At 34.6% G+C, this 72,089-nt stretch overlaps 1 protein-coding gene and 1 non-coding gene across 2 annotated transcripts; one reads left to right on the top strand and one right to left on the bottom strand.

Moving 5' to 3' along the window:
* Positions 1–1,452: 1,452 nt before the first annotated feature.
* Positions 1,453–5,276, bottom strand: LOC145277666 (general transcription factor II-I repeat domain-containing protein 2-like). Its single transcript, XM_080129329.1, has 2 exons — positions 4,772–5,276; positions 1,453–3,509 (listed from the first exon to the last, which is right to left on the bottom strand). The coding sequence occupies exon 2, from the start codon at positions 3,488–3,490 to the stop codon at positions 1,634–1,636; it is 1,857 nt and encodes a 618-aa protein (XP_079985455.1). The 5' UTR covers positions 3,491–3,509; positions 4,772–5,276; the 3' UTR covers positions 1,453–1,633.
* A 43,988-nt stretch (positions 5,277–49,264) lies between these two features.
* Positions 49,265–49,337, top strand: Trnat-ugu (transfer RNA threonine (anticodon UGU)). The gene has a single exon. It is a non-coding gene; the product is annotated as a tRNA-Thr (tRNA).
* The last annotated feature ends 22,752 nt before the right edge of the window (positions 49,338–72,089 follow it).

Here is a 72,089-nt window from a genome sequence, read left to right as displayed (position 1 = left end):
GAACATTACAGTTGTTATATGAAGTGTTTAAATTTTGCATAGACCCCCTTTTTATAAAAAAACCCTCCCGACAAGGCACAGAAGCCACTTGATGTAAGAAGGTAAAAAAAAATGAGGAAAATTCTACAAGATAAAAACAACAGCCAACGAAAAATGTAAGATAGATAGATTCTGAACCAAGAAAATCAGCAATTCTTCGCTCTTCATCAAAAACATCGTGAAAGGTGAGGACTAAGAAACAAAATAAGAAGCGAGAGTTATGAGAAATTTAATCCGATGTTCACTTTCTACTTTCCTTTAGTGGAAGTTATTACTTGCTGATTGCATCTATCACTCTTCTCTCCTGTAATCTTCGGTCGTCGATTTCGTCCAACTCGGTCGCTTGATTGCAACTCAAATGAGAAAGAAAGCACCGGCTCCTTATTTTACGTTCTTTTTTTAATGTTTACATTCACAATTTTTCAAACAGCGATTTTTATATATCGCTTCTACGTTTAAAGGAAGACAACAAACAATTGTATATAAGATTAGCGGGGGGGGGGAGGGGGCGCTTAAATATGATATTTTAATCTGTCCAGATTTCGTATATATTTTTATAGAGTCATGATTTAAAAAGTAAAAAAAAAAAGTATTTGGGCACCATCAGCTAGAATCGAAACTAGCATTCAAAGCTGGTGACGTTACCACTGTACCAACATGACACGCATAGTAACTTTTTAAAATTTATAAATTAAAAATAAACTAAGATGAATGTACAAAATGTATGACAACCTTTTTCATTTTGAGCCATTTTTTGACCCCTTAAAAACAATTTGGCTGAAACTACTGTTAATAATTTTCCCCACTCTTTATCTGTGCCTAAATCCAAACGTAGATTCCATGAGCAAAGCTTCTTTCTTAGAAGTGCACGCCCGTGGAACTCTCTTCCGTTTGCCTGTTTCCCACCTCACTACAACTTGGACGTCTTCAAGTTCAACATAAACAAACTACTGACAAACCGCCCCCTTAAGTAAGACACTATCAAAACCCCCAGTACTAATGATTACTACAATACTATCTCACTGATTACTGTACACGCAATAACCCTTATCCCTGAGTGGCCTTCGGGCCTTGATAAGTGGTGACCCCCATGTAAAAAAAAAAAGTTTAACTGGCTAAAGAACCGGCTATAAAATTTTAACCGGCTATAAAAGAACGTTCCGTAACCCCACCCCCATCATTTGAGGCCAGTAGCGCCGCTCTGCGACTTATAGTTTCGGAAGAGATAGAGTTTGAAAATATGGAGACAGACAGACAGACAGACATATAGCCATTTATATATTAGATATAATTGTGCATCTTTATTATCAGAATTGTGACAATGAATGAAGTGAGTGAGAATCAACGAGGTTTTGAATGCGCAAACAGAATTTGACAAATGACGAAACCACTGTTGATATTTTAGTACAGGGGTCGGCAACCTTTTGTTTAGCGTGTGCCGACTTAGGGTTTCAAATTATTCAGCGTGCCAACATTTATTATTTATAACGATCAAGGTCAATATACCTGTTCTCTATATTTATTTCATAAAATATATAATAATGTCAAAGTTTATAAATAATGTGAAAAAACTGTTTCTGAAAAGTTTTTATTATTAATGGGACCCTTGTCCTTGCATGGTCTTTGCCAATTCCTCAATGTCGGGAACATACTTTGTAACTTTGAGCTTAACACAGTTTTCTGAATGTTCAGGTGTTAGACGACTTCGACGTGGAGACAACACTGCTTTCATGTGAGAGAAAATTTGCTCACAAGAATAAGTTGAACCAAAAGCTGAGAGAAGAGCAAAAGCAATTTTCTTCAAACAGATGAATGAGCTTGGGAGGGAGATCCAACAGTTCAGAATAGCACCAGACTTTTCAAAATTTTCATCTTCCAGAGACTTTCTTAGTTCAGCAAATTTTAATGTCCATATTTCTGAAGACCTAAATTCAATCTGTTGCATTTCAAAATCATCAATGTCCATCCAGCTAAAAAGTTCCAGTTGGGCATTTGTCAAATCAAGCATGTCGGGCTTAATCAGATATGAAAATAAGGATCCATGAATGTAGAAGTCCTGGCTTCGTTTTTCGAATTCTGCTTTGAGTGCTTTCACGTACTCCTGAAGCTCATCTGTGTTCACTTCGAATTGATTTGCATGATTTTTCACATTTGGAAAGTACTTAAATGCTTTGATGTTGATGTCACGGGTAAAAATGTCAAGTTTCATTGTAAACGCTTTCCAATAGCTGAAAAGATCAAGGACTGTTTGTCCCTGTCCTTGTAATTTCAAATTAAGCTCATTCAAATGTGTGTTTATGTCGGTCATAAACATCAACTTCAACAACCAGCTTTCATCATTCAGCTGAGGGAATCGTTTCTGTTTTTCATCAAGAAACATCTTAATAGCCTCAAGACAACAAACAAATCTAGCTAAAACTTTGCCTCGACTAAGCCAGCGAACATTGTTGTATAACAGAAGATCTCCATATTCACACTCAACTTCTTGTAGAAGCGATTTGAATTGCCTGTGAACCAATGAAGAGCGAGAAATAAGAAAGTTGATTATCTCAACAACAGTTTTCATCACAGAGACCAAATCCAAAGACGAGGTCTTTGCACATAAGCCCTCCTGATGTATAATACAATGAAAACTTAACAGTTTGCGTCCAACATGATTTTCCAGAAGTTTTACAAATCCTTTCTTCTTGCCAACCATTGCAGCAGCACCATCGGTTGTTACGCAGAATAATTTGTTCAAGTTAATGTCTTGTTTAGAAAAATAACCAGTAAATGCACACAAAATATCTTCTGCTTTGGTTGTATCATGAAGGGGTAATAAACAACACAACTCCTCATAAATGTGATTATTCTCGAGATATCTTGCAACCACTGCTAGGCGAGACGCATCGTTTACATCGGTGCTTTCATCAAGAGCGACACTAAATACAAGGGATTGCTTTAATCCAGTTGTTTGCTTAGTTGTCACATTTTCAGCCAAGTCAGATATGCGCCTCTCAACTGATCTTGCAGAGACTGGTATTTCTCTAATTCGAGAGAGTATAATGTCCTTATTTTTTAAATCACGAAACAAAACTTCAGCACCACTCAAAAAAGCTTCTTTGATGTATTCACCATCTGTAAAAGGTTTACCATTTAAAGCCACACACTGGACTATTTTGTAACTACATTCAGTAGCTTTACTCTTCATTCCAACAGCTTGGCTCAAAATAACAGTTTGTTTTTTGAAACCAGAAATAGCTTTTTTGATGGCTTCACCTTTTTCTTCTGAAGTTTTAAACTTAGATTGATGTTTGGTTTGAAAGTGCCTTTGTACACTAGATGTGCGACACACAACACTTTCGCAACAGAAAGCACAAACAGCACGATCCTTTTGTTCCACAAATCCATATTCTATTGTCCAATTGTCTTGAAATGGGCGATGATCAAGTTTTCTTTTCTTTTCAGTCATATCTAACAGCAGGGGTATTCTGAAAATATAAATAGGCCTAATTACGTAAACATCAATTATGATATATATAAAATACCAAACAAATTATTCTTGCCTTTGCTGTGGGAGAACCAGGATACATTTTAATAAAAATTGTGGAGAAAAATTATGTACAGGGTGTCCCAGAAAAAGTCTAAAGGTTTTGATTAGCTCGAGCTAGGATCCTATTCGTGCGTGGCATTCACAATTTAAAAAAAATATTTCATCCACGTATTCCTCCAATCATACCATTTTGTTTAGTATGAAGATGATCGAAATTGCTCATCTCTTCTAATCCCAGTTACGAGCTTGAAAATTAAAAGTACAATTTCAAGAATTTGAAAGGCAATTATACCTTATCTTGTATTCATATTCTGACCACTGAACAATTCTGTAACTCTAGCACCCTTCCTAAATTTAACACCCCTCAATTTCAAACAGCAAATAAAATGTTTAAAACTAATAATTTTCAAAATTTTTTTAGCTCATTGTGTTTAGGAAAGATTTTTCTTAAAGAAAAGTAAAACTTTTTAAAATAAAATCTCATATAATTAATTTTATCGTAAAAAATATCACAAAAAAGTCAAAGCTTCCTTACTGCGCGTGAGCGTTTTCACGTAATAGTTTCAATTTCAATTTGTAAATTTGTAAATTCTTGAAAATTTTCTATGATTTTAAAAATCGATAATTTTTTTTCTATTCATCAAATCCTTTTCATTTTTTCAGATTTTATGTAAAATTCTACGCTCTTTCGAATGGAAATAAAATTATTTTCTGAAAAATTCATTTTCATACTTCTTTTATTTATTTTTACCCCCCCCCCTCTGTCTAAAAGTATGAAAGTATGAATTTCTATTAAAAATTCGTCTCGGAACACTCTAATTTATATCTTTATTTAAAGATCATAAAAAAATGAATAAAATAATGTGTTGTTTTTTTTTAAACCTTTATCCCTTCATTTTGAAAATAAACGCTAAAGTTTAAAATATGTACATTCTTTTATTTTTTAAAAAAGATTTATGAGCTGTGTAATTTTTTTATTTTTATCATGCTAAAAAAATTAAAGTTTCTTTAGTCTTTCCCTTAAAATTAAATTTGCTCTTTCGAAGATCTGCTAAAATAGCTATTTTATCTGTATCGGAACACTTAGTAAATGTTACGAAAAAAAAAAAACCATGTAAAAATATTTAAAAACAAAAAAAAATATAAACTGAAAGTTATCCCTTCTATTTATAATCATTATTTAAAGCTTAAAGTACTCACAACAAACATTCTCCTTTTTTCAAATAGAGTCCACGTGTTTTTAATCTCTCTTAGAGCTGATGACAGATTTATGACAAGCTTAGTGAAAGAAAGGGTAAGTGGTAAGTTAGAGAGTTACAGTATAGGGAGATAACAAAAATGGAAGTTTGTTTTGTTTTGGTAAGCTTTAACCCCAAAATGACCCATTGCCAGTCATCGTCTCTTCACAAGGGATGGTAAATAGTGTCATTTAGTGTGAAAAAAGGAGGGGTTTTACATATTGTTCCAGAACATTATAATCATTTCTCACTCTTTCTCTCTCTTTCTGCTAAACGAACGACAGACAGACAGCCAGACAGATATTGAAAAAAAAATGACTACCAAAAAATAATTTGTTTCCTAATAAGGTTTATCATATTTTGAATATGGTAGCATATACTTAGTTTCATTACAAAACTTAAATAATAATAAAAAGCTAAAAACAAAAGTTTTATAATTACAAATAAAAATTTATATACTTTTCTTAACTTTTTTTCCAGCATTGTTTTTTTATTTGTATAAATATTAAAATAAATTTAAACAAAAACAAATAAACTCCATGTTACACGTGTTGTTATTATCACTGGTAAGTGTTTTATTTTAATTAAGATAATCATAGTCAAAAGATTTTTTGGTTTACATATACACTTTTTATAATTTCAAGTTAAATTTTATATACACTTCAAGGCATCCGTAGATTTCAAATGTCAGCGCTGCTGCTGATGTAAACAAAACTTCCGGCGATTCGTTGAAATTTTGGGCGGATTTTATCAACCTATCTCTGAAAATATTGCTTTAATTTCCAAATTTATGAATTCTTGATTATTTTTATTGTTGATTTTTGTAGAGGAATCATTCATTTACTTAATGGTCATTTATTTTCGTCTGATAAGTTACTTTTTATATATTTATTAGATTTTTTTATTATGATTTTTGACTAAATTTTACATTTGCAACTCTCTCACGCTACGTTGTATTTCATCTGGGTCGGTGAGACTGAGTCACCAGACTCAATTCAAAACGCATTTCAAAATTATAGTATCTGACAGAACATACTTTGAACGAGCATGGAGCATCTAACGCCTACGGTTCGCACGGACAAAAATAAAACGCGTTTTCTTGTTGTGGGCATGCACTTAGGTGGCAAGAGTACGCAAGAGATCGCAGATATCCTCATAATTCCAAGGAGAACTGTTTCCTTTTGGCTGTATGAAGTTTAAAAGATTTGGAGGCTCGGCGTGCCATTAGAATTGCTTGGCGTGCCACCTGTGGCACGCGTGCCGTAGGTTGCCGACCCCTGTTTTAGTACATCGCTCTGTATCAAATCAATACTCTGACCGGTTAAATAGCACCTTCGACACCCACAACCACGCATTCTCATGCTGCCGCATCCTTTCTACCATGTCATTTATACTGCCTTTCCGGCATGTCGCTTATGCAACTTCCTGTATCAACGTCTGTTTTTTTGTTTTAGACAGTTGGATATTGTTTTCATTCGCTTTATATTTTGTCTTGTTTTAATCTGAGTTAGTATGATTTCCATACGGGTTAGATATTATTTTGTTGATGTATTGGCTTATTAATGGTTTGTGAAAAATATAAAAAATTACTAAATAATACATATGTCGATCTGTTTAATGGCAATAATTTTTAAATAGAACTATACTTTTTAGTAGAACAATGAGTTGAAATCAAGCCCCGTCAGTGCTTATTTGGCAACTGCTGTGTGTGCTTTACGATAAATGCGCTGGAGAAGTCATGTCTGAGTAATGGTTAACAGTTGTGAGTTAAAAAAAAACAAACTGTGCGTATTATAAGCAGTCTGGAAGTCTGTGTCGTAGTGTTATGTGTGGTCAAAGTCTGATATCACACACACACATCTTCACTCCACAAGTGTACTCATTTATATCTATCTATCTATCTATCTATCTATCTATCTATCTACAATTATATAAACGCAACTTTGTTTGAGTGCGTGTGAGTTCGTTCCTTATAGACCCCGAAACGGTTGAATAGATTTTCTTTAAAATTTACAGAATTTTTTTTATGTTCTTCACAAACCATTAATAAGCCAATACATTAACAAAATAATATCTAACGCGTATGGAAATTAATAATAACTCAGACTAAAACAAGACAAAATATATATCCATGACTTTTATGTGTCTACCATAAGCTGTCCAGACCTCAGAAGCGTAAAGCAGGGATGGTAAAATACAAGATTGATAGACACTGATCTTTGTATGAATAGCTATACCCCTGTCAGACCATACTCGCTTCTCTAAGCCACCAAAAGCCTTAGTGGCATGCTGTATCCTATAGCTGACCTCAACATCCAGGGTTCCATCTCTGGCGAGAGTACTACCCAAATACACAAATGTGTCAACCACGGCAAGTCTCTGGTTGTTGACAAAACATTTGGTTCCACATACAAACTACCGGGTGGAGGTGTGAACATGACCTTAGTCTTCTCAAGACTAATAGTAAGACCAAAAGACGCACTAGCAGTGTCAGAAATTTCGTGAAAATAGTGAATAATTCCACCCCATCTTTCCAAGCTTATAACTCCTCGGAAAATGTAATTCAAGCCCTAATTTTTTTTTCAATTAAAGGAGCAAGGACCAAGGTTTTATTAAAAAAAAAAAAAAACCAATGTGTTTTTTTTAAAAAAAAAGGTTTTAAACTTCGGACTTTACAGGTAAATTTCTAAAAAAGGGATATTTTTTTTGTTTTAAATTTGAATATATTATTTATTGACCTTTTCTCTTCAATTTGTGATATATAAAACTATTAAACATAAATTAATTATTTACTTTTTAAGAGAAACTTTAAAATGTGTGACACTTACACAAATGGGGGGGGGGCGTGAATTAAAAAAAAAAGCGTTTGTCTAAAATATTATATTCAGTTTATTGGAAAGAACATAAAATTTCACATTGACCCTGAAAATATCGTAAAAATAGAATCAATAGAAAAATTTTGATAGATTTTTAAAGTTTAAAAATTGAAAAATATTGAGTTCGGAAAATTCATTACTGTTTTTTTTAAAAAAATATTTCTATTACTTTTAAAACAACTGTAATAGTTTATTTTGGAAGTATAATCCATAAAGAAAATAAATAACCCACTTTTAACAGAGAAATTACGAGATTTTTATATTTTATTCGCAGTTTCGTGTTAGGGGTGTCAAAAATTCCTACAAAAATTCTGATACTGCTAAAGACGCACAGGCTCCCGAAAACAGATCCATGATACCCTGCATATCCCTCTCACTATGGGCCACGAGATCGGCGTCATTCGCATAAAGCAATTCACGAACCAGGTTCTGAAAGGTCCTTGTAGAAGCATGAAAACGACGAAGATCAAAGACCCTACCTGTGGTTCTGAAACGCAAATAAACACCTAGAGAACATACCCTGAAGGCATACGATAACATAGTTGCAAAATAAATTGAAAAAAGTGTAGGTGCTAGGATATCACCCTGCTTCACACCATTGTCGACAGGCATCCGTTGAAGTTCAGGCGCGCCTTCATATTAGTGTGGAGCTCCCTGAGTAATCGTAGAAATTGAGGTGGGCATCCCAACCTCCCCAGAATTATCCATAGGGCACTTCTGTTCACCGTATCAAAAGCCTTAGTCAAATCAACAAAAACCTGATAAAGCGGAACACGGTGTTCAGTATATTTCTCCTGCAACTGCCGAGCAGAGAAGATCATATCTGTGGTTCCTCTGCCCGGACGAAAGCCACTTTGGCTTTCTGGAACGACGGATGGACAAATATACTTTAACAATCTATTGAGTAGAACTCTGGAAAACACCTTGCCAACTGCTTCCAACAAACTTATCGATAACTTCCACAGTCGGTCCTGGGCCCCTTTCCCTTGTACAGTGATATAAGAATTGCATCAACCTAATCCTGATGGACGGTAACACCCTTCCAGACATCAGTGATAAGATGAAGAATTTCATGAACAAATTTATCATCCCCATGTAAGAGGACTTCCAGAGAAATACCATCAAGCCCTGGAGCCCTCCCAACGTTCACTTCCTTGATTGCATCTCTAATTTCATTCTCAGATGGGAACACAGACATTTCATGGATAAACTTCTGTGGTGATAAAAATTCATTGATGACGTCCTCATCAACATTAGAGGGGTTGTCAAAGAGATCAGAATAATGCTCGGTCCAACGAAGGAGAATCTTGTTAGGATCCTTTATAAGGGCAATTCCATCATTTAAGAGTAGGGGAGATGTAGATAGTGTTTGAGGACCAAAAGCTTTTTTCAGTAAATGGTACATGCGTTTGAGGTCTTTTCAATCAAAAGGCATCTGGATTTGGTTGGCGAGTTTAGTCCACCACTGATTCTTCATTTATCGGAGTCGCTTTTGGAGAATACCCTTGTTTGCTTTAAGTGACTGTTGGCGGGACTCTCGACCTCTATGAGAGGCAGACAACATCTTATGGTGCAACTCATTTTTAGCACTTAAGAGTTGAGTAATTTCAGAATCATTATCGTAAAACCAATCCTGATGTTTAGATTTGTGGAAGCCAAGAACATCTACACTTATTTCATAGACTGTATTTTTAAAATGCGCCCATACCCATCAAAATCAGCAGAATTAACTACGGATCGAAGCTTTTCACGTACACTTGGATCATCCAGCCTAGACACATCAACCCGCCTAGAAATCCCAACACCACCAACCTACACTTCCTTCTTCTACAGATTTTCAACTTCCCGCGTACCAAAAAGTGATCTGTGCCGAATTCAGCTCCGCGCATAACACGCACACTACAGACGTCCCGCAAATCTGCCTCCCTGGAAATAATGTAATCAATCAAGTGACCCTGTTATGAACGAGGATAGGTCCAAGTAAACCTATGGACCTCTTTGTGGTTGAAGAAAGTGTTACAGATAGCAAGGTCAAACTGAGTGCATGGATGGAGAAGATGCAGACCATTACCGTTGACCAAACCGGCCGAGTGAGTCCCAGGCGTGATGATCCTTGCCAACCCTTACATTTAGATCCCCCATGAGTAAGATATTCTCAGATAAAGGAATAGAGGAAATGGTACGACCAATACCTCGGTAAAACGCCGTGATAGTTTCTTCATCATGACCCACGGTAGGGGCATACACAGATAAAATCGTCATATACTTACTGTGTGCAAGAGAGAAGCGTATCATCATAATTCTGTCACTTACACAGATTGGCTGTTCAATCCTCTTCACTAAATCAGAACGCACTGCAAAGCCAATTCCACCTTCTCGTCTCAGCCCCGATCGTTTTCCTTTCCAAAAAAAAAAGGTGTATCCCGAGCCCACTTCGACCAATTGATCCTCACCACTCAATCGTATTTCAGACAATGCCGCAATCTCTATGCTGTACCTAGCGAGCTCTCTTTCAACAATAGCTGTCCTACGCTCAGGTCTTTCACTATCCAGGGCATCTAGCAAAGCTCTCACATTCCACGTAGCAAAAGTTAAGTTATTTCTCTCCTGATAAAATTTTGATTTTCCTTGTTTATTATTTTTCTTCAACTTTATCTTGTTTCTCCTGCAAATATAGAGCAGCCGCCGACCACAGGAAGCCGACCAGCTAATAAAAGAGTAGACAATTTATAGGTCACCTTTTCTAGACCCTTCCCAAATTCATGGGTGAGCAGTGTATCCCTAGAAAAGGCTGCTCAGCCTCCAGATCATCCACCGAAGTTGCTTCCAGCCTGTAAGCGATTTAGTCGACGATGTTAAATAAATTACTGACCGCCTATGTGCAGATTTGCAGCTATGCACTTCCATCCCGCTAAACCTGTGCACGTCGCCACTCACTTATCGCCATAGGACTTTTACTTTAGTTTCGTCTTCTTCTTCGAAAGATATCTGCACATAAGGATCGCGACACAACATGCTTGTGCTACACATATTGTACCCTCTCGCACCCTACCACTGGTTGCACAGTGACAAACTGAAATAGTGAGATGACTGAGAAGTGACATAGTGTGCATGTTTTATTATCACGGACTTTTAACCTCACCGGCAGCTGAGCATATACACACACATAAGCAAGCAAACATGCATATATATATATATATATATATATATATATATATATATATATATATATATATATATATATATATATATCCCTAGTTCTCACAATATAGTAACCCTCCAGAACTTCAGAGGGAGGCTAACAGGTATTAAACCTTGCCCAAGGGTGAACTGAAACTATGCAAAGCAGAGGCGTTCATCTCTCTGAGGAAGTAGGTATACCCGAATACACATGTACATACATACATACATACATACATACATACATATACATACATACACATACATATGAATAAATACAATTACACGTATACATACATATACACAACAAACACACCCACATATACACACATGTACATACATACATATAAGTAAATCGATAAGTAAATAAATAAATAAAGAGTAGCAAAAAAATTAAGGGAGAGGATGGCCGGTATCTACAAATTCCGGTATAAGGCAAGTAAATATGTAAGTAAATGCACATAGTAAAATATAATTAAACATAAACGCAGAATATAAATGTGTAGGTAGATGGATATATTTGATTGATAAGAATATTTAAACACTATAACGGAGATTGCAGATTTAAAACCGGTAAAACAAAGAAGAAATAAAGAATTATAATGAAAATTACAAAGTTATAAAATGCTAAGAAAGTATGTAGGTAAAACAAAAATGCTATAGAAAAATATCTATATCTGAAATATTAATTTAATAGTTATGTAATTTCAAATTTATCATATTTAAATTTGGACTTTGCAGTTTGGAGTTTGCAGTAGGAGATCAGTTCGTTTTTAGAGTTTATTATATTACTACTTTGAGGAGAAGAAATTATAGTTATAGCTCCGGTTTTGTTGAGACTATATGACTTAGAGCATTTTTTTTTAGGATAGTCCATTTAATTGAGAAGGGGGTATTGTTAGAATCAACTTTTTAAATTAAAGTAGTTAGAGAAGTTCATTGGTTATTATTAGAATTTTAGTTGTTAAAAGAAGGAGTGTGGGTTGATATTCTTTTCTTAATGTTGAAGTAGCGCCGATATATGTACGTATTTTATTAACAAAGGGCGGGACAATGATTGTGGGAGGACTGTTTTGGAAGGGATAATGAGTGTTGTTAGTGTTAGGATGGCTTTTAGGAGAATTATTATTATTATTGCTAGTTGTACGATTGTAAATAGAAGGGCTGCTTGAATGGTTTATTTGATTAGTAACTATATCAGATGGAGAGTGGGAAGAGGGATAATTTGATTACAAAATATTAGTATCTGTTATGGGAGGATTGCGTAGGAACTCTGTAATTGTGCATGAATATATAACATCTCTATGGATGCAATCATTATTGAGTGGGCAAATATGTTTGTTATTACAATTGCAGTTAGTTTTGATTGGGAAAGGAATTTTTGGGCTGATTTTTTTGTTCTTAGATGTTAAGATTCTTTGTGCTAAATTAAGCATAGTTGAATAAGAAATCCTTATTGAGTTTTTATTGAAAATAGAACTATATCTGTGTGGGTATTTGAAAGAGTTTTGTACAATGTTGAAGAATTCCTTAGCATATTGATTTTGACATTTACGCTAAATTAAGGATTAAACAAAATATTTTTCTTTTTCCTGATGCGTCTGGGTGGGTTAGAGGTATTACGATTAGTATGTTCGTTTGGATTGTGCATGTAGAGTGGTTCATTGCTATTGATAATGGCAGATCTTGTATTTGAACTGGTTTCTTGCAAGTCATATTGTGTGTGATTACAGATTTAAGACGGCCAGCAGGAGGAGCATAGTGGTTGTATTTAATCTTTTCATTGTATCCTGAATTTCTTAAGGCAGTATTGGAGAAAGTAGCATTTTGATTAAAGTTTTTTTTTATCGACAGAAAGAGTAGAAATTCTTCTAGAGATGGATCTAGAGACCGATGGTACTATATATTTTATAATTGAGTTGGGGTGGTTAGAAGTTTTATGGACGTATAAAAGCGTAAGGTTGGGTTTATGATAGGAGCTAGAAGTCTCGGTGTATTATATATATATATATATATATATATATATATATATATATATATATATATATATATTTAATCTTATAAGTTACTCGCTTGGTTAGCATTGCTGGATGGCATCGTCCGTTCGAGTTAAAACTCCTACTTTTGAGACATCGGCTTGGGGTTATTAGCTGGTTGGATGACCGCGTCCCTTGTCGAGACGAAGTAGGTTCATTTCACAGTCGGATTTCGGCGCGGTTTGCTTGATCTGTGTTGGTTAATAGAAATTCTTGTGTGCGGGGCGTTTGCTCAGTTGGTAGAGTGCTTGCCTCGCATGAAAGAGGCTCGAGTTTCGAATCCTGAATTCGGATGTGTCTAACTGATGAGCCCAAATGAGGGCGAAACACGAGTTTTGGACTTGCGGTTCGTTTACTGTCATGGCTTTTGTGAGCTGCGACGTTGTTTGGCTGTGGAATTTATTATATATATATATATATATATATATATATATATATAAAAATGTAAAGTTGGTTCGTTCTAAACAAATAAAACCCTATTTCTAAGTTACCACTTTATTTGAAATTTTCAGACAACCCATCTTTAGAGTCGAGGTATGTTTTTATGTTATTGAAATAAATTTACCTCGCGATTTATTAAAATTAAAATATTAAATAAAATAAATATATTTTTTTTACTGCGAATCTGTTCTGTTGATAAAACTGAACTTCCTGTTCGATTCATTTAAAATTGAGGAAAGATTTCATTTTCTGTTAACTCGATAAGTAAAAAAAAAACACAAAAAAACTTACTTATGCAGAGAGTGATCCGTGCTGAAATAATAATGTTATTATTTAAAAAGCCATTCTTAACATGGGGAAGGGAGGGTGTTTTGTACCTATTCTGTACTTTAACCTTACAATTGAATAAAAACATATGAAACTTTAAACGTGGAAAACGATTTAAAAAAATAGCGCGGATCACTCTCTGCATTAGCACACACACACACACACACACACACACACACACACACACACACACACACACACACACAAAAATAATAATAATCCCATATTTTAAAACTTTAAATTTTAAAATTTTATTTACGTTAAGGCTTCACTCATGAAACATTACGTTTTAATTTTTTAGTTTATTTTCACGGCATTGTTTACATAAAAAAGTTTGTTTTAACTTTTTCTAAACTGTTTCATTTTTACGACATGCCTCAACGTATTATAAACACCCTAACCCCCCATGTTAAAAAAAAAAAAAAAAAAAACGCCCTTCCAGAAACCTCGAAAGCCGTTCTTAACATGGGGAAGTTAGGGTGTTTATAATATGCTGGGGCGAGTCGTAAAATTTACGAAGTTGCTATCTATTATTTATTGCAAAAATTGCTTGAAATTTATTTATTTTACAAAAAAATTAAATTTTGGTACTCCTTGGGCGTTGAGTTCCTTGGCGACCAGTAGAAAAAAATAATAGTCGCTCTCTTAGTCTCCCACCTCACCCCGCGCGTAACATATTTTATTTACTGACGTTGCCGTAACTAAACGATTATCTGTCACATTTACAAACATTTATTTATTTATTTATTTTGAAAAAAGTTTTACTTTTTATGAATATTAAAAGAAAAATGGGTACTCATGCAGAGAGTGATCCATGCTTAAATAATAACGTTATTATTTAAAAAGACATTCTTAACATGGGGAGGGAGGGTGTTTTGTACCTATTCTGTACTTTAACCTTGCAATTGATTAAAAAAAAAACACGATTTAAAAAATAGCGCAGATCACTCTCTGCATTAGCACCGAAAAATGTTACTAAACATTTATTAATAATTTCTCACTTTTACAAACATTTGATTTTAAATTTCTTTTTAAATGACGACTTTTATCGACTTTTTTTTTTAAATATCCCCCCCCCAATAGTGTTTATTCCGAAATCCGTTGTTAACATGGAGAGGTTGGGGGTGTTTATTCTGAAAGCCGCTCTTAACATTTGTGGAGGTGGATCTAATGTAAAAAAAAAAAAATAAATAAATTAAAAAAAACCTAAATCATTTACTAATAACTTCTCACTTTTACAAATATTTTTTAATTTACATGCGCAGATGAACAAATTGTTGAATAGTGCGAAAACAAAACATTTAGGTCCACCTCCACAATTTTCTTTTTTAAATGACGACTTTTATTGATAAATAAATTTACTTCTCCGCAACTTTTATTGATAAATAAATCTACTTCTCTGCTACGGGCACCGAACCCCTCCTTTTTTTTTAAATAGTATTTTCGGGTGGGTATGCTGACAACAAATATCAGTTAAATTTTGCAAATAGCCCCCCCTCCAAAAGTGGTGTTTATTCCGGAAGCTGTTCTTAATATGAGAAGGTTGGGGAGGGGGTGATTATAAGGTGGACCTAATATAAAAAAAAAAAAACAAGTTGTTTATGCGCACATAAGCAACTATTTTTTATTAACTTTTTTTTTAATTTTTAATTTAAAAATTAGTAAATTTCAATGAATAGAATAATAAATTATTTATCATTAATATGTGTTTTTGGTTTTGTGTTGAATGAAACTTTTTTTTTCATTACAACTATAATGAACCAATTTAAATCTTCCGGCATGCGTTTAAGGGTTACAAAATTATCAATAAATCGTTGAGTTACTAAGCCAACGTCAGTAAATAAAAAAAAAATGTTACATGCGCATGCATTAGCCTTGACTGGGAGGGGGGGCTAAGGGAGCGACCATTAAATAATTATGCTGGTCGCCATGCAACTCAACGCCCAAGGAGTACCTAAAGTGGCACTTATGCACTTATGATACCGTGCTATTTTTTAAAATAGTATTTTCCTGTTAAATTCAAATTTTACAATATGTTTTTCTTTTATTAATTTGTTAAGTGAAAGTACAGATAACCCGGTCGGTTTCTAATGCGAGGAAAATCTAGCCCCCCCCCCCAAAAAGGGGTACTCTGGATAATAGCAAAATATTAAAATTGCCTCAGTCTCGAAAGATTTCTTCTCTACTGAACGAGGAAAAAACGGTGAAGTGTAGTTCACCTTCTGTTTCTCTCCCCCTCTCTCAATATCTCTCTCTATCCATCTCTCCCTTTCCCTCTCTCAATCTATCTTTCTCTCTATATCACCCTCTCCATCTCTCTTTGACCCCCTTTCTCTCTAACTCCCTCTATCTCTCTCCTTTCCTCTGTTTCATCCCTCTCTGTTTCTAACACTCCACCTCTCCCTCTGTTTATCTATCAATCCCTTTATCTCTCTATCTCCTTCTCTTTCTCTATTTTCCTCTCACTGTCTCTTTTCTATCCATATATCTTCCTCTCTATCTGTCCATCTCTAATCCGTCATCCCATTTTAGCACCCTAAATTAATTACAGTGAATAAGGCATTGTCAAAACATGGATAAATCCTATTTTAGTCACCTAATTTACTGACTGTGAGAATAGAAGTTATTTGGAAATTACTGCTACCTTGAACAGCACCAGAAGTAACTGGTAAAACCTTTCTAATTAAATTGATTTTGGCAGCCATTTGGTAACAAAATGACATAGCCTTAGCCCTTGCTGCATGAGGAATACCTGCGACCTTGCTGCCAAGTAGAAGAATTATTTATTCTACTTTAAAACATTCAACTTTTCAAAAATCTCATCTTCGACATCTCCAAAACATCCAATATGGGGAAAAATATTGCAGAAATGCAAACTTATTGTTTAGGATGAATGCACAATGGTACGCAAAAAATCACTTGAGGCTCTTGGTCGATCCTTGCAAGATTTGCGTGGCAATGTCAGACCATTTGGGAATGCAGTAATATTGCTTGCAGGAGATTTCAGACAAATGTTACCTGTTATTCTTCAATCAACACCAGCAGATGAAATAAATGCTTGCCTCAAATACTCTACTTTTTTGTTCCATGTGAAGACATTAATCTTAACTCAAAATATGCACGTACAGTTGCAGACTGTTCGATCCGCACAAAAACTTTTGCATCACTTGTGGGAAATTGGGTACGAAAAAGTGCCAGCTGATCAGAGTTAAGGGCAAAATTCTTTGACTTTTAACTTCTGTAATTTCTGTAATTTTATTTCATCAAAAGAATAGTTAGTTTAAAAGGTTTTTGCAGATATTCAAAATATAAGAATTCCATTTGACTGAGTGAATGAGCTATTCTTGCAGGTCAATACAAAGATGCCCATGAACTTAACGCTATAATTAAATGTAAAATTCCAAGTGAGGTAGTCAAATACAAATCCATCGACACTGTTGTGAAAGCAGATAAAGTGGTTAATTATCCAACAGTTATATTTGCCAGGGATGCCACCGCATGTATTGTAACTGAAATTTGGTGTACTAATTATCATGTTGCGAAATATAAACCAATCCAAGCTTTGCAATGGCACATAGCTTGCAGTAAAAAAAAACAAACAAACAATATGATAGAAACAGCAATCTTAACAGGACCTTTCACAGATGAATATATATTCATTCCATGCATTCCTATGATTCCACCGGATAAATCATTACACTTTAGCAAATTGCAATTTCCAATTTTATTGTCATTTGCAATAACCATCAACAAAGCACAGGGAACAATCTTTACAATTGTGGGCCTTACAGTTATACACTGACTGTTTTTTCACATGGACAATTTATGTTACATATTCAAGAGTCACCAAACCGGAAAATCTCTATATCAGCTTAGAAAATGGAACAATTAAAACTGTGTACCCATACGAAATGGAAAATTAAACCTATACGAAACATGCCTTTTCTCATTTGGAACTTTTTTCATTGTGTCAATTTGAGCCACAGCAACGCGTGGCAGGGTACAGCTAGTATATATATATATATATATATATATATATATATATATATATATATATATATATATATATATATATATATGCATATAGGTATGTGTGTGAATACTTCCATAACGTTATTCAAAAGTTAGCGAGTAAAACACGTGCCCTTTCCTAACAACCAGGGAAACGATTTTAAGTGGCGAGTGGAAGAGAAAAAATAAATAGCAACTCAGACAACCACCACTTATCCCGCTGTTTTTAATAAATTCTAAAAGAAATACTCCACTGTATATCAAACCATCAACGGTCAGGTGAGTTTTAAATTTTTACTTAAGAATTCTATACATAACATCTAGTATCTCTTGATTTCTATCTGCGTAAAAGGACATGGAATTATTGCAAAACTGTTAGGCGAATTCATTTATTCCTCAAGTATAACTATAACTATAACCATATATATATATATATATATATATATATATATATATATATATATATATATATATATATGTACTAGAGGAATGGATGAATTCACCTAACCTAACCTATATATATATATATATATATATATATATATATATATATATATATATATATATATATATATATATATAAAGTCGGTCAATTTAGCTCTTATGCGTAGATCATCGTATAACGATTTGATTACTGTCTGTCTGACGTAATGAACATTTAAATTAAAATGTTTAAAATTCAACGCTATCTCACACGGTTAATAGTAGCCGAATGGATACGGCCTCCGCTAATCGAGCCAGAGATGTCTCGTGTCGCGGGGTTCGAATCGTTCGACTGGTAGTAATCGTGACACCCTGCACTGAAGAATCCCGAAAGGATGAAACACTAGTGTCTGTAGGTATTTAATTATTATAGTAAAAAAATAATTATATATATATATATATATATATATATATATATATATATACGCACACAACTTAGAAAGATAACATTTATGACATTAATTATTAAGCGTGATAGTTCCCAAAATTTTACTCCAACAAAGTTTTAGTGAAATATGTACGTTTCTGAGACAAAATTTTACTGTCTCGTCATCAGCACAAATTCGAAGGTAACTCATCAACACACTTATGACTTTGCAAATGAGTTCGAATCCGTCGATCGACAGTAATGATCATTTTCTCTTTTGAAAATTGCTTAAACATACAACATTAGTTAGGATTTGTGTTCCTTGAATAGAAGCACTGGTTGAGTTTGAATAAAATAAATACGGACTTCTACTGATTCTATGCTCCAACAACAACATGGCAAAAAAAAAAGACATAGTGAAAATGAAGTTTTACTTCGAAATATATTTCAATATAAATTTCAAACAAAATAAATATTTGTTTATTTTGTAATAATGCGTTGCTTTGGCTTCAAATGTATCTAATACGTATTTATTTTATATAACATTAGTATCATGAGGACCCGTTAACCGGCGTTGCCCGGTGGAAGCCTCCCCATTCTCGCCAAAAAGTAAACTACATTTGTTGATAACCTGCAGCTACTGTTTGAATCTGGAAAAAGCAAATAAGGGAATGCGTACATCCGTATGCAATAATAAAATTAGGAATAATGGTCCATTAGAATAAGAATGGAAAGTATAAACAGATTTTTTTAGAATGTAGGGATTATCACTGTATATGGACTGTTTAGATTGATAGAAATTCCCTATGTTAAGAACGGCTTTCGAAATAGACATCACCAACCTCCCCTCTGAATTGACACCCCCAACATCCCCATGTTAAGAACGTATATCGGAGCAGAGCACACCCTTTTTAGTTGGGGGTGGTAGATAAAAAAATCCCTCAAATTTAAATGTGAAAATTGTGGGCAGCATACCCAGCCGCAAATGATATGGTTCGTGACAGTGTCGATAGGAGCGAAGTAGATTTTTGTACCGCGCGCGCGAGTACAAATCTGGCAGGCATTGTCTGTGCAAAAATTGAATGATATTTTCGTAATCAGGATAGATGAAAACGTGTAAAAGTATTGTGACGCAAAATGTGGAGGTGGATGTAATGTAATCCCCCCCCCAAAAGCGCGCGTGCGTGTAAAGAAACAAAAATAAGCAAAGGTGAACATATTTTGGTGGTTGTGCAGTTTTGCCACCTCGCTATTTTTAAATAGTTTAATCAGGTTAAATGCAAGCCTCACAATCTTTTTTTTTTTATTATGAGATTGGTAGGTGGAAGGTCGCTATTTTACAATTTGTTATTGTTCTTAGGGTGGCAACCCTTTTTTACTAAGAGATTCGTTCATTTTTTCCATCTAATAATTTAGGACGCATATAATGCTGTCACTAATGCTGTCACTAAGTTTGGTACTTGTGCATTTCGCGGTGACAAAAGTGATCAAGCACTGAAAGTTTTACTTGTGCTTTTCGTTTTTTTTTTTTTTTTAAATTTTTTTTGGTTAAACTCGCGAAGAATGCACTGTTTTACGGTTGTTGTAAAAATGGAGCGTAAATTTAAATTTCGTTCCGTTTTAAATTCTGTACATTTTTACATTACTCATCGTTCACATTCGCCACGTCAAGTTTATAGGTTATCAGGTATGCTGACATGGTTGTGGTATCTATTCCGAAAGCCGTTCTAAACATGGGGAGGTTGGAGTGTTTAATCGTTGTAAGTATATCAGAAAACCTATAAAAGTCGACATTTACAATATGAACGGTGAGTTAGACTTATGTATAAAAAAAGACACCAAATTGACTTTTTCCGTTTAAAAATTAAATCATTTCGTTTATATTTTTATAAACAGAATTTTTTTTTTAAATAAATAAAAAGGTACGATTTGTGAATGTTATTCTTTCGATTGCTTTTGCGTTAGGGTGGGGGGCACAATAAAAAAAGATTAAAATGTAACGAAATTTAAATTTACGTTCCATTTTTACAGCAACCGTAAAACAGCGCAGTCTGCGCAAGTTTAATCAATTATAGAACTTATATAGTGTTTAACAGGTGCTTCTGTAGTTTAAGTAACCGTTTTTCCGTAACACACCGACACTAAGCGAGCAGAAGAACAGTTTATTAATATAAAAACATACTTTATATATATATATATATATATATATATATATATATATATATATATATATATAAGGGAATATGAATAAATGCGGCTTTATCTTATCACATTACTATATCTTTTTTTTGGCTCACCGAATCTTCAGAAAACGCTTTTATACATTCCTCAACGCATGTTTATACATCTTAATACAAATGAAAACTAGCATAAGACATGCGCATCATTCAACAGCATGCAGTCAGAACCGAATCTCAAATAACAAAAGATGCTGTGATGAAAAAGAAAAGTAAAGCGGACTCTGACTACAAGTCTTAATTCTTCTTGGAGAAGAGGTGTTGCTCGAAACATTGAAAAATATTATTAACAACTACTAAACTCTGAGTTGTCTCATTTTGTTTAAATTATGATTGTCGAGGCTTCGAATGTCATAACGGTTCAGTATTAATACTTGTTAATATCTTTACGCAAACGAATAACTTTGTCAATTCTCGTTCAAGTAAACTGAAATTTTATCGCCTTGTATAAAACAGGTCAACATTTTATGTCTAACTTTTAATCGTTTTTTGTTTCTTTTCAGATATAGAAATGTTATTAACTCGAAAAGGAGGCGGACATTCTGAATGAAGGCCAAGATAAGACAGATTATTGTTGATGATCACGCTAAGAGCACGACGATCGAAAAATCAATTACAAAACGATAATTGATTTTATGGGGTCACTCAGCTTTCGTTTTAAAATAGACAACATTGAATTTATAGCCAATGAAACTGAAATATCTTATTTCTGTATCAAGGGCAACGGAGACGACATTTTTACACTGTAAATCATTGATTTCAGTTACACCGGTTATAAAGTCAATATTTTCCATTGTACAACAGTGAAATAAACTTAATCCCATGCATGAAAACCTCTTTCTCTATCTCTAGCATTATATAAAAGTCACTTTGCGTGTGTGAGTTCCTCCTTATAGGTTCCGAAACGGCTGAGCCAGTCTTTCACACAAAAATAATTTATATGTCTGACAGTGTTCTTAGATAAGTTTATTAAGAAATCGAAAAAAAATCCGATCCTAAAATTAGTCTTTCTTTCTTACAAATAAAAAAATATTTTTTAACAAGGGAATATTTTAGGTTTCGCCGACAAGGGAGATAATAAAATCGCAGCAAATAATTTCTTCTAAGAGAAAACAAAACAAAAAACAAAAAAACAAAAAACAAAACAAAACAGATTTGTTGATATTTGGAAACATAGCTCAGTTGTAGCGTACAGATCGAATAATCCCGTGTTCAAGCCCCAGTGTACCTCACCATTTTTAAATTTTTTTTCTCATTAATGAATTTAATTTACAATAAAAGAAGAGGCACCATTTCAAATCGCAGTAAGTTGTTTGCATATTTTAAAACTAAACATTAATCAGAAGTGAGTTTCCAGGGCATTCATCGTCAAGCTCAAATATCAGCTGACGTGATATTGTACACAAACACAGACGGAATTTAATAAATGACATTATCATTATTATTATATATCTGTTTTTTTTTGTTGCGAATTAGTCCACTGGGCAAATTATTCCTCCTAATATATAATATTCAATAGAGGATTTATTCTATGATAATACATACACAATCTGCATAAATTAAAATATATTTAAGCGTATTATACGACCGAGCAACGCCAGGCGTTTAGCTAGTAACTGTATAATATTTGAAATTTATTCTTTGAAAATCTTGGTATTTCACAATAATGTGCAATATTTAGTGAAAAAAAAAAAAATAAAAACATCGTCAAAAGATGAGGCGACTTCACTTCCGTATATCCGACGAAAAAGATTATTTTATATTGTACATTTGTAAATAACAATTGTAGCCATTCGAAGTCAGCTGTTTCAGTATATCACGACTTTTTGGTGTGGCTGGACAAGCAAGTGCTCAACATTCCTTGATAATGAATTTGTAAAAACAACAACGTTTAGACATCAACTTCTAATCCGAACTGAGCCAAATCAGTGCAAAGTACATAGTAAATCTATAAATGTCCCAGTTTATTATCAGAAATAGATCCCCAAGAAAAATAATAAATTAGAAATCTGGAAACTTCTGGAAGTGCTCTAACAGCGTTGTATGACGATCCTAACAATTCACTTTCGTCTCTTTGCGGCGCTATTACTGTTTTTCCCCAATGGTTCCGTATGTATCAATCTTGATAGCCCATCAGCGTAACTTAACTCCTTTGAATGTGCATATTTTATTTAAAAATTATAATGCAATAGAATTTCACCCCAACGTTGCAGTCGATTTGTCGTTGGGATTGGTATACCTTTTTGTGAACCAAATATTATGATCAGCGGTTTGAGGTTTGTTTGCAAAGGAATTCTCTTCCGCATAGAAATCTGTGAAATTATTTTTCAGTATAAATTATTGTTAAACATTTTTTAGATTTGGCTGTAACTGCATTCTGCAGGCAGTAGTGTTCTTGAGGCATGTGCTATTGGCTTTGTAGACCCATCTTCGAATTCATGAAGCAGTACAGCATCGTCCCTCATTACTACCGTCTGTTGCTACGATGCACTAACGAAGTCTGCTAACAAAGAGCTTATTATTTTTTAAGCGCATGTTCCCAGTCTTCTGACCATATCCACTTAGTGTCTTTTTTCCATCAAATTATTTAACGGATCTATCATATCATATATTTTAGGAATATAAATACTGTAGTAACTTACTAATCACAAAAAATGAGGTTTAACTCCATGTCGGCATGTTATTTATATCCTCAGCTCTTTCTGGATCTGTTTCTCTTCCTTTACTGTCAATGATCTGCCTTACTTTTTTATCTGCTTTAGAAAGAACTCGCATTTAAATTTTACATTTCTTATCTGATACGTCATTGGGAATCTCTGTTTCAAGGTTAGTTATTTTCCAAAATTTTATTCAAATCCATGCGATATTCACGAAGTTATGACATTTTATTTATTATCAAGTAATTTATGCTGCCCATCACTTTATTGGAGGTCTTTTAAAATGCCAAAATATATAAATAAATAAATAAATAGGCGATTAAGGGTTGTCGAAAAGGAAAAGATTGTTGCTGGACTCGCAGAAGGATTGTTCATCAAAGATTTAGCTATGGAGCTTGGAAGGCATCCAAGAACTTTGGCTTCATTCGTAAACAAGCCCAACACCAAATCCAGAAAGGATAAGGCCACCAGGAGAAACCTTTCACATCGTGATATTCGGAAAATTCGTAGGGAAGTCAACCTAAACCCAAACAGCACCAGTGCTTCCATTTTTGCAAGAGCTGGAATCGCTCCAAGATCCAGACAGATGTAATGTGTTGAATGAGATGGCAAGGAACACCAAAACTATTCACATGCCTGCATTGAGCAAACAACATGAGGTAAAACGAAAGGCTTGGCCACAGAATTATACGAAAATGGATTTCCAACGTATCCTATTTACAGAAGAGACCCGTGCTACTCTTGACGGCCCGGATGGATGGACTAAAGTTTGGAACTCAAACGGAACTCCAACCCCTTACTGAATTCATAGCCAACGAGGAGGTGGATTAACCATGTTTTGGGCGGGAATCACTAGGGAGTAGTTGGTTGGACCATTCCGAGTTCCAGAGAGTGTAAAATTTACCAGCAATGCGTACACAGCCTTTTTGGATAAACATTTGTCACCATGGCTAGATGGCATACAATTGCCACGTCGCTTTTTATGCATGACAATGCACCATCTCATTCTGTAAGGGCGACTGCAACGTTCCTTGAATTTATGGGCTTCTTTGGAGGAACTCTTATGGCCTGACCCCCCACCGTGTTCTCCAGACCTTAACCCCATTGAATAATAAAAAGAGGAGTGAGGAGAGAAATTTACTTCAAAGGATGCTTGTGGAGAACAGAGTTGATATTGCTAGAGCCATAACTCCATTTTCAGATCAAACAATTGACTTCTCCGGAGACAAAAGGTTGTTTTAAGTTATTAAAAAAAATGGTGGATATGTCGATAAATAATTTATTTATTTGAGGCTTAGCACCTAGGATATGCTTTTTATCATTATTATTTAATAGACAAATATAATAAAAGATAAAGTTCGGATGATAGACATTGTATTTTTGCCCTAAAACAACATTTTAAGAGACCTGTAATAAAGCGATGGACAGTGGAAATTCTTCGATAAAGAATAAAATATCATAGCTTCGTGAATATCGTATGAATTTGAATAAAATTTTTGGAAATAACTAACCTTAAAGCAGTCGTTTGTTTCATTTTGTTGTGACGTATATTTAGTGAAATATTGATATGTTACTAATCTGAAATAAAACGTTTGATGTTTTAGTTTTAACACTTCTCATGAAACAATAAAAAAATAATAAACTTTCATTTTTTTACGTTTCTATAAATACTTTTTTTTTTTTTAATGTTTTAACACTTGTATTATCACGAAAAAAAAACTGATGAGAATTTTTATTTACATTTCAATAAACGTCGTCTTTTTGAAATAATATATTTATGTTTTTCGCAAGTTTTATCACAGAATCTTTCATGAATAATGTATAAAAGCTTTTTTTTATTAAGACTTCTTATGTTATCCAAAAAGTTTTTGTTTCATAGTTCAATTGAAGGTAGCTGCTTTGTTTTATGATACCTTATTTATGACAAAATTATGTGATAAAATTCCTGAAATTTTAAAATTATTTACACATGAATATATTTTAAATATTTAGAAAATTATTTATAGAAATGTAAACTATGAAAGTTTAAATTACTTTTTTTAAAATAAAATATTTCCATATGAATACATTTTAAATATTAAAAATAAATATTTATAGAAATTTAAAAAAATAAAAGTATATTATTTTTTTATTGTTTCATGATAACACAAGAAGTAGTCAATATGGTTTCGTTTTTCGTTTAATGTTTAGTGAATTCAATTCAATATTTAGGTAAACCGAGCTCATTTCCGACTTTGCCTATTGAGTTTTTGGACATAACCGAATCTTTAATAAAATTCACAATCCTTTCTACCATCTAATCGTATTGGTTACAAATACATTTTTGTTTGTGCTTGAGTTGTTCACTAAGTTTCAGTTGTGGATGCCCAACGATGAATAATTCAAATTTTTCTCTATTTGACACGTGATCTTATCAACCAATCATATCACACCATTTGCCAGCCCACTTTTACTAGATATTACGACACAACAGTCAACATCGACGAGTATCGGGGGGGATTATTAGATCTTAATTTTTTTTTTTTACTTTATTTTCATTGTAAACTTGTAAAACCAGAAGTGTAGAAATTGTAGGTATCAACTTTGGTCAAGGCTGAATGGAGGTGAAATGAGGTCAGGCCCGAGGTTATGTACATAAAGAATGTAAGAGTGTCAAAGGTGCGCTGATTGCTAACCAATGAGATCACATCTTACATTACCGGACAATGTCAACATCACCCTGATTGGATGAAGTGTTCGCTCGGTCGTGACGATATCACGAAGACAACTGATAAATCTATGACTGGGGATTTTTAAAAGTATTATTCGAATATCTATAATATAAATCTCACCTATCTGTTTAAATGTATGTATGTATGCATAAAAATGTTTTACATACATGCACACATACATACATAATACATAAATACATATATACATACATGTATGTATGTATATATGCATGCATGCATGCATGCATCTGCCTAACACTTTCGACAAAGGCGATGGATTTTCATAAGATTGGTATCGGTTTGAAGATCGACCCTTTGGACGCCAAATATCGAAAAAATTGGCTAAAAGCATAAACCCCTTCACCCTCAACTGACTGGACAGTTTTCTACAAGGAGGGTTGTTTTTTCGCTGCCATTTTTTGCAAGTCATTCAGACCTCGCGTAAACGACGTCGAATAAAAGGCGTTATTTCGACCGCCTGTGACGTCACAGCCGCGGTAGGCGTATCGATAAGAGCGTTTTTTTTTTCACCTCTTTTTCTTCTGGCGCATTACCGGTTCTAGCCTACTTACTACTTCTATTTTTTTTTTTGCGCTCGCAATTTTCCCTTTTTTTTTGTTCGACCAACACTCTTACACACACACCCTCACTTTCTTTTCCGCTTTCGCGCCACGAGTTCGAGCCTGCCTGCCAACTACAACTTCTTCTTGTTGTTGCTCAACACACACCTACAAACACCCGGACAACGCCGGGCATGTAGGCTAGTAATAAATAAAGCAAATGTCTAATGTTCTGCGTTGTTATTGTGTGTATTAATGACTTAAGGTAAGTTTGGTTCGACAATGGCTTTGTTACTTCGAACTGAGGTACAATTCTATTAAGTCGTACGAGGCTCACCTACGCAGATAAAATTTATCTGCTTAACGTAACTAGTCAAGGCAAAATGATAATTAAATTCTGACCTTCGTACTAAGTTAACAATGTAAACCGTGCAAACTAAATGGAGACAGTCCTGATTTATTTGGATAATCCTAAACAGCACTTACTTTTCGCTGGACGTTTATAATAAATTTAATATATAGGGTAGAACGATAAATTGTCGCCCTAGAGAAAAACAACACTACAGCTTTATCTTAAAAAGTAGTGAAAGAAGGGTGCAAAGCCGTAGCAATATTTCTGAAGCCAAGCCTGGTTCTCTTTGGACTTGTGAGCCGACGCCGAGTCCTGCTGCAGACACTCAGAGTCTGCCAACGGCAACTTCATTGCATCAGGGGATTATCACACTCTTCAGTACACCCATGTACACTTCGGTGTTGACTTTCAAGCCGACTTCGAAGATATGAGGTGGCACGATGTGGGCCATCACTTAAAACCACACCAAAGACCATAACCATAGCCGGAAACTTTTTAATTATTCTGAGAACGTTCCTGTTATTCGTGGCAATCCAGCGATGTATGTTGATGGTGCTGGCAATGGTCCTGTTGTCATAACTTGGATCAGTAGAGAGTATGAGTTGTACAGCGACACATCTTCGATCTCGCACGTTGAACATTGTGCCACTTTCAGACATGATAGAAGGCTCCTATCGATTTGTACACAACTGGCCAACTAATAGATGGTCTGCAAAAAAAAAAAAAACAACAAAAAAACAAACAATTTTCATCAGACGAAAATAGAATCATGTCGTCTTTCCAAGGGTGGCACTTTTATCGTTCCACATTCTACTCAGACGCCTTAAAATCGTTAGAGTTCGTTTATTTACGACCGGAATGAACCGTTTGAAAAAGAATTTAATTTTAAGTTTAAGAAATTCATTAATTACAAGACATAACTTTTAAGTCAATGAAATAAATTGCTTACAGTAGTTTAAATACATTTTCAGTTATAGTCTATTACCAAATTAGTGCAAACGCAGCGATTGGTTAAAACTATAACAGATTGTCGATTATCCAATCAAAACGCGCTTTTTGGAAAACCCAAGCAAAATACATGTGCCTTTTATTAAACAAAATCTAGTTTTTAGTGGATGATTGTTTGTGGACTCTTGCGTATGAGATACCTCGCCCCTGAAACATCACTAAACCAAATGAAAATATCGATAGGATTTAATATATAATCGATGATTACCTTAAAGAACACGGCCCAATATTTGTACATAATCGTTGAAACAGATGATATGATTTTGGCGTTGGTTTTGTAAATCCTCTATATGTAATTTGTAGTGGCAAAAATGGTTGTTTATATTTGTATATGTTCGCAAGGAGACAGAATACTAAGCATTGCTAACTATATTATAACATTTTGAAGTAATAAATAAAATAGAAATATCAACATAATTCTTTTTTGAGCGAATATAATACCGGCATTACAGAATCGTTAATGGGTTTAATTGTTTAATTTTTATCATATTGTAAAGTAATTCCATCACCCGCATTGTCATAACACCAGATATTGGGTTAAATAGTCATATGTAGGCAATATAATACATAGTAAGGATAAGTAATTCTGAGAGTAGCATAAAGATAAAAAAAAAATAACAAGGGTACACAGTATCGCCCATGAGAAAGTGTAACATAATGTCTATTTCTTTCTTTCCCTCCTCATCCCTTCTCTTTTCTCCACCTAACGTATTCGCCTCTCTGGACATACACGCATAACTCGTCACAAGGGAAATAACTCAGTTACTTCTCCTTACACGATAACATTAAAAGATACGTATACGTCTTAATAATATCAATTGATACAAATGTCCAAAAATTAAATAATGAATCGTTTAAAAATATTTTAGTTTTTATGCATCCGAGGTTACGCCGATTAAAAAAATGCCAACTATGTGGATGTTTATTGCGTATTTTCAAGTTTTAGCTGGACATACAAACAATCATTTAATTAATTAAGTTTAAGTTTAATGCCGCGTCAAAAATCTCTACAAGGTAATGTCAGTCGGTCGATTTTTTATCGATCTTTAATGTTTAAGTTTAAAATAATATTTTTAGATACGACCCAGAACATCTATAAGATGTTCTGTCTATCCGTTAGTTTTCTATTCAGTTACTCGAGCCATAGGTCGTTTCATTGTTTGGTCTGTCACGCTTAAATTTGACAAGGCGTTTTTAGAAGCGAGAACAAATATCTGTGACAGACGCGTTTCATTCGGCTTGTCACGCTCAAGTTTGAAATACAATTTTTAGATGTGCCTGCGCGTTTCTATGAAATGTCGGTCAATCCGTCGGTCACACCTGTTTTAAATACAATGACAAAAATCAAACAAACAACAACAACAGCAGCAGCAGCAGCAGCAGCAGCAACAACAACAACAACAACAACAAAAAACAACAAAACGCGTTTTTTTAATAGGGCGCATCTTCAGAATATCCTTCCATGTTTAACTTATACGGAAATACGGCATTGCCAATGAACTATTATGTTTTTGGCCACAGTCCATTGATATTCACCTTTTTTTCTTTCGCCGCTATTGATCTTAGTCAAGGGTAAAAAAAAGACCCCCCCACAAAAGAAAAATATATTTTAAATATCTGCAAAACCTGTTTATCTACATATTGATATGTCTATAAATGTAACAAGCCTGACAATGGTAATGCCTTCCCCATCTCTCTTTCTGTCTCTGCCTCTGTCTGTCTGTCTGTCTCTCTCTCCCTCTTTCTCTCTCTCGCTCTCTCGGATTAAGCGTATTTTTATTTTCTGCGCCCATACAGTATCGTACTTACGTCAACATCATGAAACGTGAGATATAGCGCATAGAACCATTCAATAAATATATAACACTGAAATAAATACATAATATATATTCTTATTTTATTTAATTGAGCGATCTGTCTTCATTCATTTTACATTATATGTACAATATGGTCCAAAACAGCGCCCTATTTAATTTTTCTATCCCAAAATTGTTTAACAATTTTCTTCATAGATTTTAGGTGGTGAAGATTCTTTTGACACAATATGGATCCAACTGGACGCTACTCTACGCAACAGCGAATAAAAATAGTACTTTGCCACAAAATCAAATCTGACAACGATCATGTAAAAAAGATTTTGCCAGGAATAATGTACTTGATAGAAGGACAAGTCAACATTTGGTGGCCAAATTTCGGGAAGTATGAAGTGTGGTAGATGTCTACAAAGGCCACAGTTGTTGATATAATTCCTGACAATATTCAGAATTGAGGGAACGCCCGGTGAAATCGCCCAGAAAATCAATCTCTCACAAGAAACTGGAATTTTGAGAAAATCAGTTTTAAGGACCCTGCATGATGACCTTAATCTTTTTCCTTACAAAATTCAGATTTGCAGAAGCAAATCGATCGCAATGAAGCGGAACTAAAAAAAAAATTGTGAAAATAATAGTCAAAAAGATTGAAACTGACCATCACTTGTTGGATTTGAGTTTATTTAGTGACGATGTTCACTATCACTTTGAGTGAGGATACCAACCAAAAGAATATGATCTTAGGTTCAGCCTTATGAATATACCCATCGCCCTCGTAGCTCAGATAAAGCTCAGATTTTGTGGTGTGCCATCGGACGAAATGGCATCATCGAACCATACTTCTTTGAGGAGGAGAGTGAGATTCAAGTGGAAATACCAATGACCTAATTTGAAGCGTGTTGGCCATTTCCGACAGAACTTCTTCCTAAACTCCCTTAAAACCCCAACATAGTATTCCTTGACTGTCTGTCTAGTGGGAACCCAATGCACGTAGACCATGCCCGTGCTGTCAAAGAAAAAGGGATAATCATAAGTTTATGGGTGGATTTGTTCTGTCTGGCTTTCTTGGGCCTGGGAGAGTCAGCATGCTTCCACTGGGAACTCTGTCTTTTGATCTCTTGGTCATAGCAGTAGATCCAGATTCCATCACATATCACCAGATCATCAAGAACTGCCGGACCTGAATTGATCAGCTCAACCAACTCTCTTCTGTCATCACAACATTATTTTTTCTGATCTCTAAGCACTTTTGGGACAAACTTCGTGCAAATCTCCAGTTCCTCGCTAATAATTGTGTGTACAGTTCCCACACTGACATCAAACTGTAACTTATTGTCTCAATAGACACACTACGGTCCTTATCCATGAAATTATTTATTTGGTCAATCAACTCTGGTGTTCCAATTTCTTTAGTCTTCCCACACATCTCATCTTCTCTCACAGATTCTCTGCCTTCCTTGAATATTTTATGCCTCTCAAAAACTAAGTTAAGTGTTAAGTGTTGAGGCATTATGTTGAACAAAGATGGCGTAGTTCAGATCAGATCCTGAGTGTAATTGGTAGTAACCAAGATGGCGGCCAAGAATCAAATGCGGCACGTGACGTAGTTAACGGCGAACTTGTATTTAGTCGTTACGACCCCGACCGTGGCATTATCTACTGCCAAGGCCTTATTTGGGGTCCGCAACAACTTAGGCACCAGGGCCAGTAGGGGGAAGTGGGGAAAAATAGGGGTCTTTGCTAGTCCTAGGCTAGACTTGCGTTTGATAGCAAGTACTTACACTAACCTACACTAGAGTTTCTATCACGCACTATTTGCATAACCGCCTAACATTCTTACCAGGACCTACTTAAAATAACAGCTCCCCAGCTTACACGGATGGCGGGCGACATTCACGCTGAAAAAATTTAAAAACAAATATATACAAGAACAAAATAAAACTTATTTATATACAAAATAAAGTAATTTTTTTTTAAATAATGGGGGTGAGATGATGGGGAGGGAGGCAAACTAGAAAAACACCCAAAAAGAAAGGAAAAGAAAGCAAATAAACAAAATGCCTATGGGGGCTGGTTAGTAAGGGGACCCTCCCTACCTAACAGCTGGTCTGTCGTGTGAAACGCCCACTGTCTTCCGATCCTCTCCCCCGGGGGGAAGAGGTGAAAGCAAGCAGGTCGTTCCCTAGAGGGGAGTGGAGGACCTAAGGGTTTGTGTGAAAATAACTTGGGGTCGGGGTAAACAGGGATGGATAGCGTCTTCCAAGATAAAGTGCGTAATGGGCAAAAATAGGCCGAAGACAAAACAAAACAAGTGGACTGGGCATCTTTGGAAGCTCTCCTAGTGCCAATCTAACGAAAAATAAAAGACTAGGGGAACAGGATCAACATGCATACTACCCCAGTCTAGGCCCTAATAAGCATAAGCTATCCACTCTTGGTGGTTACACACCTATCTAGCCTACTCCTACCCATCGTATAAGGTTAACCTTATATTACTTAACATAAGGGGATGGGTTCCGAGAAAACCAAACCTCAGCACCTTAGGAACAATACCACTAGGGTGGAAACGTGAACTCGAACCTAGCTCCTCGTCGGATACACAAACTAGTGTTGTGCACCTATCTCCTATCAAAGTCTATGCGGGACAATCTCTTCCAATCACATCTGATTTTTATTTTAAGTTGATGCTTAAAATAAACAACCAGATCCTGATCGGAAAAAGATCGCCCCTCATAGACAATGCCCAGACGTGTAAACCACGTCACTAACCGAGCTACCGCTAGGATCGCTAGAAACGCCAACCGTTTCTCCCTGTCAAACGGCGGGTCCACATTGTCGACTACGTACGCTAAATCAAGCGGCACCGACCGCTCGGGGTCGATGCGAGCCGTTACCCCTCCGACATACTCCCAGAGACTCCGCACCCCGCTGCAAAGAAAGAACGCGTGTTCTCTTGTTTCCTCCTCCTCTTCATCATTGCAGCGTGGGCACGGGGGATAATAATATTCACTATCCCTACAATCCCTGGCTAGTCTGTCAAAGAGTGGCAGCGCGTCCCGGACTGGCCTCCACGTAATTGAAAATTCAGAATTATTAATGTAGCTACTGGCGATTTTTATAGTAACTTTGGCGAATTCATTGGTCTCATACCTTCCCATTAGGAGTCAAAAACTTTTACACACCTCCTTTTTTGATATAATGGAAAATCCTTTCGGATTCAATTTTGGGGTTGACCTGAGAAAAGGAAATAAAAATAAAATAAATAAATAAAAATAAAATAAACAAATAAATGACCAAATAAAAATAAACCAATAAAATAATTGTTTTATTTTTTGGGGGGGGGAATTTGTCTTTATTCTCATTGGTTAAAAGGAATTGTTAATATATTGGTATAATGTGTGCAAAAAGAAGCCATTTCTTCTTTTTTTTTTTGTAAATCACATTGAGTTTTTATTTTGATACATATAGAAATAAACACTTTTCAATATATATGAACATACAAATAGAATACTTTTCAAATACATATAAACATATGCACAAAAATTCACAAATATACATTTTTTTAACAAATGTTTGCAAAAAGAAAAAAAATGACACAAAAAATTATTTGACAAAAAGTAAATTTACAAAGAAAAGGCTTTTAAAAGTGACTTTTTTTTTGTTTTTAACAAAAATTGGACATATTATGTTAGGAATTAGTTGGTTAATTTGGTTAGTAAGAGAGAAATGGTTGCAGTTTAACGCCGAGCCCGGGACAATTTACAATTTTTTTTGTTGTTGTGATTTCGAATGTTCATGCTTCTCTTTTTGGGTTTCTGAAAAGAGATTTATTCATAATTAGGTTCCAAAAAGTTCGGTTATAAAATGTTTTAATTTTATTCTTTTTATAGGTTTAGTGAAAACTTCGGCTATATTATGCTCAGACATCACATAAGTAAGAGTAATAGATTTTTTTACTTATTTCATCCCTTATAAAATGATATCGGATATCAATATGCTTCGACCTTTTATGGATGATAGAATTATTTACTAATAAGACACTGCTCTGATTGATTGTTGTTGATCTTTTTAACTTAGATCAGGTTTCAAATTAGATTTTAGAAGGATGTTCAGAAAAATTGCCTCCTGCGCGGAATGGGTAATGGCCACATATTCTACTTCACAAGTAGAAAGGGCAACGATTTGTTGCTTTTTAGTTTTCCAAAAGGTCCAGTCGTTGACAGTCTGAAAAATACCCCGTTATACTTTTTCTATCCTCAGAGTTACCCCAATCTGAATCTGAAAATCCTTCTAAATTTAGAGGATATGTAGACTTTTAAATATTAAAGATTGTTCCTTTTAGACAACGAAGGATTTGTTTAGCACGAGTAAGGTCCTTAATTGTTGGTCTCGATAAGTTTTATAGCTTTGTTACAGTGTAACATATGTCAGGCCTAGTTGCAGTCATCAAATAGATGAGACTTCCAACCATTTCTCTGGATAATCGATTATCTATGGATTTTGTTTCGGTCTCTATATTTTTTATTTATGTCCATTTTGACGGGAGGTTTACGCGGTTTGCAATCTTGCATTCCGGAGTTGAGCAGAATTTTTTCAATGTATCGTGATTGGTTCATAGTTATATTTTCATTTTCACAGGTAAATTTTATACCGAGGAACCATGACAGTCGTCCAAGATCGGCCATTTAAATTTTTATTTATTTATTTCATTTTTAACATCTTTTAAAGTGTTGTTACAGACATCTTTTAAAGTGTCGTCAACCCAAAAACCAAAATCAACAATTTATTACCTACATTTTTGGTAAACATACACGCATCTACGGGACATTGATTGAATTCCTGTTCTATTAAATAATTATGGAGTGTTAAATTCCAATTGTGTTCACTTTGTTTTAGTCCATATAACGATTTATTCAGTTTCCACACGCAATTTTTATTTTTCATTTTAAATCCCTCTGGAGGGTAAATATAGATTTCACAGTCAATCGGAGCATTTGAATAAGCATTTTTTACATGCATTTGATGTATTTTTAAATTCTATTGAGCGGCAAGTTGTAATAAAATTCTAATTGTCGTTAAATTTTCCGTTCGTGAAAATGTTGCAAAATATTCCACTCCAGAAATTTGTGAAAAACCTTTTGCAACAAATCTTGCTTTAAAAGTTTCACTGCCAGAAGCTGTGATTTTGTTTTGGAAAAAACCCAGCGTGAAGAAATTATATTTTTATCTGTTGGTTTTGCCACTATTTCGTATATGTTATTTTCAGATAAAGCTTTCAATTGAGATATCATAGCTTGTTCTAATTCTTGGTGATTTTCTGAATTAATCGCCTCATTATAACTTTCCGGTGCACTGTTCAACGAGTAAGTAATCCACTGCGTAGTCTTCTATCTTTTCAATTTGTAAGAAGTCTGGCCTTTTTCGCCCCCTTTATTGGGTATCGACGTGCCTGGTTAATATTTTCGTCAGTAGTTCTGTAATTGTCGTCGTTATTAATATTTTCATTGTAATCGATTAAGATGCTAGGTAATATTTCACGTTTTTCATCTACTGGATCGCCATTTTTTAAATTTAATATATCATTGAATTTTACCCATCTAACCTTTTTTTTTTTTTATAATATTTTGGATTGGAAAGTAGATTAAATATGCTGGACTGTTTTTATCGTAACCTACGAAAATGCCTTTTCCGCTTTTAGTATTTAGTTTACTGGTATTTTCTATAAATGCAACACAATGTGAACCAAATATATGCATTCGGTTCATTTTAGGTTTTACCCCGCAAAACGCTTCATACGGTGTTTTGCCTAGTCTTGTATTGAAAGATCTATTTCTGATATATGCTGCTGCCATTAAAGCGTACGTCGATAAACTATGCTCTAACTTCGATTCGATAAGTAGACATCTTGTCATCTCAAAAAGGGTTCGCCATGCCCTTTCAGGAGGAATACGGCGCAGATTTCTCGTGTTTAATACGATGGTTAATTAATAGAAGTTCAAAGTCTTTACTAGTAAATTCAGTCCCATTGTCTGAGCGAATACATTTTACTGAGCAATATCAGCTAAATATTTCTTAGTGGCAAGGGTAGTGTCGGATTTGTTTTTTTTTTTTTTAGATTTAAAACCGGAAAAATCATCAATAAAGTTCAAAACGTACCTTAGATTATTTCTCCCCATCGGACTGATCGAACCTGCTAAGTCACAATGCACAAGTGAGAGAATTTTCGTAGCTTTTTTGTCTGGCATTCTGCTTATATATTTTGTCATTTTCCCCTGTGCACACACATCACAATTTGGAAGATCTTCTGAAGGTATTATTTTCATACCTTCGACTCCATTTGGTAATTTTTTGATATCAGCTGTATTGCAGTGTCCTAGAATTTTATGCTAGGTTTCCAAGTCGTGACAGGCAGTTTTTGAGGGAACCATTCTTTTAAAATAATATAGTCGGCCATTTTCTTTAATATCAAATACAGTTCCATTGGGATATATCAATTTTGAATTGTTTTGGCCAAACTTTATATTCGCGCCTTGTTTAATTGCATCATGCATGGAAAATATGTCTTGCTTAAATGTAGATATGAACAGAGCATTTTTAGAGTACAGTTACAGGCTTAGACTTCATTATTTTTTAGGGATATTTTAGCATCGCCTCTTTTCAAGACTATATCATTTATTTGACTACCGTCGGCAAGTTCGACAAAATGTCTTTGAGGATTAAAGTTTGAATCAAAATTGATAAAATCAGATTCCTTGGTGATAACGTGTGCTGTAGCACCACAGTCTACAAGAAGATTTTTACCGTTTGTGGTATTGTCAAATTTACATGTGAATAGAAATGTATATTCTTCCTCAAAGTTCTCAACGTTTTTTACGGAGTCCATTTTAGAGCGTTTATATCGACATTGGAAACTTTTGTGGTTGGGTCGTCCACAATTATAGCAGATAATTTTATTCTTTTTCTTGGGAAAATTACTTTTCGGGAACACGTTGCGGTGCGGTGTGTAATTTGGTGGTGTCTGTTTTCGAGAAGCATCTTTGAACTTCATAATATTGCTGGAGTTATTATTGTCCTCGAGCATACGATTAGCCCCTTCGTAACTGAGCAATGCCACTTTAAATTCACTAAAATTTATGGGTTTGTCTTTTTGCGTTATAACAGTTGTTTAAAATCGACTGGAAGTCCTTTGAGGGTCATTGATATCAACAAGCTATCGCTTATTATTTCACCTAAGAATTTTAAGACATTGGCGGTTGTCTCTACCCTTATAACGTAGTCGATAATAGTTTCATCCTCGTTACGTTTCAGAGATAATTTCCGGTTTCCCTTTTGATAAATAATATTCTCTTAATATGTTCAATGCTTGCCGTCCGTCATGCAAGGCGTCTCTTATAATCAAAGACAGACTTCTATCGTCTAAGCATTGAATCAGTTTTGCAAAAACAGTCATGTTCTTTTCGAGAAATTCGGGGTCGTTAGGATTCTCTGTTGGAGATTGTATGACTTTGTGTAGTTTTCAAATCTTTAGGTATCCCAGAAATTTTACCTGCCATAATTCAAATTTAGATTCCGATCCATCAAAGAAAAGACGATGGCTGGGCGCATGACCTGTTAAGTGTTGAGACATTATGTTGAACAAAAATGGCGGCGTAGTTCAAATCAGATCCTGAGTGTAATTGACAGTAACCAAGGTGGCGACCAAGAATCAAATGCAGTCCGTGACATCATGTATATATTTGTATTTTTGGGTTTTAATTAGGATGTCCACAGAGTGATTCTGGTATTTTGGTGAAAGAGTTTAGTTAAGTTAACGTTATGTTAGTTAGGTCAACATTAACCCTCACGCCCTTTTTGGCCTTGTGCCATATTCTTTATTGTAAATTTTTATTTCAATAAAATAAATATTTACCCCCCCCCCACTAGGAGTCAAAAACAGTTTACAATTCAACATTCCAAGTTTAAAATAGAATTTTATTACAAATCGTTCTTCTAAAGTTTCCTCACGTCCAGATTGCATTTTTGAAATTCACCATCTGCGACAATCGGGCTTTAGTAGGGTGTATTACAATTCCTGCTGTAGCTGTTCATTTTAACTTGAAATGATAAAAAAATTGGTCAGTCATCTCATAAGATGTATAACAATAACATACTATATTTTCAAGAGTCTACGATAATTTTAAATACTTGTACAAAAAAGCTTCCTTGCCTTCCTGGAATTTCTTATGTCACTAAAAAAACTACTGCCCAATTCATGTACGATGTTCCAAAGACAATTTGAAGAATTCCATACGTTTCTGTGATATTTTTTAAAAGTTTAAAACAGGATCTTATTGCATATTGTTCTCATAGTGTCCACATGTCCAGATTACATTTTTGAAATTCACTAGCTGAGACAATCAGGTTTTAATAGGGTGTATGCCAATTCCTATTCTAGCTGTTCATTTGAATCTTAAATCATAAAAATTGTTCAGTCATCTCATAAGATGTATAGCAATAACATATTGAATTTTCAAGATTCTACGACAATTTTAAATGCTTGTACAAAAATGTCTGGAAGTTTAATGAAGGCACCTTATACTTTAACAATACGTGAGTAGAGCTAGGTAGTAATTAATGGAAATATATATGGCAATTAACTGTGTGTGTGTGTGTGTGTGTGTGTGCGTGCTATCCTAGTACATGTTTCAAGATGATTAAAATGACGTTTAATGATTATGGGTAAAATTCAACGCAAATAAGAAATATTTAAATTTTCAATTGGTAGCTTTTCTAATCTCACACAAGAAACTAAAAATAGTTATTAAATCATGTCTAATATTGTTAAAATTTCACACAATTTGAAAGGTACCACTTCTCATTTGTTAGCTTTGCATGAAATTAACTTAAATAAGCATATAGCCCATATAGCACACGCTTACACTTAAAAGTTGTATTTAAAAGCTAACAACGATCGATTAATAACTTTAGAAGTGACATATATGCACACAAATATATAAACATATGCCCATACTTAACTTTATATACCTGCACCCACCACATGATGAAGATGCAAACATAATTTGCGCATGTGGTACCGTAACCTCAGAATGATCGGATCAGTAGTTTACGAGTATGATGTACAACTATATATATATATATATATATATATATATATATATATATATATATATATATATGAAATAAAAATTACAATTAAATTTACCAAAATGATCCAAGATTGTAAAAAAAAAAGTAAAGTAAATCTAACAAGATGTAAAAGCTCGATAAAACCAAGTGGGAGATAGAGCTTAAAATAAGAGCAAATAGTTAATAAAACATTAAAAAACACTTTGAAAAAGAGTTAAAAACATATTTAATCTGAAAACACTTAATATATATATATATATATATATATATATATATATATATATATATATATATATATATATATATACTAGCAAAAGTACTTTCGTTGACCGTGTTCAAAAACAGCCTACAGAAAATGGACTCTGATTTATGAAAGTATGATAGGTTATGAAAAGAAAGGGTTGTAAAAAGATAGTTTCGAATTTGGGGGTATCAAAACCAAAGCAAAATATGATGAAAGTGAAAATAAAATAGATAAACCCCATAATTTATTATACTATACCTGTTAACACTGAAACACTTATCACAATATTTTGTGGATCTATATTAAAAAATCTGGTTACACTTTGTGACATATTTCGATTCTATGGAGGTCAGGTGCGAACGAACATCCCATAATTTTATTATACCATATTTCTTCAAACTGAAACATAATTATGAAAGTATACTTATGCAGATAGATATGAAAAGTCTTTATTAAAGTGTGTACCTATTTTCATTCCATGGAGGCCAGGCGCGAACGAAGACCCCACAATTTTATTATACCATCCCTATTTAAGGTAAAACATACTTATCAAAGTATTCCTATGTACATCTATATCAAAAACACTTGTAAACGTGTTTTTTAATTTTTAATTTTTTTATTTCCATACTTTTTGAACCAGGCGCGAACGTAGACCCCACAATTTTAATGAATCATAATTATGCCAGATCAAACATACTCATTCCTGTGTCTCGATACATCTTCTATCATTATATGTAATCAGTTTTTTAAAATAGTCAACCATATAGGAACCTATTAGTGACCACTGACACACACACACACACACACATACGCACACACACACACACACACATTCAGCTTTAATATATTCAATATTTCAAAATTCACAATGATTCTATCTGTAATTTAGAGAATTATCCCGCACATATAAATATTTACCTACATTAAACTTGATAACCTCGAGAATGTCTTGTAATAAAGATCTGACCTCGATGGATATTAGGGTGTCCATAAAGTTCATGCGCACTATGTAATTAGTTTTTTTAAAATAGTCAACCATAAAGGAACCTATTAGTGACCAGACACACACACACACACACACACACACACACACACACACACACACACACACACACACACACACACACACACACACACACACACACACACACACGCGCGCGCGCACACACATGCACACACACAGACATTCAGCTTTATATATATGTACGAGCCTTTTTCAAGTCTCACACAAAACACACATTCATATTTCAAGCTGTCATATACATACGCGCACACAAACATACCCACCCGCTTTCTAAGGAAATACACATGTGCAAAATACACTCTGGAAGCGAGTATAAAACAAGGAGACAAGCTGTTTCTAACTCTTTTAGGACCAGCTCTCTCGGCTAGAGAGGTTGGGCTAACCAACCGTCTCCCCTTCGGGAGGCGCACGCTCACGCGTGTCAACACCCCTGCGACTATATAAAGGGGCACGAGCTAACGGACTGTATACACCGTCTCACTCTTTCTCTCTCTATCTACTACTGTTCCCTGAGAGCACCTTCGCGTAGCTGACTACTAACTGATGACAACTCTAATATCCTCTTTTTTGTCTACACGCTGGACTACCGTTCTCAATTTTCCTACAACATTTATTTCTCTTCCCACGCGCGAACAAACAATAGTGACCCGAACTTGAGATGAAAACACATTTCCTTTTCTTGCTATAACACCAGTCCTGCAACGAACATTGGTTACATGCGCGCGGACATGTTAGAACTAAAACGTTCATTTCTCTCAACAGCAAATAAACGACGTTTATCTTATCCATAAATTGAGTCTTTGTTACCTTCAATTCCCATTCGTTTCATTATTCTTTTGTAACGGGATTGGGGTATTTATATATCCTGGTCCCTTACACACACACACACACACACACACGCACACACACACACACACACACACACACACACACACACACACACACACACACACACACACACACACACACACACACACACACACATATATATATAAAATATATTAATTGAAAATTGAAACTAATTACGTATATATATGGATACGTTTTGAAGGTTAAAACAACGCATTTTTTTATAAATAAATTCATTTGCTTATGTCAGGTATATTTTGATGCTACACATCCTTATAAATGAAGAGTCTGGTTTTCTTTCTTTTTCTTGACCGCATGGTGAAATTCGTCGCGCGAGAGTGTTATTGTTAATCCGTGGGTCTTGATAACAGCTCGATATTTAAAAATAAACAAATAAAAACATTTATCAGCAGGAGTGTCGCGTTAGCCGTGCAGAATTGAAATAACGAGAGAGAATCTTTTTCTTCTTTACCTGCAGTTAAAGCGTTGTGCGTTTTGAATATATATATATATATATATATATATATATATATATATATATATATATATATATATATATATAGCTATTCCTATTGTTCTCATATATATATATATATATATATATATATATATATATATATATGATATAAAGCTGAATTTCTGTGTGAGTATGTGTGTGTGTGTGTGTGTGTGTGGTCACGAATAGGCTCCTATATGGTTGGCTATTTTAAAAAATTGATTACATATAATGATAGAAGATGTATCGAGATACAGGAATGGGTATGTTTGATCTGGCAGAACAGTGGTTCATTACAATTGGTGGGTCTGCGTTCGCGCCTGGCCTCTATAGAATGGAAATAGGCACACACTTTAATAAAGACTTTTTATATCTATCTGTGTAAGCATACTGTGATAATTATGTTTCAGTTTGAAGAAATATGGTATAATAAAATTATGGGGTGTTCGTTCGCACCTGACCTCCATAGAATGAAAATGTGTCACAAACTTTAACAAGGTTTTTTAATATAGATCCACAGAATATTGTGATAAGTGTTTCAGTGTGAACTAGTATAGTATAATAAATCATGGGGTTTATCTATTTTATTTTTACTTTCATCATATTTTGCTTTGGTTTTGATACCCCCAAATTCAACCCAAATTTAAACCCTTCCCTTTCATAACCTATCATACTTTCACAAATCAGAGTCCATTTTCTGTAGGCTGTTTTTTTTTAACCCAGTCAACGACGGGTACTTTTGCTAGTATATATATATATATATATATATATATATATATATATATATAAATATTGACATTAAAAATTCATTCAAATTAAAAAAAACCAACTTTATAAACCTATAAGGAAGGTATACAATATTTTAATTATTCGACAAGGAGTAGAAATCGACCAAGAAAAATTCTTATTCCATGAAGTGTCGAAGAATGGCATTCTTCTCATCAGAGAGAAGTTTTCAAAATATTCAATAAATTTTGCAGGTAAATGCATCACAGGAAACAGACAATATTTACATAAAAAAGACATTTAACAGTTTGAGACAGTTTATAGGGATTCAAAGTGATTGAGAAAGCACGAAACGGGGGAAAAAGGAGAAATAGATATGATAAAAATCCAATGGAAAAGACGGTAAAATACAGAAGAGGGAAAATCCGAAATGGCTCCGATGAAAATCCATTGGTAATCCATAAGAAAACAGAAATATACATACAAATGTGCATGGTGAAATTGAGCCTTAAAGAAAAGGCATCAAGTCATGGAGTAGTTAAGATATGCAATGTTTTGTTTTAATAACGCATCAAGGAAATAGAGAGTGTTAAAATGAAGATTCTAAATGAGTTTAGGAAATGGGGTGGTAAGAAAGAGAGAAAAATGAAAAAGAGAGATGAGAGGAGGAAGAAACAATATTAAAAAGTCGATAAAATACGGGAGAAAGAAAGATAGACATAGTTGAGGGGGAAGGCGAGAAAGAAAGGGGAAATAGAGCAAGTTGATAGTCATTTGTCTAAATCTAATTTTAGAACAAATAAATATAGGTCAGTAAGGATCAATCTGACCCGGATAGGAATATAATTTAGAATAATGATATGAATTAGATCACAAATTATTGAATATTGTGATATCAAGCCTTACAAAATATTTTTGGGACAGAAAATTTTTTTATATAAGACAAAGCCAAATAAAAATTCCTCAATACACTAGATAGAGCAACCAGATTTAATATTTTGAGAATGAATCTCCTCTGAGGAGATGAGTATACATAAAAAATCCATGGATTAATGAAATTACTTTGAATTGTATTCTTTATTCAAATAATACATTTTTGCTTTGAAAAACTTTTTTTTCTGAATGAAATTTAGACATAAAAACTAAATATATAGCGTGTGTGTGTAGTTAGATAAGTGTTTTTAGGGTTCATTCTCAAACTAATCAACCATTGATTCTGGATTTTGAGACATAGCTGCAAGGCGTAAGATTGGATACTATAAATATAAATTGAAATTCAGTGAATCTTGCTTAATCGTCACCTAATCAATACGGATCAATTTTATTGCAAATCCGAAAATATTTCAATTTAAAAATGGAAGGTTTGCCAATATTATTCCTCTCATAAAACTCTTAAAACAATCAGAAATAAACTGAAACTTCGGCAAAAATAGATTAATTTGCGACTAATACTTATCGTTCAAATTTCACAAAAACAATCGAAGATTTCGTAATTTTCACGAAGGACTTCCGACCCCACTCCCTTTTCCACTTTTACATAAAATAAAATTAAACTAACAACAGCAGTTTTTTTTTCGAAAGTTTGTAATGATCAGTTAATTGGTTTAGAAGTCATTTACATAGATGTAAATATACATGTACACATATCTAACTTTATGTACATACAACTGTTAAAGTGTACAAAAATGCTACTCACCGAAAATTTTTTTTGGGGTATAAAATTTAATTATGGCTAAACATTGACCAATTAACATGATGATAAATAAAATAAAAAATTAAAATAAAGGCTAGCTAACCAGGTTTTGTTTCTCGCACAACAGAGCTAAATCGAGGAAAATTACGATTAAAAAATTATCATGAATATGGCGGGGGAGAAAAAAATCAGCAGGGAAAAAATTATATAGAAATCAAATTAAGTTCTAAGGGTTTATATATATATATATATATATATATATATATATATATATATATATATATATATATATATATATATATATATATATATATATAAGCGAGATAAGAGACTGATAGAATTCAGATGACAAATCCTGATAGATATTACTTGAAGTAATACTTTCAAGGCGATCCTAGCCAAAAAGGAAAAGCTCAATATTAAAGAATAGAGCGATATATAAGCTTCGCGGTTAAATTTTAAATTCTGAAAAAGCAACATACAGAGACATATATTCGATTTAAGAATTTATTGTTTGACAACAGGAATATATAGAAGGGATTATATATATATATATATATATATATATATATATATATATATATATATATATATACATTTATATCAAATTAAATATCGAAATAATTGCACACAAAGATTAAAATTGCTTGAATCAATATTAAAAAAAATACAGCCCAACAGTAACAAAATAGCTTTTAACATAGGTACTTACATATTAAATATATTTAGCAATTAATATATATATATATATATATATATATATATATATATATATATATATATATATATATATATATATATATAGTAAGTTATAAAATGTATATGGCGATTAAGCTACACTGAATATTCCGCATTTAATCCACTCTAGGATTCTTCAGGCTTATGCGCATAAGCCTAGTAAGTTATAAAATGTATATGGCGATTAAGCTACACTGAATATTCCGCGTTTCATCCACTCTAGGATTCGTCAGGCTTATGCGCATAAGCCTGAAGAATGAAACGCGGAATATTCAGTGTAGCGTAATCGCTATATACATTTTATAACTTACTAACTAGCTCTACCTACGTATTGAGCACTTTTGAAGTAAATACTTAAAGTTAACGCATAAATCTATACTTTCGTATATTAATTTTATGTGAGTAAATTAAGTAGTTATATATATATATATATATATATATATATATATATATATATATATATTGAGTTACAGTAAAAAATTCACCACACCCTTCTTTACCCTTCTCTTCCTAACAGACGGCTTAAATCAAAATAATTAAATAAAATTCAACCAATAAATAAAAGCCAAAATAGAATTAATTACATATGAAAAGGTAACAGAAAAAAGCCTCATAAACGACAATCAAAAATCGAAAGCGCACAAGGAAAATAGCTGACAAAAAATCACCCTGTACACAACTTACCATTGAAACGGGAAAATTGGCTCAGCAGATCGAGAAAATCAACAGAAAATGAATAAAGTAAACTCTGTCGTATTTAATCAAACGTAACTAGAGAACGACTTGCTGTCAAAATATGCAGATGTATAAATCTCTCTCTTTCTCCCTCACACTCTCTCTCTCTTTATATATACTAGCAAAATACCCGTGGTTGACTGGGTTCAAAAACAGCCTACAGAAAATGGACTCTGATTTATGAAAGTATGATAGGTTATGAAAAGGAAGGGTTGTAAAGAGATAGCTTCGAATTTGGGGGTATCAAAACCAAAGCAAAATATGATGAAAGTAAAAATAAAATAGATAAACCCCATAATTTATTATACTATACCAATTCACACTGAAACACTTATCACAATATTTTGTGGATCTATATTAAAAAACCTTGTAAAACTTTGTGACATATTTCCATTCTATGCGGTCAGGCGCGAACGAACACCCCATAATTTTATTATACCATATTTCTTCAAACTGAAACATAATTATCACAGATAGATATGAAAAATATTTATTAAAGTTTGTGGCTATTTCCATTCTATGGAAGCCAAGCTCGAACGCAGACTCCACAATTTTATTACACCATCCCTATTTAAGTTAAAACATACTTATCAAAGTATTATTATGTACATCTATATAAAAATACTTGTAAACGTTTTTTTTAATTAAATTTTTTTTTATTTCCATACTTTGTGGACCATGCAGACCCCACAATTTTAATGAACCACCGTTCTGCCAGATCAAACATATCCATTCCTGTGTCTCGATAGATCTTCTATCATTATATGTAATCAGTTTTTTAAAATAGTCAACCATATAGGAGCCTATTCGTGACGACACACACACACACACACACACACATTCAGCATTATATTATATATATATATATATATATAATAGGAAAATCTTATTGAACATTTATTCAAATTTAAAAAACAAAAATAAAAACATTATAAACCTGTAGGCATACAAAATATTATCCGACAAAGTGTACAAATAACAAGAAAGACCTTATTTCGCGGAGTTTCGAAAAATGCAATTTATTTCATCAGAGGAAAGAGGTTTGTAAAATATGCAATCAATTTTGCAGGTTAATGTATTGAAACCCCTACAAATATGAAATTATATATATATATATATATATATATATATATATATATATATATATATAAGGAACAAACCGTAATAGTATTCCGACAAAATAGAAATAAAAAGGAACAAACCGTATTATGTGTTCATCAAGTCTGGAAGTCTCGAAATAAAGACGAAACGTTGATGAACACATAATACGGTTTGTTCCTTTTTATTCTATTTTGTCGGAATACTATTTACATTATTTTCATCATTCATATATATATATATATATATATATATATATATATATATATGTATATGTATGTATGTATATATATATATATATATATACATATATAAGAAAAAACAACATAAAAATATACACTAATGCATATAAATTTAATCATTGATTTAATAGAGAGATTACATTATTATTAGTGCTGCAGGATAAATATGCTCTTTATACCTAGGTATTTCGAAGCCAAATGCTTCTTGTCAGAAGAGGAGAGAAGGCACTAGGTAACATATTAGAAATGTGACATCGAACGATAACTACATTAGGAATGAAATAATAGGGTGTTAGAAGAAGAGGTTAAACCATGGTAAATGTGGGTGGGAGGAGATAGAACTGCAGTGATTAAGGTGATATAGAATGAAAATTGTAGATATCACATAGTAGATATAAGTGGTATGTAATATGGTTAAGGGGTTTGTAATGCTATATATATATATATATATATATATATATATATATATATATATATATATATATATATTTCTTATCGTTGAGCACTATATATATGTGTCCCTAAATCAAAACGTGGATTCCATGAACAAAGCTTCTTTCTTAGAACTGCACGCCTGTGGAACTCTGTTCCATCTGCCTGCTTCCCACCTGACTACAACTTGGAAGTCTTCAAGTCCAACGTTAACAAATTCCTAATGAACCGCCCCCTTACGTAAACACTTCATCAAATCTCCACACTAACGTAATGTACTTGCAATAACCCTTATCCCTGAGTGGCTTCCGGGCCTTGATAAGTGGTGACCACCGTGTAAAAAAAAGAATATATATATATATATATATATATATAGATATTTATATATATATATATATAAGAGAAAAACAATAAGCAAGCAATATAAAAATATATACTAATGCATATAAATTTAATCGTTGATACTATAGTGAGATTACATCAATTAGGGTGCAGGATTAATTTGCTCGTTATACCCAGGTGTTTCGAAGTCTATGTCTTCTAACCAGAAGAGGAGCGAAGGATTAGGGACGAAATAATGGGGTGTGTAAATATGGGAGGGAGGAAGATAGGCGGACTACAGTATACGTGTATATGTTTAGAAAAGAAAAATTAATATTAGCTCCTTTCATATATATATATATATATATATATATATATATATATATATATATATATATATGAAAATAAGTGAATAAATAAATAGATAAATAACACATAGCGACAAAAAACCCTATATCATGTAAACCCCCTCCATAGCTACAACACATCTACACATATGGTTAGATAAGAAACTTCTTTCAAGTAAATTACCCTATATTGTCCCCAAGAGTTTAAACACCATTACTGTCCACATACATTAAACCCACTATCGCAGATATGCTGTATATCTACCTATATTATATAATACAATATATTATATTATATATTACAAACCACATCCCTATATCACATAGATCAATATAGTTTCCTCAAACAGCCTTAATAATTTATTTCGCTCCTAAGGTAATAATAGCTAGATGTCACATCCCTATTATGTTACCTAGCATCTTATCTACTCTTCTGATGAAAAGCATTAGGCTTCGAAATACCATGGTATAAAGAGTTCCCACTGACTCAAGACCCCTAATTGATGTATACCCTTATTAAATACATGAATAAATCTCTCTCTATATATCTATATTATTGTTATGTTTTTATACCTTTATTTTCTCTCTTCATTGTCTTCTCTCTCTCTCTCTCTCTCTCTCTCTCTCTCTCTATATATATATATATATATATATATATATATATATAATGCGCGCACACACACACACACACGCACACACACACATAACATAATGTTATGTATATGCACCCACTGATGTAAGCGTTTACACACACACACACACACACACATTTTATTAACAGTGTTTCCTAGAATATATATTCCAAAATTTATAACGATCTATGTTTTAGATTAGGAACTTAACCTGTACATATAAATATATAAATATGTAGTCGTAACTAACTATGAATGGCTAATTAGTTTAGGAGTGAATCCTTTATATAATAATATACAGACATATAGGTATCATTAACTTCATATAAAAAAAGAAATAGTGCCAAGCGGCGCTTCTTTGTTCCTTTAAGAATGCTCCATTAGTTAATACTCAACAAGTCTTTGGAACATAACATTATAATAATAACTGTTGTATTTACCGAAAAGTTTCATCTTATTAAGTGTCAATTTATGCGATTCCTTTTTAATAGTTTTTTTTATAGAAAGAAAGAAAGAAAGGAAGGAAGGAAGGAAGGAAGGAAGAAGAAGAAGAAGAAGAAGAAAACAACAGGAAACACACCAGATGTGACATTTGAACATGGTTCTATACTAAAACATATTCAGCTATGAGAATTTTCAAGTCCAGACTTGCTACTAGAATTAAATAAATGATTTTCTCCGCACAGCAAGCAGTTGCCTCCATAGCTCAGTGGTTAGAGCACTGGTCTTGTAAACCAGGGGTCGTGAGTTCGATCCTCACTGGGGGCTGTTGTTAGACGCTGTACATATGTGAAACACTTTTTATAAATCGTTTTTCCTTGAGAATGTGTTTCGAATAAAAAGAATATAGAATATCCATTGAACATTACGATTACACGAAAACGTGCTTACGTACAAACTGGCGTATGTAAATAAAACGATAAAATACGAACCGACTTATGCAAAAAGAAACAAATAGGGATTTATTAAAAGAACACATAAACGCATATACGACCATATTATATATATATATATATATATATATATATATATATATATATATATATATAATCGCATAAATATATCTGGGCGCGTGTATGTGTTCTTTTATGTCTAATTCCAGTATATATATATATATATATATATATATATATATATATATATATATATATATATATATATATAAAATAGAGACTTTTTTGTCTATTAATTCTATTTCCGATTAATAGTCTTCACTTCTGGCAGAAATTGGCTGATGTAATCGTCATATTTATCATAAGTCCCGTGTACTTTCCAACTCTTCATGATTCATCGTCAGGCGTAGATTAATCTAACTGCTTTTGAACAGTGTATATACTTTTTTCCTCTTTGTTCAATTATTGTATTTTTCCATGAGTTAATTATTTCATTTTATTTTATTTATTTATTTAATTATTATTTATTTATTTTCCATTGGTTAATAGTAATGACACCCTGAAGTGTTTGCAAGCTTATTATTTTATATTATTATTATTTAAAAGGAATAACTTTACAATATATATATATATATATATATATATATATATATATATATATATATATATATATATATATATATATATATTCAAGCAAATATTATTAAATACAACGGAGACATTTTTTCTTATAATTCTTTTTTTAATTTTTCAATTTTTCGTCGTATTGTCTTTTTTGTTTCAAAATCAAAAATATTAATAAAGGATCCATACATGTTGCTGTTACGAGCGCTTTCGATTCGTCCATGAATCATCATCAGGTGTTAAAAATACAGGATTGCGAAAATGAGAATTAAAAGTGAAAACTAAAATATATATAGTCAGTGATGAGTTAAAATAAAAGTCGATTAAGAATAAAAGTCGATTAAAAATGTTAACACCTGATGATGATTCATGGACGAATCGAAAGCGCTCGTAACAGCAACATGTATGGATCCTTATTAAATTAATTAATTAAATCCTTATATAATATTTTTGATTTTGAAACAAAAAAGACAATACGAAAAATTGAAAAATTAAAAAAAAGAATTATAAGAAAAAATGTCTCCGTTGTATTTAATAATATTTGCTTGAATGAAAAAATGCTGCCTAAATATACCAATATATATATATATATATATATATATATATATATATATATATATATATATATATATATATCTCAGATATGAACCTGCTATTTCAGAGACACCAACCGAGATTTTTTAATGTTCTAAGTATAATTATTCCATATTCTGTCAGCCTAACGATTCCTTACGGAAATGAAACGCGGACGCCTCCGTGTAGCTTAATTTCTATAAATATATTTGCATACTTTACTACTAAGCCCCATTTACGCATTGAGCACTATATTAGACAATATAAGCTTAATGGATTAAAATTTTCCCGGACTGATTAAATGATTTATTATCCTGAACTTAATATAAGTAAAAAAAAAAGTCAAGAATAAAAAAAATCTATAGCTGATCCATGAAGAGCGAAGAAAGGGGAGACCGTTTTATTCCAGGTTGATGAGCTCCCTTGCTCCCTCTTACACAGAAAAAGTTTAATAGGAATCCGACAAATAGGACACAGTTGTTAATTCTAAGACCCAGCGTGCTGTTCACCTTTATGTTTTAACTCCTATTCCCGACTTTAAATAATGAATGAAAAAAAAAAAAACAAAAAAAAAACGCTTCTATTTTGAACTACTGCAAAAATTGCCTTACCATTTACTTAGCATAATTAAATCCTTATTAGATAAGAGAAAAATCCAGGTTGTCCTCGACGGTCGTACATCGAAACAATATGATATAAATGCGGGAGTTCCCCAGGGGTCTATCCTTGGACCTTTACTGTTCCTGATATTCATAAATGATCTCGCCGACAAAATTGCCTCCGAGATGGGTATATATGCTGATGACACCACACTCTATAACAGGCACGACAGGAAAACAAATGAATACATATCTAAAGAAATGGCAGAAACACTAGAGGATGACCTCCAATCTGTAGTGGAATGGGGACAAAAATGGATGGTTACGTTCAATGCCGCCAAGACTAAACTAGTTTCATTCAATAATTACAAGAAACCTTCTCTACCACCTATAGCAATGGCCAACGACTCTTTATCTGAGATTACATCTTTCAAACTCCTTGACCTAACGTTCACAGGAAACATGAGTTGGAACAATTATGTTGAAGGCATCGCCAGAGCCGCTGCAAGGAAGGTGGGCTCTGTCTACCGAGCTAGAAAACTACAACACCCGAAAGTATCTTGTACTTCTATAAGGCCACCATTCGCCCATGTATGGAGTATTGCTGTCACATCTGGGCTGGTGCATCTGCTACTAGTCTCTCGCTCCTTGACAAGGTTCAAAAGAGAGTCGCAAATCTGATAGGCCTTGAACTGGCATCTAAGCTTCAGCCTCTGTCCCATCGACGAAACGTTGCATCCCTCTGCCTGTTCTACAAGTATTTTAATGGTGAATGCTCTGACGAACTGCAAGCACTTGTGCCCTCACGACGTGAACACCCTCGACAAACCCGACTGGCTGCTAAATCCCACCCCCACACTGTCGAGATCCCTTGATGTAAGAGATCTTTCTACTCCAGTAGTTTCTTCCCCAGAACCGATAGACTTTGGAATTCCATTCCAGGTCCCTGCTTCCCCAACTGTACTGACGTACAGAAGTTCAAGTGCAACGTGAACCGACATCTTACTGCCCAAATCCCTACATAGTACTCCAGTAGTTGTTGCTCCTGATAGTTGCCCCCTACACCAAAGTGGCAATGTGCCTTGTTTGGGGTAAAAATATAAAAAAAACCAAAAAAAAAAAAACTAATTACGAATAAAACATTTGAGACAAAAATAGTAAGACCTACTCGTGTAATACACCATATGGGTATTTTTTCACTATTGGTAAGATATAGAGTAAAACTCCTTTAATTTGAACTTCCTCTAAAGTTGGACTTCCTCTCATTTTGACTTCATCTCATTTGGACTTCTTCTAAACCTGGACTTTCTCCAAACTTGAACTGTCTCGTCATTGAAAGCGTATTAGCCTATTTGATGCGGAGTTGCAGTAAAACTGTTTACGTCGTTTAGTCAGATATTGCGCAGAAATGTTAATATTTGTACTATGTAATTAATGTAGATTAGCTATTGATAATTAATTTACACAAACTGTAACTTTTTTTCAGATTCCTATATTTAAAATCGTGTAAAACAACCCATCACAATGGCTTGCAACTCTAAAAGAAAACAAGTGACACTGACTTTACTCGAAAAGCGTCAAATTATAGAAAAATTAGATGTTGGAGTTGAAAATAGCGTTATATTGAGAGATTATAAGATTAGAAGAAGTACACTGTTTTACATCAAAAAGAAAAAGGAGAAAATATTGAAGGCTGCTCCTTCAAATAAAAGGCATGTCAAAAGAAGGACTCTTCGCAGACCAAAGCAAAGTGAATTCGATCGAATATTGCATGAGTGGTTTGTAGCAAAACGGAATGAAGGTGTAGCAATATCTGGGTCCATGTTAATTGCTAAAGCAAAATCTCTTAAAGAAGAGTTGAATATTGCAGAAGATATGAAATTCAGTGAAGGCTGGCTTAGGAGCTTTAAGAGTAAACATGGTATAAGACAATCAACAATGTAAAGTGAAAAACGGTCTGCTGATATACACGCAGCATCAAATTATTGTGATTATTGCCGATTATGGTTTAACACCAGAAAATGTTTACAACGCTCATGAAAGTGGTGTAAATTGGAAATGCTTACCTACAAAACATTAGCCGGATCCGAGGAGCAGAAAATAAAAGGATTCAAATTAAATAAAGAAAGACTAACAGTGATGGAAACTCATAAACTTAAGCTTCTTGTAATCGGCAAATCAAAGTGCCCCGAGCATTGAAAGGAGTTTCGCCTTTGCCAGTATCCAATTATTCTTCACGAAATGGATGGATGAATCAACGGCTGTTTAAAAAATGGTTTTTGCAAGAATTTGTGTCAGTTTTTCAGAGGCGTTTTCTTGAATTAGGTAAACCTGATTCAAAGTGTTTGCATCTGTTGGACAATTGTAAAGCACCTCCTCCTGAGTCAGAACTAGTGTCATCTTGCGGGAATATTTTTGTGTGCTATTTATCACCTAATGTGACTCTCTCATCCAACTTATGGATCAAGGTTTATTTGGAACTTAACATGTTTCTACAGAAATGATTTCATGATGAATATGATAAATAGTATAAGCGATTTTCAGCGCCATTTTACTATCAAAGATGCCATATTTTCTCTCGCAAGTGCATGGAATCAAGTTCGAACAAGCACATTAACAAAAGCATGGGGTAAATTATGCACAGCGCCAAAGGCTTCTGAATTGAAAGAATCAGAGAATACATCTGTTCTAGAAATAATTCTTGAAACCAAACGGTTACCAACCACGCTGTTCTTAAATCACTTAATGCAAATGATGTTGAAATGTGGGTGCAACAAGATGAGGAAACTACTGATCAATATCCTGAAAGCAGTAATGGTGAAGAAAATAGCGACAGCTCCCATTCTCTTGACCCTAATGTAAATAACCAAAAACACTCTGATGAAGCAATATCATGGGATGATGCAGAAAAGTCTATGGAGACGGTTATAAAATTATTAGAAAAAAAGTCCTTACTTTAGTGAAAACTATGTTTTGCAAACAATGTCACTTCGAAGAAGCTATAGATTTTTTTGATCGCTTACGCAATACAATGGCAGCGCACGAGAGCTCAATCGATGAAAATAGAAACTGCAATGAGACTCATTCAACGAATAAATAAAAAAAAACTGTATTTTACATAAACGTAGATGATAACTTAGGTAATAAATACCTAACAAGTAAGATTGAGATTGTCGGACTGACTTCCTCATCTTGGTTGTTATTGTCACAACGTGTCGGCCGTTTTGCCCTCCGGCCTTCGTCAGGTGAACGGTTTGTTAGGAGTCTCGAACCCAACCCTTTATTATTATTACGGGGGTACCGTGTTCGGACTCCAGCTAGGCTTTGGGACATAGTTGCTGATTCTCTGTTTTTCACTGCCTTCGTTCAGGATTGAACTCAGCACCTTTGGGTAACTGTAAACTTTGATACAACGTCTAGGACCACTCGGCCATATGTCACTAGGGCAATTCTTAGTTGGTTTTTGTTAATGTTACACCTATGTTGTTATTCAAGGTTTTCTCTCTCTATCAGAGGTGTCCAAATTGCATTCAGCTCTATGCTTGGTTTGCTCAGTAGGTTGTTATGTCCGATCATGTGAGCTGTTTCTTTAAGTTTTCTCATTTATCATAAATTATTATCATAGTAGTAGTATTAGTATTATTAGTATTATTTCTGTTGTCACATTTTTACCTGGATGTTGTTGTTGCCGATTTTATGCTGATAGACCATAGACTATAGGCATTTTCTTTTCTCGAACCTCCAGTACTTTCACAAGATTCTGGAGGTTCCCAAAAAGGCAGTCTTCTTCTTCTTCTTCTTCTTCTTCTTTTTATTATTATTATTATTATTATTATTATTATTATTATTATTATTATTATTATTCACACTAGGAGTTCTCAGGCAGATTATCAGAAGTGTCTCACTAACAAACAACTGGTGGTTTTCCCTAGAGTCTGGGTGACAACAAGCCCCCCCCCCCCCCACTCTCACGATTTCCAGCACTTTTCACCTCTTTCGATAACCTTTACAAATGAATTTGTATTGTCGCAACAGTCGCTTACCATTGCTTTCTCGCTGGTAATGACCAATGATAATCACTGAAATTTGGGTGTCAGTAAGCCTCCCCAAGATTCCAGTCATTTTCGCACCCATCCAATGAAGGTCTGGCTAGTGCTTATTCTCCTTCGTCTTTCCATCCTCTTATTTTTTGCGGTGCCGATACTACGATTTTTTTTTTGTGTGAAAGGGAGATTAACTTACAATTATACAGTTTCAGTTTTCTTGATTCCATGTGGTGTTTCTCTGTTTTTTTTTGTTTTTTGTTTTACTCCCGTTGCATTTCTATATATCCGGTTATCGTTTTTAGCTTGTGTGGATTAGAATTTGCACTTAAAGGTTTTCTTTAATATTTTAGCTGTTTTTATTAATTTTATTCGGTGTATCTTCTAAATACTCCCCTTGATTCTAATCTATCCCATTCCTTTTTCTTTTGAAGTTTTTCGACATGTTTCTAGTGCTCGTACTATTATTGGTGTTATCTTGACTTTCTTCATCTTCCATATTCCTTTGAGCTCACTCGCCAGTTTCGTGTATTTGATTCACTTCTCCGTCTCCTTAATCATCTGTTTGTGGTTTGCTGGAACTGCAAAATCTACAATCTAGCAGGACTTTTTCTTCTTATTAACCATTATAACATCTGCTTTCTTGCTTGGATGGTTTTATCTGTTAATATAACAGTTAATATAACACACACACACACACACACACACACACACACACACACACACACACACACACACACACACACACACATATATATATATATATATATATATATATATATATATATATATATACATGTCCCATAGAATTGTGTGACTTTCATTTTAAAGTACTGTTGCCGATTTGTGCCTGTACTATTTGATTTGTCAGGACGTTTGAGGAGCAGTAGTCTGCATAATTTCCAGAGTACAGCTTTCCCCACTTCAGTAATTCTATTTTTATATTCTTTTTGTGCTAATTTGGTGCATTCACTTATTATGTGATTTATTGCTTCGTCTCTTTATCTACAGTTTGGATTTACTGTTGCCTTGTGTGTTGCTGATCCTTGCTTTGATGTGGTTGATTCTATTTGCGTTATCGTGTACGGCTATTATTAGGAATTCAGTATCTCTGTTTAGGTTTCCTTTTTGTAGCCATGCCTATGTATTTTCGTTTCTTTTGTCATCCTCATGAATCGTGTGGATAGTTGTTTCTCTTCTCATTTTGATTTTCATGTCTTATCCCTTGTTTCTTTTTCTTGTCTTGTTTGTTTTTATGTGTCGCGGTAATTATTCTTTCGGTGTTCTGCATTATGTATTTTGTTAATTTTTTTTTTAATTATTTACACAGTCTTCTATACAAACCAATCCTCTACCTCCATCTTTCTTTTACATATAGATTCGGTCAGCGTCATCCTTTGGGTGTAGTACATTGTGTATGGTCATGAGTTTCCTATTCTTCTGGTCGATTCCTCAGTTCTTCTTCGGTTTAACCTATAAATGGCCCAGAGTATCTTACTAGTGACACTGCCCTTTAATTAGGTTTCTACTATATAGCTTAGTTTCTAGGAGTTTTCTTGTTCTTCTGAGGGATTCATTACCAATTTTCTCTTTCATTTATGTTGCTTTAATGATGTTCGCTTTCAGAACTCCCAAGTATTTGTAGCTTTCATGTTCGCCTAGTGCTCTCATCTCTATTCTATTGGGTAGTACCATACCTTCAGTCGCTTCCTGTTTTCCCCTTCTCATGATCAGCAGTGTGCACTTTTCCATAGCAAATTCCATTCGGATACCCTGAATAAAGATTCTGATTGTTTTTATTAGCGTCTCTAGTTCCTTTTTGGTTTTAACAAACAGTTTCAGGTCATCCATGTGCATTAGGTGGTTCATTCTTTCATCTGAATTAGTGAATTTGTTTCCGGCTTAGCATTTTCTTAGTATATTGTTAAAGGGCATTATGGCTGTGATGAACAGTAGTGGTAATAGGGAATCACCTGGGAAATTCTTCTTTGTATTTTAATCTGTTATGTATTGTCCATCAGCTGCCAGTTCAAATCTCCATGTTCTCATTGCATTTTCTATTAAATTGATAACCTTGTCTTCTATTATTTATGATTGTGGGATCCTGTCACACGCTTTTTATAATCGATCCATGCTATCGCTGAGTTCTTTTTCTACTTTTTATATCCTTCAGGATCCTTTGTTGTATGTACGTTAGGCCGTGTATTCCTGTTTTCCCTGTTCAGCATACTTTCTGTTCTTCGGGGAGTAGTCCACGATTTTTTTTACACAGGTATCACCATATTATCAAGGCCAAAAGGCCACTCGAGGATAAGTCTTAAAGAGTATAAAGTAGAAATTGGACAATATAGTAATCATTAGTAATGGAAATCCGGTAAATTTGTTAACTTATATGGAACGGCTTATCAAGAACTTGTTTACATTTGACTTGAAGACAACCATATTGTAGTCAGCCGGAAAGCAGAAAAACGGAAGACAATTTCACAGGCGTGCAGTTCTAAGAAAGAAGCTTTGTTCATGGAATCTACGTTTAGGTTTAGGCACCAAATAAAGAATAGGGGGAATTATTGACAATGTTTTCAGTTGGACGAGTGTTTCTTGTGAAAGTTTGGCGAGGGAGGACCATAGACTGAAGCTCAGTCGAACACTTTCCATGGAAATGACGTACATCAGAGACAAACTCGCAACATCTCTTCTGTTAGATAGATGTTGCAGGGAGGAGAAAAGGACATCTCCTACGAGACTACGAAGTCTATTTTGAACTCCGTCAAGGCAAAGACAAGTCCTTTCTAGCAGCTCCTGCCCAGATGTGGCAACAGTATTCCATCCTTGGACGTACCTGGCTCTTATATAGATAGAGAACTGCATCAGCAGTGAGATATCTACTGGATCGATAGAAAGATCCCACACTTTTTCCAACGGCGTTGCCAACAGATTTGATGTACGTGTTCCATTTAAGATCAGGAGTAAAGGCCAAGCCCAGAAGCTTGTCAAAACTTGAGGCATCCTGAAGACGAGAGCCATTCATTGCAATTGATGCCAGATGGGGATCAGAATTTTGATGATGTAAAGAGAGAAGCTTGGTTTTTAGATGCATTCAAATTAACCAGCCACTCCTTTCCCCATTGTACCACGTGCTCAAGATCGGAGGAGAGAGAATCGGAGAGAACTTGGTCGTTTACTGTCTTAGATGTGCTACAATAAATGGTAGTGTCATCAGCATAAATGTCTACGAATGATGTAAGGATGTGATTTGGAAGATCATTAATGTAGATCAGGAATAGAGTTGGGCCATCATGGACCCCTGATGGACTCCAGTATTAATACTGTGAGCTTCTGATTTTTGCCCATCAACTACTACTCTTATGAACTTATCGGAAAGCAATTATTTAATAATTGAGAAGATATTTCTAGCTATATCATAGCTAGAGATCTTGTGAAGTAAACATTTATGCCATACTCTATCAAAGGCCTTAGATATGTCAAGAGCAATTACCCTAGAAAGGTTGCCTTCATCGAGAGATTTGCTAATTCTTTTAGATATATCTGTAAGCACATCTGCTGTAAATCTAGCAGAACGGAAACCATATTGAGTGTCACTAAGAAGGTTATTTTTGTTGAGATCGTTGATTACTTCTGTATTTAACACAGATTCCAGCAACTTACTCATGGCTCCCAGGAGACTTATTGGCCTGTACTGAGAGGGGGATGAGCGATCACCTGAATTCTTAAATACAGGGCATACTGATGAGGATTATGAAGAGAATGATAAATGTGTTAGTATTTTCTACATGTAAGTAAGTAAGTAAGTAAGTAGGTAAACATGTTATAGGCATGTATGTAGTTGCTGGGATATTTCCTTTTTCTGCGACTTTTTGCACCAGTTTTACCTTTGGTCATCCATTCTGGCACGTGGGCTTCGTGGATACATCTTTCCAGATTCTAAGTTAGTCGATTCCTCTTCTTCTTCTTCTTCTTCTTCTTCTTCTTCTTCTTCTTATTATTATTATTGTTATTATTATTCACTCAATAGGGGATCTCAGACAGGCCATCACCAACAATCGCTCACTTGCAACAATCTGTGATGTTGCCTGGAGTTCGAGTAATAACAAACCTTTCTAGATTTCCATTGATCTCCACCTTTCTCGATAACCAGCGCATCTGGCTTCACGTTATCTCAACAGCCGTTTACCATTACTTTCTCGCTGGCATCGATCATTAGTTTCATTGGGTTGGAATATCAAAAAGCCTCCATAAGGCCTCAGTTTTCTTCGCACTCTTCCAGTGTAGATCTGGTTACTCCTCTCCGTCCTCGGTCTTTCCAATACTTCATAACTCTTTCATGTGGCACCATCCGATATAGACGCCCTTTTTTATTTAGGGTAGACGCATGGAATTTTGCGGTTTCGATTGTCTTCGTTCACTGTGGTCATGTTTTTTTTTCTGTTTTTGTATTATTCATATGTCAGCATCCAAATCACTGGCTAGTGTTTGCAGTTTATGGGGGTTGGTTTCCATAATCTAGGATTTTCTTTTAGGATTTCATATGTTATTATTGCTATCCATTCTATCTTTTCAGCCTTGCCTCTGATTTCAATTTCTCCAATTCTTTTTTCGGAGTTTTTTTCTGGATTATCCCTAGTGTCCTACGATTATTGGTGCTATCTTGACTTTCTTAATCTTCAATTTTTTGGTCATTTCCGTATATTATCATCATCATCATCATCATCATCATCATCATCATCATCATCATCATCATCATCATCATCATTAACTTATTAACAATATTTTGTTTGTTTGTTTGTTTGTTTGTTTGTTTATAGTTAACATATTTATGAGTAAATAAAATAAACTAATCCTTCACATACGAAAAAAACTTGTCCGGAGAGTCGCTTTTCTTGTCTCTCGTATTCATTCAAACAGTGAAATTTTAACAAACGCCACGCATTTTTCCACGACGATGACCACGGTGACAATGCACACACTTAAGCATATTTACGAGTAAATAAAATAAACAAGTAATTCCGTTCACATACGAAAATACTTGTCCAGAGAGTCGCTTTTCTTGTCTTTCGTATTAATTCCCACAGTGAAATTGTAACAAACGCCACGCAAAAAAAAAAAAAAAAAAAAAATCCCAATCATTTATTATTCTTGGTTGTTGTTGTTGTTGTTGTTGTTGTTGTTGTTGTTGTTATTATTATTATTATTATTATTATTATTATTATGGTTGTTGTTGTTGTTGTTGTTGTTGTTGTGGCGGTGGAGGAGAAAGGTCGGGAGGAGATCTTTAACCTTGGTGGGGAACCCTCCAAAAAATGATGTCTCAATAAAACTATCGGTGGCGGTATAACCTAAAATTCACTAACCCCCATTTATGAGAGAATGTCAAATCAAAATATTGAAAATAACGACATGAATCAGGTTGGAATATCTTGCGAAGGTCTCACGTCCGGCAGGTGTCCCACTGGTCAACGGGGTGGGTCCTGTCGTCATTATACAACAGTTCGAAATTCTGAGGATGTGGGTGGATGTAGGGGTAGTGAGAATTGGCAGAGAGAGTCCCAAGACACGAAGGGAGTTGGAACAGGAAATGTAAAAAAAAAAAAAACATGGACGGTGAGGAAAGAAGAGTACTGTGGGAATGCTTTGTAAAAAGTGGAAGTACCAAATCTGGTGGATATATTCGAAAAGTAAAGGCAGAGTGGGAACCGAGAGGAGGAGGAGGAGGAGGAGGAGGAGGAGGAGGAGAGGAGGAGGAGCGCGAGTTTGGTATCCCAGTTAAAATAATTTAAAAATAACAACCTACTTTCAGTGATTGCAAGGGAAGAGATTGAACGGATGGTTAGGAATGAAATGAAAGTAAAATTGATGAAACTAGTTCTGATGAAAGCACTGAGAGAGTGGAAGTGCAGAAGGGAAATGTAAGCGATGATGGGAGGTGGGCAACTGAGGAGGAATGGAATCCTATGGTTAGAGGAAGTGATGAGAAAGAGTGTGAAGGATCTAAAGCAGATGAGATCATTGACTCTGAGACAATGAAAACAGTGGAAGGAGCAGATGTATGGAGAAGTGGTTATGAAGTCCGAACTTTGACTTCTGTAGAAAAAGAAGTACTTCAGAAGTTAAGAGAGGTTCTTATTTGAGACGAGATCATGGATATTTCAAACTTGAAGAGTAGTGATAGGGGGAAGGTGACAAGCGAGGTAAATAATAGTTCAAAGAGTAATTCACAACATCATAAGAAAGAACATCGATTACGGAACTTAACAGGCTTCTGTATGCAGCGTCATACGTTGTTGCGAATCGTCTTGGCTTATTACAGAAGAAAAATGAAGGATAGAAGGCCATACTGGCAGAGGCGGCTTAAAGAAAGTATTAAACGGTGGCGGAAAGACATTGGTAGAATCGAAGAAATAAGATAAGGAGTTAAACTAGGACAGAAAACCAAGGACGAGCTTGAAAGGAGGTATAGATTGCTGGAAAAGGGAACAACGATCGTTTTAACAACGTTGAAAGAGAAGGTCCACACTAGTGGTATGAAAATTATTAAGTTTGTTGGAAAAAGTGTTGCGTTTATGCAGAACAACCTTTTCCGAAGTAATCAGTCTCAGCTGTATAAAGAATTAAATGGTAGTAAACAGGCGGGAAATAACAACACTCCAAATACAGAAAGTTCTGTGGGATTTGGTCTGTTGAAGGGCGATATAATAAGAAGGCTAACTGGTTGGGACAGGTCAGAGAAAGGCTATCAGGAATGCAGCAGATGAAGAACGTTGAGATAACCATTGATGACGTGAAGGAGGTATGTGAGACCAAGGCTGATTATATGAAACGTATGGATAGAGAAAAAACAGAGGAACTGGCTAGGGAAAAAATGCACGGAAGGTTCTTCCAGGAAGTGGCTGATGAAAGATCATGGCAATGGCTTAGAGCTGGGTATCTGGCTAAATACTGAAGCTTTTGTTTGAAGCATTAGGAACACGATTGTTCAAAAAAGTGGTTCTAGGAGAGGAAGTTGCTGCAGAATGCCGGATTTGTGGTAAGACCTCAGAGTCAATTGCGCACCGTGCAGCAGGGTGTAGTGGATTGGCACAGAGAGAGTACCGCAAAAGACACGATAGCATGGGACTCCGGATATATTGGGAGGTGTGTACGAAAGTTTGGGGTGAAGTGTGCTGGAAAATGGTTTGAGAAGGTGCCCGATGAAGTGAAGACAAGTGAGGATGGCAATGTAGAGGTATGGTGGGACAAAAGTGTCATAACGACAAAGCAATTGGAACATAATCGTTCGGATTTGGGCGTCATTGACAAGGTCTCAAAAACTGGCAGATTGTAGACTTCTCAGTACCCTGGGACAGAAATGTGAGAGAGAAGGACAAAAAGTGGAGCAAATATGCTCCATTGGCCTTGGACATAAGGCGTATACACGCGATTAAAACACAAAAAATCCTGGTCGTAGTTGGTACGCTAGGAGTAGTATCAAGTCGTCTGGAAGGACAATTGAAAAACTACGAATCCCCGATGTTTTAGGCGGTCTTCGGACTTCTGCTATTGCAGGTACCACCAACATCTTTAGGAAAACCCTTGATCTTTGAAGCTCCTGGTTTGGAGCCGGGATTGAGGGAAATTCTCTAGAAATGAATCCAATCCGTTTCCACGAAATCAGAATTATTATTATTATTATTTACTTAGCAGGAGTATTCACACAAGCCATTGTCAAAGATTGTTATTTGAGAACCACTTGTGGTCTTCCCTGAAGTCTGAGTGACAACAAGTTTTCCCAGATGACCAATACTCTCCAACTATTTCGACAACCTTTGCAAATTAATTTGTGTTATCGCAACAACCGCTTACCATAGATTTCTTGTTGGAGGCGACCATTGGTCTTCATTGGAATTTGGGTGGCAATAAGCCTCCCCAAGGTCCGAGTCTTCTTTTCACATCTCCAGTGGAGGTCTGGTTGGTGTTTTCTCTCCTCAGTCTTCTCCTCCTTTTCCCTTATTAATTGGTGTGGTACCTTTTTTATGGTGACACTCACAGGAAAAAAAAGTGGGTGCGATTTCTTCATTTGTGCAGTTTCATTTTTCATGGTTACATATGATGCTACTTTGTGTTTTGCTTTTTAGTGCCCAGTTTGTGTGTAGTCTATGTGTGGTGTTTGAAGGGGGTTCCTTAATATTTCTGCAGTTTTCATTATTGAAATTCGTTCTATTTTCTCGGTCATCCCTCTTATTCATATCTCTCCCATTCTTTTTTCAAAGTTATTTGGTATCGTTCCTAGCGCTCCTACTGTTAGTGATGTTACTTTTATTTTCTTCATTCTCCAAATCCCTTTGGGCTCTCTAGCCAGTTCCGTGTATTATTAACACGACAATTATTTAAAATATATTGAGGTTATGAAGTGAGCGGATGAATACTAGACCTTTTCATCTCCGTAGTTGTATGAGAAAATTTAAGCAGCCTTTAGAAATATTTTCCGCATCGATTTCGAATCTACTTATGTCTCCGATATAAGTGAGGGAATCCCTTTAGAGAATGGGACATAGTTTAGGAAGGGGAAATTTAGGAAAAATAGTAACTTTTTGTTTTTTTTTTATTTTTCGACTTCTGCTTCCGGTATGAATTTTCCTTTATATTTTAGAAATTAAATATTAATATTATTAAATTGTTTTTTTATTTATTGCTCTTAATATTCATTTCCTTTCTCTTTTTTGGGTTTTTTTATTAGCATTGATACGTTGCCTTCTTATAATACCAATGCGTTTCGTTTTCATTCTTCGCAAACATGTCAGCTTCTTTAATGTTGGCTGAAAATATTAGTTGAAAATGCAATAAAATATGAAAATGGGACTCTTCCTATCAAGACTAATAAATACACTCACAGCCGCGAAAGATTCTCCTACTAGGACCGAGAACATACGTAAGGCGGCATGTATAATGGTATGTATAGTTGGATACCAGGCTCAATGCTGTGATGATGACCCACTTGAGATTTTCTAAAAGTAACGTTTACACCAGATGAATTCTCTTCAGAAAGCTTTTTATGTTGTACATTGAGAATTAGTATTTTAGCTAGTATAATATAAAACTTTTTTTAATGTTGGTGTACTTAGAAGAAGTCGATACGCTATATAATCTGGAGGGGACAATGTCGATAGTACTTCGTAAGGATGCAGTTTTAAATTATGTCTCTGCAGGATTCCGTTTTATGCTGTGTAGCACCTTTTTTTACACAAGTTCCCCTCTCAGACATCTATCTATCTACTATTATATAAAAGGAACTTTGGCTGTGTGTCTGTGTGTCTATGAGTTTTGTTCGCAATGGTTCGAAAACAGTTGCTCTGATTTTTATCAAATTTCACACGAATGTATTTTATGTGCCTGGCAGTCTTGTTAGATAGGCTTTGTATCGAAATGTCTTCGATAAGCATCGATAATCGATAATCGAAATAATCCGATGAAAGGAGGCACAGGCGATTTTGACTAAAGTTAACACCTCACACAACCTAATATCATAAGTGCATTTGGAAAGTTTTATTATTACACAAGCCGAAAAACCCGACATGTAAAGTAAACAGTAGGTTCTTTAATATGAAAGGGGCGCGTTCGAAATGAATGTTTCTGTTTAAAGCACAATTGCACCATGGTACATGACCTTTTCATTTTAGACTTAAATTCAGGCCATTATCACCGCACAAGTAGTAATGCCATGCACATAAAATCAACAGTAAGTTCTCTGATATGACAGGGCGCGTTCGAAATGAATGTTTCTGTTTAGAGCACAATTGAAGCATGATACTTGACTTTTGCACTTTTTAACCTTAATTCAAACCATTGTATATAAAAATAATTTTATAAAGTCAACAGTAGGTTCTCTACAGTGCAATCTAGACTACAGTGTATTATAGACTAAGTCACTGCGGGTAGGCATGTGAAATTTCCTCCTGGTGCACCGCGATGGGCCCTCAACTAGAGTAAGCAATCAATTGATTTGATTGAAAAATAGTCGATTTAACTGATTTCGATGACAATAAAAATATGGGAATGTGAAACATTCGTTGATCATCATTCAATCCCGGGCAACGACGGATATCCCTGGTAGTATGTATAATGTGGGATTTCTTCAAAGTGCTCCATTCGATAACGTACTTGAAGCATGGATTTTGTTTGCAGATAAATCAAATAAAATGATTCAAAGGTAAACAATTTCGAATAGTTGTACATATTTACGATTCACAGATGATTTAAAAGATTATTCTATCACACAAGAAAAAAGATTCAGCACTAAATATAAACTTATAGTATGATTTTTACTGTTATGGGGTTTGCACACGACCTCCTTGTCCGCGTGCCAATCTCTGACTGCCGGGCACCGGTACTCGATACCGGAAGTGATGCCACCAGAGGAAGTGACGTCATGAGGTAGTCCATTAATCCCATGGAGGGGCGTCTCCAACAGTTACATATTAGGTACCCTATGTCAATGACGATAAGGATCAACTAGTATGGACTTTGGCATGGGAACATTCAGTGCATGTCATAATCTGCGAGACAGGTTGTTTTCAAAAATAGGCGTCATGTAGAGTTAAACGTTACGTTGATGTCTATGTTCACACCTTACTCATTTCATTTAAGAAGTTAGCTAAATAAATATCTAAAAGAACCTTAGTCTCTCTCTCTCTCTCTCTCTCTCTCTCTCTCTCTCTCTCCTGCGTGAGGCAGTTCTCTCACAAAAAAATAAAACCTTTAATAAACCCTCAGCAAAATTCTCTCTGTGTCCTTTCTGCGTGAAAAAAAAGAAGAGTTTTTGGTCTATTAAAACAGATGAGACGAAGAGCCAATTATGTCACACGAACGCATATACATAATGAACATTTGGGAGCCCGTATAAAAAAGAAGACTATGACTTAGATATGAAGAACACATATGACTTAGATATGAAGAACACATATGACTTAGATATGAAGAACACATATGAAGAAAACATAGCATGATATAACACGATCAGAAAGTAGCGAAAAAAAAATTCTAATACGGGAACAACGAAATAAAAGAATATAGATAATTGATGAAAAAAAAAAAATGTCAATTTTACTGCACATATTTGTAAAATTCTATTATCTTTTCAAAATTTTCGCAAATATTTAAAAATATAGATTATAAGAAAATCCCAGATTAAAAAAAAATCCCAGATTTAAACACACACACACACACACACACACACACACACACACACACACACACACACACACACACATCATCATCATCATCATCATCATCATCATCATCATCATCATCATAAAAAACAAATTGATTTAAAAAAATCAACATAGCTGAATTTTAAAAAATCCACGAGTGGCAACCCTACACAGGAACTGTTAGCGTTTCGTCAGTTGCTGTCGGTGTGATTCCGAAATCTAAATTTTGTTAGAAAACCGGGGCATTTGCGGTTTGAATTTTTGGTTGTATAACTGAATTATTCCAGTTATAAGGCGTTCATGAACCGTTTGGCACCCATTCGGCTGTTCAATGAGGTGTATGTGTGTGTGTGTGTGTGTGTGTGTGTGTGTGTGTGTGTGTGTGTGTGTGTGTGTGTGGACAACCAGCGACGCTAAAATAAGAGGTGGATGAACTCGATGGGAGTCATTAGTCATCCATACTTATAAGAGAAGAAAGTGGACCATGACTTTACAATTATTTAACTCTCTTCCTCTCTCTATTTTGTTCTTTAACTCTCACATTCAATGAGCTATGTGTCTGACGAAGAGGGAACAATTTCTAGACTTGTGCCCCCCTCCGAAGGTAAATACATCCCGATCGACGATATTCAGCAAAATCCCAACCGGAAAGCTTTCTATTCTAATAGTTTCTTTTCTTGACTTGGTTGCCATTGGAATTCCATTCTTGCTTCCTGTTTCCCCGATTTAAACAATACACACAAATCAAAAAGTAATGTGAATAAACATCTAGCTGTACAACTCACCACCTAGGATGCTTCTATAAATTTGGAATCTAATTCACAGTAGTCCTGTGTCTTGTTTGTGATGAACTTAAGCAATAAATAAATAAATAAATAAATAAATAAAAGTGTGAGGATATTTTCAATCCTCTTAGAGTATTCATAATCATTCATATATAAGTCTATCCATTTCATTAACCTTTATACTTAAATGGTTTTTGGTCTTAATAAATGACTGTTCATTAGTAAAATTTGGAAAATTCCGATTCCATGGCCTCTCAATCTGCTGTAATTGGACCACTTTTTGCAATGAATTTAAGAATATTTCGGATTTTTCCTGATCTCCATCGACGACGTGATTTCAGAAAATCATACCTGTATCACTTGGGAAACGCTTTCCTTAAAAAAAAAATAGTGGATCTGAAGAGGTGAAAGTCAAAAGGTGCAAGATCAAAAAAGTAGAGGGATGGAAAAAGATTTCATAGCCATAACCCTAACCCTAACCCCCGTATTCTGATTTAGCGACATGTGCACTGTGAAACAGAGTGTTATTTTTCAAAAGTAAAATATTTTTGCTGATTTTTCCCTGTCTTTTGATTTTTATAGTTTCTCTTAATTTCCTTAAATGTGAAGCATAATAAGCTCCTGCAATTGTAGGATGACTCTTTGTCAGGAAATCTGTCATCGATACTCCGTGCTAGTCCCAGAAGACTGTGAGCATGGCCTTGCCAGCAGGGGGCTGTATCATTGCCTTCTTTGGAAGTGGTAAGTCCAAGTGCTTCTACTGCATTAATTGGACCTTGGTCTCTGGATCATAGTGTCAGGCCCAGGTTTCACCCCGTATAATCAGTCTTTTAAAAACTTTGAATCATCTTCTTGGCACATCTCCAAATTCATCCCCGAGTACTCTATACGTTTTCGCTTGTGGAAAAGTGTTAGCATACTGGGAATCAATTTGCATATACGTTATGCATATGCAAATGGTCGTGAATGATCCTTTTCACGGTCCCTCTTGGACTGTTTGCCTAATAGTCACGCATCGATCTTTCAAAATGGCAGCCTCAACGATTGAGAGATCTCATCAAGGGCAAAAGGGGGCAGCCATGCCTGGGAGCTGTTTCCACAGTTTTCCGGTCATGTCTGAATTCACAATGCCAGCGTTTTACATTGTCATATGATGAGGCATTATTACCATATGTTTATTATATTCCATCAAAAGTTTCCTGTAGTGTACATCCTTTCAAATAATGAAACAAACATGATTGAACAACAATTAACGGGCTCCATTTCACCCCTGACTCAGTTCGAACATCTGTAAATCAGAAACCACAATTTGTTCAGAGCTGTAATTTACCACATAATCCATAGAGATATAAATCATTGCACTTGCAAAATTTCAGCTGGATTCAAAAACTCGAAATGGATCAGAGGCATCACTTACTGAACGCATTTCTTATGCATCGTTTCCTTTTACGTGGCTCATTTGTATCAACCGGATTATTTCATTAATAGTCTTGATAAAAGCACGGTTTTCATGAATTTTCTTTTAGTGCATTATTAATAAAGTCTAGAACATTTTTTGAATTCAGATGAATGACACCATCACCTCCACCTATTTTATTTTTATCGCTGAAAGCAAACTATTACGATGGCATTTTTCGCATAGCTGCACGCTGGCCGGACAAATTTCCTGCATGCAAAATAGAAGATTGCATCACGTTCTAGAAAAGACACAGATAATTTATACTTGTCAAAGCAAGTGTTCGGGAATGACCTCGGCCATTTACGTCACAATGATTAGTGTATTTTCATAGACGTCGTTGAATGACATTGGCAGCTGCAAAATTTGATAATTCAGTTGGCGCTATATGAACATTCTCTTCAACATTTCTGTATCACATACTGAGTTGACCACTATGTAATGATTTACTCGCAAAAAGCCATTTAACAATTAACACTTTAATTAACTCAAACTAATGACTTGTTTTTTTTTTCAAGCTTCGCCATATGTGCCTGTATTGTAGTTTTCTTGCAACACTGTGAACAATTTTCAGTAGCTGTAAGAAACAAGCCAACTTACATGATTGCCATATTAATAGTTCAATATAGCAAATCAACAACCTGCTCTTAAAAGATGAATGATTTCTTTATTATGATCGTCCAGTAGGAGACAAGCTCAAAGAAGTTGAGAAAGAGAGAGAGAGAGAGAGAGAGAGAGAGAGAGAGAGAGAGAGAGAGAGAGAGAGACAGACAGACAGACAGACAGACAGACAAAGAGAAAAAGAAAGAGATCATTTTTTTCCGCATTAATCACCGAGTTAAGTAAATTAACAACTTGATGTTAGAAGATAGATGATTTATTAGTTATGATCGTCCAGTGGAATGCAAGATCAAATGATTTGAGCGCTAGAGAGAGAGAGAGAGAGAGAGAGAGAGAGAGAGAGAGAGAGAGAGAGAGAGAGAGAGAGAGAGAGAGAGAAAGAGAGAGAGAGAGACAGACAGACAGACAGACAGACAGAGACAGATAGATAGATAGATAGATAGAGAGAGAGAGAGAGAGAGAACGAAAAAAGGGAGAGAAAGATGCGTATTTTAAGTTAATCGTTTAATTATTCGACTTTCTGTTAGACCATCCCAAAAACACATCATCCCTCATTCAATCCTCCACGACGATTACCAGAAATTGAAATGCGCGAATGTCTTTATCGTATGTTTGATGTCACATCCGATTAATCAATATAAACTTCCTTTTGTACAATTCCCAGCTTACTTCCGGACAGAATCAACCTTTTGACACCTTCGTTACTTTTGTCTGGAACTTATCCTGTTCACAACATACCGCCATGTTTATCTGAGCAAATGTATCTTAAATAATGTGTACTAGTGAACGTACCTACTAATATTACGATACAAATATTGATCCATACATTATATTTGGACTACCCTTCTTTTCGAAGATATTATTTTCACAACGTTTCGGCGATCCAAGAAGCATCTTTATTCAATCTGTCATCTATGATTGGGTAGAAGATTTAAATGGTTCATAATTGTATTCTTACTAATTATTTAATAAATAAAAACAGTTAAAACATTTAATTAATAAAATATGCTTTCTCAAAACCAATATTGAAATATCAGGGATAACTTGTTTGTTTGGCAGCTTCAAGGCGTTTCCATGAATAGTGGCGATTAAGAGACACTTAATTCACGTTGACTAGTCTACTTTTAAGTGGTCTACTAAATATCAATAATCTAGTGTACAGAAAAGTTATATTCCGCTAGTGTTTGCATTAATATTCATATAAAATCATAGAATCACGTAAATAATTAAATTTTTAATATATAATTTATTATTATTTACTCATTAGGATTAGTCACACAGGCCAGCACCAAAGATTTCTCTTTGAGGACAACTTGTGTTGTTATTTGATCTCTGAGTGACAACAAGTCTCTCCAGATTTTCAGTACTCTTCACCTGTTTCGATAACTTTTGCAGATGAATTTGCGTTGTCGCAACAGTCGCTTACCATTGATTCGTTATTAGCAGCGAACACTAGTTTTCACTGGAATTTGAATGGCAATAAGCATCCCTAAGATCCCAGTCCTCCTTGCACTTATTCAGTGGAAGTCTGTTTAGTGCTTTCTCTCCTCGGGCGTACTATCCTCCTATCTTCTCTTTTATACTTATTTGGTGTGGCGTGTGTTTATAGCGACACACGAAAAAAGTGGGGCGGAAGGCAAGGATGAAGGGGAGTTAATTTACAATTATACAGTTTCAGTTTCATGATTCCATGTGATATTCCTTGTCGTTTTACGTCTGTAGCATTTTCTGTTGTATGTCCAGTTTGTGGCTGAAGTTTATGCGTGTTAATATCCAAGTTCAAAGGTTTTTCTTAATATTTCAGCCGTTTTAATTATTGCTATCCGTTGTATGTTTTCAGCCATCCCTCTGATTCCAATCTCTCCCATTCTTTTTCAAAGTTTTTCGGCATTGTTCCTAGCGCTCATGCTATTAATGGTGTTATCTTGACTTTCTTCATCTTCCAGATCTCTTTTGATCTCTCTGATCAGTTCAGTGCATTTACCCTGCTTCTCTGTTTCCTTTATTTGCCATGATCTGCCGGAACGGCAAAAATCTACAATCTGGCAAGACTTTTCCTTTTTGTTAACTATTATGATATCCGGTTCTCTTGCTTGGATAGGTTTATCCGTTTGTATATTCGTATCCCTATTTGTGCTTGTACCATTTGTCTGTGTGTTCAAGATGAAATTGTCTGCATCAATCTCAGTGTACTTCCTTCCCAACTTAATCGTGTCTACTTTTATACTCTTTTTGAGTTAGTTTGCTGCACTCGCTTATTATGTGGTTTATTGTTTCGTCTATTCGTCCGCAGAGTTTGAATTTGCTGTTTTCTTGTGTCTTGTTGATCCTTGCTTTGATGTGGTTCGTTCTAATTGCATTATCTTATGCGGCTGTTATTAGGGAACCAGTTTCTATGCTTAGATTTACTTTTGTAGTCATGGCTAGGTGTTTTCGTTAGTCTCATCTTTTGTCACTCTTATGAATCGTCCGTGTAGCTGTTTCTCTTCCCATTTTTCTTTCCTCGCCTCTTCTTTATCTGTCTTTATTTTATTTCTGTATTATATCTTGATGTGGTAATTATTCTTTCATTATTCTGCATTATGTATTTTCCTAATTATTTTTTGTGTTATTGCCACAGTTTTCTATACAAATCAGCCCTCTTCCTCTATGTTTCCTTTTCACATAGAGTCGGTCAGTATCATCGTTTGGATATAGTACATTGTGCATAGTCATGAGTTTTCTA

The sequence above is a fragment of the Euprymna scolopes genome, chromosome 6 (genome assembly GCF_053919585.1).
Source record: "Euprymna scolopes isolate OS-2025 chromosome 6, ASM5391958v1, whole genome shotgun sequence".
In the NCBI taxonomy this organism is placed as follows: Eukaryota; Metazoa; Mollusca; class Cephalopoda; order Sepiida; family Sepiolidae; genus Euprymna; species Euprymna scolopes.
The sequence above is the reverse complement of the archived record's forward strand: the minus strand, read 5'-3'. Positions and strand labels throughout refer to the sequence as shown.

What these genes read in the sequence shown, in the direction of transcription:
- LOC145277666 (XM_080129329.1), bottom strand. Translation starts at nt 3,490, where the DNA reads ATGACTGAAAAGAAAAGAAAACTTGATCATCGCCCATTTCAAGACAAT.